Consider the following 59,962-nt stretch of genomic DNA (forward strand, 5'->3'; position numbering starts at 1 on the left):
GGGGAAGCAGCAGAAAAAGCCTGGCTTGCTGGTCAAATGCAAAGAGTCACAGCATCGGGGGTTATTTCTGGTAAAACGAAAAAGAAAGGGTAGAAACGCTGCAATTTGAAGGTGTGTTGAAATACAGTGCAAAAGGGCATAGTACACCCGGATCTCTGGGCTATGAATACCCACCCAGCTCATTGCTGACTGTTTCTCCAGCGGTGGGTGCAACCGGTGGAACGGCAGCTCTGAGACACTCCCGGTCCCGCCACCGTCCTGCCGGAGCGCTGCGGCCATGCTGCTCTTCCCGCTCTGCAAACCGCCAGCCGCAGGGTCCCCGCAGGCCCGGGAGGAATCACTTGCTGCGCCGAAGCTGCTGCGGCAGATGAAAGGCAGATGTGATGACTCAGCATCAGCCGTGGAGAAATGCTGAGCTGGCCTTTGCTTCCCCCTCCACGAGGTGGAACAGGGAGTGGAAGCCTCTTTTTCTCCTCTGGAGAAGGGATTTTCATCCAGGTGGATGCATTCACTGTCAGGATGGGCACGGAAGGCAGAAAACTCAACCAACACAACTGAGTAAAGACTGCATCCTCAGTGCAATGTTCAGTTGAGGCTTCAGTGCACTAACGAGAGAGCTAATGAGTCTCTTGCAGCATTTGCCAAGCAAAGCTGGATCCAGTGCTCCCAAACCCAAGACACAGGATCAGATCGGAGCCTGTCACCTTTGAGGTGTTGGAGGCCATGGGGTTCGAACAACGTCACGGCCCCGTTGTTCAGCAACAGGAGTTTTTGTCACCGCAGGCATGAGGAAGTGGCTCCTGCTTGCGGGGACGTGACAGCTGCTGCTCTCCAAGGACGAGGCGTTAGGGGCGTTGGTTCCGCAAAATGCTGCAGAAAAGAGAATCGGCTTGATTTGCAGGTGGGGAAACTGAGGCAGAGAGGGGCTTTGCTTTGCCTGATCAGGGCTTGGCTCTGAGTCACTGGAAAGACCCAGATATCCCCCAAATCCACGTTTCTATTGGCTGCCTTTATGGTGGCGAAGGTCATTGCACAAAAGGTGTAATCTTGACAGGATTCGGATAAATTCAATTAATAGCAGCTCTCAAAGCAGGGACTTTCTGTCTCCTGCATTGTAACTCGGTACTGCTCACCCCAGGAACAGTTCCTGCTTAAAAAATAGTCATGTTATTACAAAAAATGAATTATGCCTGTCCTTGCCTCCCACCGGTGGGGTTAATCCCACTCCTGCACGGAAGGGACAGTGGGGACACGACGGGGCAGCAGTGCTTCCCGAGCCCGGGAACCGCCTGCAAGGCACGCAGCATGCGGCGGCGAGGGCAAAATAAGATTAATACAGCCAGGAGCCTCCAAAAGGGCTTTGCATTTGATGTGGGAGAAGAGAGAGATCAGAGCATGGAGGAGCTAGGATTAACATAAAATTACAAAACTTTCATTATGGGCTGAAGGGCCATCCCGGGCTGTGTGCCCCCACGGTGTGACCCGCCGGTGTCCCGGGCTGCGAGAACGCGTGGGAACACCATTGCCAGTGGCACTGCCCTCGCCTCCTCCCCAGACGCAGCCTATTCTGTCTCCCCTTGGGTCAGCTGGATAGAAAAGGCGATTAATCTTTAGCCGGATTAATCTTCAGCCAGAAAACCAGGAGCTCTGAGCTGGTTGAGACATCCCCAACTTTCCCTTTCAGGTGGGGTTAAAAGGGGAGAGCCTCTGAAGGAGGGAGTCAGCATGCAGAGACAGGACACAGGATGCACCTAGGCACGCGCCCTGGCTCTTACCGTGCCCGTGAACTTGAAGGGATGAGACAGGAACCAAATCCACCAAAGGACTTTGCCTCCCGGGTAACATCTCCAAGCCCCACCAGCGTCGCTTTGATCCTGACCTGGATCCAGCGGGTTGCAATGAGCCGTAGGGATGTGCCACGCTCCCGGAAAACCAGGTCCACGTGGGACAAAGGTTGGTGTTTGCGCCCCTGCAGCTTCCCAGTCCTTCCTGTGCAGCACTGGGAAGGACTGCGCCAGGCTGGCTGCTCCAGGGACAGGATGCGGCACAGCAGCATTTACGCTGAAACAGCACCCAAGTAATCACCAAATGGGGAATCCCTCAACGGCTCCCTGCTCCTTGCAGGAAGGGGGGTCGTGGGGATCAGTCCCTCGAAGGCTGGCCCTGAAAGTCCCCCCAAGCCCTCATCCATCACAGACTCAAGCTGTGCTCTCCCTCCCTCTGGCTTTATTTGCGGAGGGAATTAAGGCCCTGCTGGGAAAACCTCCCCTGTGCTCTGATAACTGCCTGCATAGCCAGCTCTAAATGGCTTTTTGTAAATGAATGACCAGGATTAATGAGGTTCCCCTCATCACTGTTTATTTAGCACTGCTCCAGAGTGGGGGGAACAGGGCAGAGACCCCCTCCTCTAGCCAAGCCCATTGGGCCACCAAGGAGCTGGCACGTACTGCGGACCGACACGTTGCCACCCAGCCCATGGCTGAGCCCTTCCTCTCCTCCCTAGAGCGGGAGCTGACGTTCCCAGCTGGGTTTGGGATGGGGTGGGATCTGTATGCACACACCGGGAGCGTCGGTCCTGGGGACGGAGTAACTATAGGGGCTGGGGGCTGGACTGGGGATGATGCTGATTTTCTCTCTAAGCTGTGTTGTTGGGGAAGGAAGGAGGGGTGTTTGCCTTGTGGGTCAGTGTCAGGCGCGTGTCCCCCCACGTGACGGGGATGGGGAGGCCATGCAGGGCTGCAGCTGGCCCCATCCCCTCAACAGTAGTGCGCTCGGTGACTCCAGGGCTGGCAAGGAGCTGCCTGGCGAGGCCATGGGGTCTGCCGAGGGGTGCAGGCCTAACAAGTCCCACATGGAAGGGACCCTCCTCCACCATCCCTCTCTGCTTGCAGCGGGTCACGGGGGTCCTGCCTTCTCCTGCTGCGCTCCTGGGGGCTGGAGCCGCTGCAGCCGCCTTGCCACTGCACAGCTCCGACCTTTGATGTTTGCACATTCCTGCCTGTTAATGTGTCTCGTAACTGAAAGCTGCCAGGATAGACCATTACTCCCCCTGGCACTTGCAGGTCTGCTCCCTGTGTTCCCAGCTGGGAGCATGCACTCCCCAAGGGAACAAAACCAGATCCCCAGCTCACGCTCAGCCAGAGATGCCTCTGCTAGGAGCAATGGGAATCCCACCCCTCGACACCAGTGAGCCCAAAATGCTCGCTGAACTCCCAGGGCAGGCAGCAGTCGCCTCTCCCAGCTGGGCACAGGGAAAAGGAGCGCCGTTTCGGAGCGAAGCCGTGCTTCCCTCGGCTGCCAGGCTGGCACGCTGCCTGCCAGCATGACGCCAGGCCAAATTCTTTGCAATTTCTAGGTCAACACCCGCTGCTCGTAATGCCCCCGAGCCCTCCCACTGCCCGTGCCGCCCAGCAGCCCCTGTGCATGGGATGGGAGCATCCTAGGGGATCCGCACCCCACGTCCCCATGCCGCCCAGCCTGACTGGCCCCATCCATAACCCCTGGATATTCAGGGCTTATGCCCATGTGTCCGCAAGTTGGGCCATTCCCCAAATGCACCTGCGCACCCTCACGCTGCCTTTGCTGGCAGCAGCACCCATGGGTGAGCTGGGTCCACCCGGTGCAGAGCCCACAGCCTGCCCCTGCTTGCACCTTTTTTTTGGTGTGGCTTAAGACCCATCCCCTGGAGTCAGACACCAAAGGAAGGTGTTTACTTTGGGTTTCTAAAGTGAGTTTCTCACCATCTTGATGGCAGTCTGTGTGTGGGGGGAAATCTCAGGATGTGGGGTGGCCCTAATGCTCCAAACCTGGAAATAAATCACCTGAAAAAAACAACCTTTGTAAAGAAATCCCCATGGCCTCAGTGCTTGTTTGCAAACTGGCCAAGTTTCGACCTCGGGATGACGTGGTTTCCCAAAGAAGGAGGCGATGTTGGCACTGCTCCGGCGACTCAGCCCCTTCGCTGCAGGGGCTGGATGCGTCCCCCCCTGCCCACGGGGGCCACCTGTGGCATGGACTGGGCTGGAGGAGCAGGGGCCCTGCAGGGCTGCAGCCCCCTACTCGGGCACGCGTTGGGGGGATGGCAGGGATGAAGAGGAGGAGGAGGAAGGTGCAGCATGCCGAGCGTCTCCTCGTGATGGCATTTACGCAGAGGCTGTTGCATTGTGGCTCGGGCGTCCCTCGACGCTCCCCCTGCCGCAGGGCAAGCCCTGGCCTGCCGGTGCATTGTGCCCGCCGCGCCGCTGGGAACGGCCGCTGGCAACGGCCCACTGACCCGTCCCGGGGCTCCCTGGGGTGCGGAGGGAGGCAGGGAGCTTGGCCGGGTGGGCTCCCCGGGGCCAGAGGATGCATCCCCCATGCCAAAAAACACGGCTGGACACAAGAGGGTGCAGGCACGCGCTGAAAGTGCTGCCCAGATAATCAGGTTCTGGTCCACATCAGACCACCACCTTGCCCTGCCTCAGTTTCCCCATCAGGACGCTGTAAGCCATCCAAGCTACGCAAATGCCTCAGGTCCCACTGGGCTCTGCTAGCAGTGCCAGGCTGGAGCTGGAAAAGCAGGAAAGGGGCTTCCCCCCCTCTCTGTTTTCAGAGTCGCCTTTCCCAGAGCCCCTGCAACCCTGAGAAAGGTGTCTACATCCAGCCTCATCCCTCCAGGCAAAGACATGGGGATCCAGCCCTGGGGCCTGTCACAGCCTGTCTGGGGTTTGCTATGGCACCTCCATCCCCTCGGGTATCAAACCCTCCAAAAACCAGTGTCGCCGGGGCAGAGAGTCACCAAGCTGTCCCCAGGCTCTGCCCCTCATGGCAGGGTTGGGGGCCAGGCTGCCCCGATGATGAGGATCCCCATCTTCATCCTCCCCCGGGGACCTGCTGTACCAAGGGTGGAGCTGCCTGCCCAAGTGTGGTTCCCATGAGACTTCTCACCTGCATGAACTCCTGGATGTACTTTTGGGAACCTGTTTTTTTTCCCAAACTTTGGAGCTTCATTCATTGCTATGCAAGGCGAGTCCTTTCCCTAACCCCCTCCATCCTGTCTCCCCCTTCTCCCCCCTCACCACCCCGCCATCCCAGCCTGGGATGCTAAAATGGGCTGAGTTTTTCACGATGGGGGGGAAATAATTTAAAAAAAAAAAAAGGAAAATCTGGGGGTGGAGGGAGAACTCCTGAGCTGTGACCTACTCCAAACGCACAGCACCAAATCCACACAAGGAAAACAAAAGGCAGCGAGATTAGCATTTCCAAACAGAGCAGAGATGGCCCCAATCTTTGAGCTGTTTATTCTAGGCGTTGATTTTCAATATTTAGGATGATTAGCAAGTGAAAGCTGGCTGTTGCCAGAATGGCTTCGTGCCAGCCCCGTACTCAATGGAGGGGAAAGAAAGACATGGCAAGAAAAGGAGAGAAAAGAAGGGCTTATGTATATATTTTCTTTTCCCCTCTCTGTGAACGGGAGATTGGTTTGAGGTGCCAATGTTTGCCCATCAGGGACGGATGATGGATGAAGGGACGGCTGGGGGAATAACAGAAATAAATAATAAAGGAATAATTGCCATGTGCTTAATAACCGGCTGGGGAAGGACCCGGCTGGAGCTGCGAAGGCTGAGTTTGCGGGGAGTTTTTGGACCCGTTTCGGTGGGTACTGGAGGTGGGAGATGCCCCAAAAAGCAGCCGGCTCCGGGCTGCAGCCCTCCGGGTTTTCATCGCACGATGCTTTCCCTACAGTTAGAGCGGGGGGGGGGACACAGCCAGCTCGGGGGTCCGCAACCCATCACCCCCCCACGCGCCGGGCAGCCCGCAGAGCTGGACCAGCCCCAGCCGCCGGCCGTAACCCCGCTGACGCCGGCAAGCCCGGGCAGGCCGGGTCCCGACCGACCTCCCGGCACCCCGCACACCGGCTTTGTACGGGCAGCGGTGCGGGGTTCCGCCCGCTTCTGCCGCGCCCCGCCTGCCTCCGCGCCCGCGGGAAGCGATGCTCCCACCCGCAGCACCCCCCCCCCCCAACTCGTGGCACCGCCTGGCTGCCGCTTAAAAAAAAAAAACAGCCCCCACCAAACCATCTCATTGAAAGAAAACAAAAAAAAAAATCACGTCCAAGTTGGTTTTGTTGCTTTCAGAAGCTGAACAAAACGAGGTTGTTTCAGGCCTTGCCTGGTGCCTCCTTTATATTCACCCTTTCTCACTTTAAAACCCTCGACTGGCTCCAACAGGCTGGAATATTTTTTTTTTTTCCTGGCAAGGCTGTTTTTTTTCAGTCCCCTGGCAGGGTGGGGGTGCTGGGGGTCCTCTTTTTCCAGGGGGTTTAAAAACAGAAACTATGCTATTGTGCCTGGCAAAACAAAATACAGAAGCAAACCAAGGGACAAGAGAGCTGCCAGCTTTTTGCAGCCCTGCCAGTGCCACCGCTAGCAGGGGGAAGCAAAGAGAAGCCAGGACAGGGATTCCCCACTGCCTTTTGGGGTTCACGGTCGGCAAGCTGAAAGGGGAGCCTAGATCTCTCTCTAAAAGCCAAGCCCCCCCCAGATAGATCAAAGCTGTGCCCCGCGGGGACAGTCGTACCTTATCCTAAGGACCGCATCTACCCTCCTGGCACAAGGTACACACGAGCCAAGGCCACCCCCTGCAGTGAGCCCAGCCCTTAATTTGGGTTGAGATTGGCCGGATTGGGAGCAGCTGTGACCACTTCAGAGCAAACAGGCAGCCCCGGGGCTGACTGCTGCAATGCCTGGTGTCGATGGGACACAGCAGATCACTGGGGACGTGATAGGGTGCTCCTCACGTGCTGGGGAGATGGGAAGGCTGTGTCCCCAGTGCAAGAGGGATGGGACACCCTGGAGTGGGTCCATGCGAAACGCCAAGCTGGGACGAGCCCCAGGCAAGGTCTGGAGGGGGATGTCTGTCCCTGGAGATGCTCAGAGGTGATGGGAGGGGCTGGGCAGCCACCAAGCAGGGACCAGACCACCCTCTTCCAGCCCCCTTCTCCCACCACCCCAAGTGACAGCACAGAGAGGTACCCACAGCCTGGTACCGGCCAGCCCCACACCCAGCCCCACATCCCTGAGCCAACCTGCCCTCCCCACGGGGCTCCCCGAGCCTGCTGCTCCCAGACCCGCCACCCTCTGCCCTGCCTGCGCCAGCTGGGCTGGCAGCTGAGCGTACACTGCTTTTCTTCCCTACCTTGGCAGAGCCCAACTGCTCCTCGATGTAATTGGCCTCATGAGGGCTCAGCTATTCCTGCAGCTTCTGTGCAGCTCCTCTCACCGCCCTGTACACCCAGGAGGGCTCCACAGCCTCTTGTGGTTCTCAGGGTGTCTCCAGGGCCAGTGGGGATGTGGCACAGGCAGAGGGATAATCCCATTTCACTCCCAGGACATCCTGGCAGGGGCAGACAAGGATGCTCCAGAGGTTGGGAGCAGCTCCCAGGGCTCAGGACACTGGGCACGTCCACCCCTGTGCCACACCAGCAGTGTGCAACCACGTTTGTGCCTCAGTCTCCCCGTGGAGAATTGCTCTGCCACTGCAGAGAGGGGTGATAGCACCCATGGACCGGTGCTGGGTGTACAACCAGGGCTGGGCTGATGAGATGTGCCCTACCCCCAGGGGAGAGGGTCAGACAGAGCCAGGCAGGGCTGGAGGGAAACAAAGAGGCAAAAGGGTTTTTTCTTCTCAAAAATTTTTTTTTTTAATTTTTTTTTTTTTTAAATTTGTAAATAAATTTCCATGAAAAAGGTTAAATTGCACATGTATATCTGCAGTTCTTCAACATCAGTACAAAGGCCCCCAAATAGGAAAATGTAACAAAAACAACAAATAAAAAGAAACATCGCCAATACAATAAACACCTACACCAGCTCCCAAAGTCCCCCAGAGACATGACCCTTGCTTCCTGGCCCTGGGACACCATCCCCAGCCATGCTGTGGCGTCCCAGGGGACTTCAGATGCTGGCACCAGGGCAAAGCAGTAGCCAATAGCCTCAGCCCCAGCTCTGCTGCTTGAATGAGGGGGGATGCGGGAATTGCTCTCCCACCTCCATGGCTCCAACCCTCTCCCCAAATTTGGGTGTAAATTACCCTACGGGTAATTAATATATATATTTTTAAGGCTTGTTTACTGATTCTTACACTACAGTTATACTCTCGCTAAATTATATTGCTAACATTAAAGGTCCGAAGTGCTTTTGTAACCAAAAAAGAAACTCTTTATATAAAATCTTCCATTTTTAGGCAAGTCTAAGACATACCACTAAAACTACAGCTTCTACTTATTCCTACCTAATGGCTACTCTACTAACCTACAGTGAAGGAGGGGCTATGTCAGCTGGTGAAGGACAGAGAGGGTTTATGGTGTTCCAGACCCTTTGGCAACTGCAGTAAGGATTTTGGGTACAAAAAACACACAAAAGCCGGTTCTGGGAGTGCTCTGGTCCCCATTGCTCCTCTCCTGCTGGGGCCAGTTCCTGCATGCTTAACGAAACGTGTTGCTGCTGCTGCAGGAATTCTCCTTCACGTGGTCTTGGTTTACAGAACAACTCTTTAAACAGTGAAAATATAAAACAACTCTGAAACTGCATTTCCCCTATCCCCCCACTATTAAGAACATCTAGTGCTAAAAATATAAGTTTCTTTTAATATATAATATATAATAGATTATATTAAAACATCTAAGAGGCAGACTTGCTGAATTTATAAACCTTTTCTTCTTCCCTAGGCACAAGTCAGGAGGGAGATTGAACTCAGAGAATCCAGAAGGGACCTCTATTTGCTCACTAGCTAATTATCATACTATACCTACCAACTACCCTGGACAGAAAAAGGAAAGAAACAGAGACAAAGAGGTGAGGAAATTGCATTTAATCTATTGAGTCCTAAGCCACCAGGAATATCATGTCTTGGATGGGATTTAGCATGTGCTCTCCTTTAGCCCTGAAGGAACATGTGCCATGTCCATTTTCACTGAAAAAAAATATGATATTTCACATTTCTTCCTTTAAAAGTAAAAAAATAAGTAGTGTTCTATTTCTTCACTTGAGGAAACTCATGAACTAGAGACTTTTCATATGTCCTTTAAAGATATATCAAACAGTTCCTGTGGTGTTGCTTTTTTCTCCCCCTGGTGTTTCTGTGAATGATCTTACAATGAAGCTGGTAAAAATCACTGTAGATGTCTCTGTCTCTAGAAATTGTCCTTTGTAAGTCCCAGCAGCATGGGGGGAACATCCTACTGAAGTCTGTGTGGGCTTTGAAAGGTGACTGCCCTCTTATAAGAGGGATGCCAGACTGCTCCAGTCACTGACATCTGCTGGTAAAGAGGCATCGTTGAATTCAAACAACTGCTCCATGTTGACGGTGTTGGAGAGGTAATCGTTTGTCTCTTCGTCCCAGCGATGCTGCAGGAAAGAAGTGGCCATGAAGGTTTCGTCAAAGTCTAAGTTGTTCTGGTTGGATTCGGTGAGCACCTGCTCCTGACCCTGGGGATAGTCAATGTGGTGGCCATGAACTGTCAAATCCAGGTCGCGTGTTATGGGGCTGACTGGAAGCGTGAGCTCCAGATTCCCAAAAGTGGATAAGTCTTCATCGAGGTTGGTGTCGAAGATGGCTTCCCAGTCAAAGTCACCTTTCAATGATCCCAGCTCGGTCTGCTCTTCCTGGGTCAGCAAGGCAGAGTTGGAAAGCCGAGACACCTTGGGCATGGACTGCTTGCGCTTCTGCCCTGGTTTGCCATCTGCTGGATTCCAGTTCTGGTTGCCTGTGACTTCTTCAAACTCTTTCAGCAGCTCCTGTGACTCCGTGTTGATGTTGAGGACATTATTGGAGGTGCAAACCGAAGCAGCTGGGCTGGCAACACACTGCACTTCTTGCTGGGCTTTTTTGATGAAGGCTGGGTGGACCTGCACTGGGGCCATCTTCCGCTTTTTGCAGGTGCCGTTCTTGAGCCGATCAGCGTATTGGGGGTCAAGCTTCCAAAACCCGCCTTTGCCTGGCTCGCCCTTCTCCCGGGGCACCTTGATGAAGCACTTGTTCAAGGAGAGGTTGTGCCGGATGGAGTTCTAGACCCAAAAGAGGAAAAAAAAAAAACAAGGTTGAAGGCTTGTCTGCTGCTGTGGCACCTACCTGTGTGGGGAAGCTGGTGGAAAAGCATGCTTTCAGCAAGGACCTTTGGGGAAAAAGAAACAGCAACATCAAGACATTCCAGGTTATGTGACTAGCAGAAACTCCCCTGCATCAAGTTACTAGCAGAGTTTTCTTGCCTCCTGTCTAACTCAGTCAGAGGTGGCAGGAGCCAAGGGGTTTAAACCAGGACATACCAACAAGTTGAAAGCTGTTGAGCAGCTCTCCTTGGCTGTAAATTTGGGCCGTGGGGCCTTGGATCATGCAGAACACTGGGAGAAACCAGCCAGACTTGCTCTAAGCATGGAGCTAAGCTGAATGAGGTTGGGTCCTCCTTTGTGGCTAAGGAGCAAGAGGAGGGTCTTTACATCAATGTGGCTACGGCCCCATTATAAGTGGCAACACATGGCAGCACCACACCACAGGGACAGCATCATCAGGGCCCTCCTTCCATCCCCCGTTCATCTGTGCCTATTGCTAGTGTTGAGGGGAAAATATTTGGCAAAAAAATAGGCACCATGCCTCCCCGTGGCCAGGCTGACACAAGCCAGGCGGTCAAAACTGGAGAGACGTGGGCTGTTCCACCACAGCCCTGTGTGTCTCCTGAGGTGCCTTCTGGCCCAGGGAAGCTCAGTGTGAAATCACTGCGTCTTCATCAGCCACCGCTTAAGGGGGGGGGAGAAAAAGAGGAGTTTCTGCTCCTGTTGAGCTGTTCTGAAACCCTGAATGTGCCTGGAGTGATGTGAATAATCAGAAAGGAAACTCAGTTATTGGGTAAATAACCCAGCATTAGACTCCACAAAGCCAAGACTGTATTAAGAGATTGGATATGGTAGAGGGTGGGTTTTTTTTTAATGTTGCCTGGATATCTTTATGCTTATTCATCCATAATCCGTAGTGCCGAATAGGAAAAACAAGGCTTGAATACTTAGAGCTGTTGAAAAACACACGCACACACCAAAACCCTCCTCTGGGCTGAAGCTCCTTGGGTGTGTTGGCTCCTCTCCAAAGCACTCAGCTCCCACAGGAATATATCCATCTCCCCCCAGAGTATGTGTGGCATGACCTTTCCAGGCTGTCTTCATGTATGGGAATTGGGATAGGGGATGAGAACACAGCCTCAAAAAGAAAGGAGGAAAGAAGGAAAAAGAAAGCAAAAAAAGAGAGGAGGAAAGAAGGAAAAAGAAAGCAAAAAAAGAAAGGAGGAAAGAAGGAAAGGGAGAAAAAAAAACCAAAAAAGAAAGGAGGAAAGGAAAAAAAAAAAAAAAAAAAGAAGAAAGCAGCAGCAGGAACACAGGTATTCCTACAAACAGTCCAGGCTGTGGTAACTCCAAGTTTACAGTTTAATAACATTTTACAAGTGTCAGAGAGTTGCAGGCTGAATTCTCTGCTCCCCATTTAGCCTCCCCATCCCAAACTTCACTCAGCCTGGGGTGCCTTCCGTTATTACCCAGCCAGTTAACATATTTATCATTCCTGCCTGCAATGATCGCATGAACCCCCTGCATCTCTGTGGAGAGGGATTGAAAAACTTTCTTTTTTTTAATAAACACATTTAATTAAAAACACGATGATTATCCAGCTGTGAGTTTGCAGGAGAAAATCAACACACTGGCACACAGCTCCTCTTCCCAAATAGCTCCCGTAGGTCCCCCTAGTGCAGAGGCGGCTGAGGGACCCCAGGTGGCCCTGGAGAGGGACCAGGGAGATCCCATCCCTGTGATAGGCTTCAAGAGCCGCTAGATACCCACCTGCCCAGGGAGAAGGTGGACAAGACCCAGACAGGAAGCTTGCAGCGGTTTTGTCCAGCCCTCCCTGGGTGAGCACTGCTGCCGGCATTGCTGGCATACTGCTGATTTGGGCTGGGAATAACCCGAGCAGAGGGACAAGCCACCCAGATCCCTCTTGCCCTGCCACATCTTAGAAAGCCTCATGTGCCAGAGGTCCCTTCATGTGACAGAGGAGGGCAGCGAGCCAAGAGGACTGGGAAAAGCCCCTGTGCTTTGGGCTGTCCCAAAGCTGGTGAGCTTGGGGGCTGTCCCGTACCCCCTGGGGACACGCTCAAGCTAGCTGGGGATAGCAGCGCTGTTTGACGTCTCTTGGGCTTCCCTCCAAGGCCTCACCAGATCATCGCAGTGACGGAGCCTCCTTCGCCTGTCCAAGGGGACAGGAGACCTGCCCTCTGCCCTGCTTGGAAAGCAGCAGCATTTCTTCTCTGAACCTCCCCAACAAGGGATTTGTCCAACAAGCAGCATCTCCCTGAGGATCCTCTCCATCCCTCTCCTACGCCTGGTCCTCAGCTCCCAGAGATAACTCCACCTGGCAATTTCATGTGTGCTCAGCCCTGAGAGACTCAGAACTCAACAAGAGCTCCAGAACGGTGGAGCTGCGGACAGAGACGTCTTCGCCCCGGAGCCGAGAGGAGCCGCAGCAAGCACCAAGCCAGGGGGTACCTCCCTGCTCCCAAAATGGCCCTGAGCTCTCCTCCGTAATGGCTCCTTCCCTCCACCACCCTTGTAGCTGTGGCATTTCTGCACACCCAAGCTCCTTCTCATTCCCTTCCCCACTGATTGCCTGTGCTTCTCTTCTTCCAGTGGGATCCGGCATCCCCGCAGGACCTTGCCTTGAGTGATGGAGGCTGTGCAAAGCTTTCCCCAGACCTGCAGGGAGATGGAGCAAGGCAAGAGGTCTCCAAATGTCATACCTGCCAGGTGGGATCGGCGTGTCGGAAGTAGCAGAAGTTGTCGGTAATCCACTTGTAGATGGCAGAAAGGGTGATTTTGGGCTTTTTGCTGGCTTCCATTGCCATGCAGATGAGAGTGGCGTAGGAGTAGGGCGGCTTGACATGGGGATTGGTCTTGTAGTCAATGTCCTCCGCGAGCTGAGGATGCGTGGCCATGGCGTGATGTACTGTCCTTGAAGTGGAGGAGGAGATGGGCTTGCAGGGAGCATGGGGCATGTCCATGCACGCTGGGTCGGCGGCCAGAGGAGAGCATGGGTCAGCAAAGCTGGAGATCTTGTAACAGTCGTGGGGGTCCAGGCCACTGGAATACCAGCAGGGCCTGCGCAGGATGGTGTTCTTCAAGATTGAGAAGTCCTGCAGCCACATGAGGCTGGTCAGGCTGTCGTCCAGGTCGTCTGGGCACCTCATGCTGTCCTTCTGCCCTCCATCCTTCCCTGCCTGTGGGCAGCTCAGCCACCCCTCAGCCATGCCTTGATGCAGCTCTTGCACTCACGAGGTGCGCTTGAAGAGGTGGAGGGGTTGGGGCCGATCCTGCAACGACAACAGGGAGAGGGTTGAGGATCCCCGAGGTGCAGCCGCTTGCTGGCACCCAGGCAGAGCTGGGCCTGGGTGCTCCTGGGCGAGACCCATCCCCAGGGTGCTGCGCACGGGAGCTGCAACACCTGTCCCGGGGTGCTGCAGCAGCCCTGAACCTGGGGGAAATTCCCTCAAATCGCTGCAGCTCCAGTATCACCTGCACCCCCGTGGGCAAGCCTTTGGCCCAAGAAAGGATTAAAAAAAAAAAAAAAAAAAAAAAATCAAAAAAACCCACCACAAAACCCCCTCAAAAAACCAAAATCCAGCCCTGCCATCCCACAAAGCGGGGATGTTTCGCCCACCTGCCGCCAGCCAGACAAAACCTCAGGATCCTTGACAAAAATATCTTTAAGTTGCCCCCCCAACCCGCTACCAGCTTCCCTCCGTTCCTCTCTGCCTGCTCCTCCCTTCCCCGGCACCCCAAAACACCCCGGGGAGGAGGGGGGGGAGCGCGGACCCACCTAAAGCACCCCTCGCTCAGAGCAGGGCCGCCGGTTCCAACCGACGGTTGCTCACGGGCCTGGTCCTCCGGCTCGGCTGCGGGGCTGGAGCCCCGAAACGCCGCGGGTTCAGCGGGGGGACGAGCGCCGGGGCCGCGGTGGCTGCGCGGTGGCTGCGCGGTCGTTGGGGTCCCGCCGTTCGAATGACGCCGCGCTCAACAGCCACCGGGCAGCCGCGCGGGGAGCCGGGACGCGCGGCGCGCGGGGGGCGGGAATAGAACGCACCTGCCGCGCTCCCGCAAATCAGGTTTTGCGCCCTAAAAACGGTCTCGGGGCAGGGACAGCTCGTTCAGATGCTTGATCCCCGGTGCCACCAGCCAGCCCCTGCCTGACTGCCGTGCCTGCAGCGAGGGAGGTCTCAGAAACGCTCGCTGCGGTGGTCGGGGGGGTGGTAAAAAGGATAAAACTAAAACCAACGGACAGCCCCCTGCGCAGACCTGCCGGCCCTGACAGCCGGCTTGGCCCCAGCCATGCCCTCGGCCGTGCTGTCCCGCGGGTCGGTCCCACGGCCCTCCGCAGCGAGCCCACCGCTCCCCCCCTCCGGCTCCGCCGCCCCTTACCCTGTCCCCGGCGAAATCTCCCAACTTCTAAAGTTCACGAGCGACTAAGAAGCTTCTGGAAAAACAGGAGGAGGGGATCAGAAAATATAAAAAGGGCAACAAGCAGCCGAGAGACCCCGGGGCCGGGGAGGGCTGGGGGTCGCGCTGTCTCCGCTCCGGTGAGGGGTGACCTCGCACCGCACCGCCGGCCCTGCCGCCCTGATTTGCGGCCTCTCGGGGACTGGCTTTAAGCAGTTGCTCGCACCGGCTTCACGCGTTGCCACGGCGACGCTCCGCCCCGTAAACGGCTTCCGGCCCTGCCATTGGTTCTCGAGTTGCCATGGGGAGCTGGCGGTGACCTGCCGCCATTGGTTGAGGCTTGGCCATTTGGGCACGGACCTCGGGGTGGGAGGGGCCACTTGGAGGCTGTGCTACCGAGGGATGCTGCGGGACCCCGCTGTACCCCGCACCCGAACACAAAGCAGCCCCAGCGAACCCAAAATCTGTGTCCTGGCCCACGGGCAACCCCAGCCCTTTCCTCCTGCCTGTGCTTCCCCACTCCACTTCTGTGTCCTGGCCCACGGGCAACCCCAGCCCTTTCCTCCTGCCTGTGCTTCCCCACTCCACTTCTGGCCCCTGAGGAGCCCACAGCGATTAGGGCAAAGCTGCAGGGGGAAGAGGGGCTGGTAGACCCTCAAATTAAAGGCTGAGGTCTGCCTTTATCTAATTGAAAGGATTACAGCCCCATGCCCCTATAAGAAATCCCTGACCCCCCCACTGCCAGCCCAAGGCCTTTAACAGAGACCAGCGAGGGAGCTCCCCCAACCGAGGGGGCTGAGAGCAGCTGTGAAACCCACCATTTTATTCCACCCCACAGCGCAAGGCCTGTCCTTTGGGGGGGGTGGGGGGCTTCAGGGAGGTTTAAATGTGAGGCACTTCTCCTGCCCACTGCCCCACAGGGGAAGGATGTCTGAGAGCACAGGGCAGGTGAGCGGCCAGACCCACTCTCAGGGGTTGCTGCTGCCTGAAGCAGTGGATACAATAAGGGATTTTCCTGCCAGGATCCCCGGGGATTCGGGTGAGACAAGCTGGGGGGGTCAAACCCCCTCCCCAGTGCACGGGTAGGTGCCCCTTTGCTCATGTCCGTCCCCAGTGGCTGCAGGCCAGGAGGTGGTGAGTGCTGGGACTGGGTGTGGAGGAGGCAGCTCCAGGGGAGTGGAAATCTCTATTTTGCTTTTCGGTGGACTGATACCCAGAAAAAAACCCCAAACCTCAGTTTTCTGCCCTTCTGACAGGTCAGCCCCCTCAAGAGCAGGATGTGCCCCTGCAGAAATGCTCCCGAAGGCAGCGAGAGCTCAAGGGCTGGTCTCCAGCACAGCCCCGGCCCTTCCTTAGGAGGGTGGGGCCAAGCTCTTTTCAGTGGTGCCCAGCGACAGGACAAGGGGCAATGGGCACAAACTGAAGCAGAGGAAGTTCTGTCTGAACATGAGGAAGAACTTCTTCCCTCTGAGGGTGACGGAGCCCTGGAACAGGCTGCCCAGGGAGGCTGTGGAGTCTCCTTCTCCGGAGATATTCCAGACCCACCTGGACAAGGTCCTGTGCAGCCTGCTCTGGGTGACCCTGCTTGGGCAGGGGGTTGGACTGGGTGACCCACAGAGGTCCCTGCCAACCCCGAACATTCTGTGATTCCTGAACAGCCTGGGGCAAACCACTTCAGACCTCCGTTCTTCCATCCCCATCCTCCCTCTTTGCAGGATCTGGCCACCCACACACCCTCCCTCTACAGTTGCAAGGTGCTTTCCCCCACCACATATCAGCCCCCTCCATTAAAATCAAGTTATAACCTCCCCCTTACAGTCCTCCTCACCTTCAAGGCATCAGGTCCCAGCACAAGTTTTCTTCCCCAGCACTGGAAGGATTTCTCCTGCGTGAGCACCCAGCGCCTCAGTGCTCCTCTTCTCCTCCAAGAAAGGTCCGCTCTGGGTGTCCTCATCCACCCCAGCAGTGCCAGGGGCTGCTGAGGCTGTGCCATCTGCCTGGCCTTGCCAGGGCAATGCCGCTACCCCAGGGCAGACTCTTCCTGCAGAGTTTTCATTCGCACCTTCTCCATCCTGGCAGGGCTCGGAAGAGGCAGGGTTCGGGACAGTTGGGTAATAAGGGTTGGAGGGGTCCTTGAGAAGTGTTTTAGGAGATTTGAAGCACCTGGGCTGGTTTTGAGGAGGTGCCTGGGTGATGGGTGGGTGGGTGCTCCCAGCCAAAAAGGGTTTCCACCGACCAAGCTGCCAAGCCCACGACTGCTCTCACCTTGTAACCACGAAAGGACTCTGGATGCTTTGTCGACATAAGATACCCTTTATTAAACATACTCTTAAAATCCAAAACATGCTCAAAACAAAGTCATAAGCAGCAATCTAGTTTCCTTCCTTAGATCCCTGACGGGTGGATTGCTGGAACAAGGGGCTGCCCCACAAGACAAGGGGCTGTTGCCTTTCACCCCACACTGCTGGCACTGGGGACTCCTGCCTCCCCCTCTTCCCTTTTGGGTGGCCGAGGACGGTGCTGGTGTCACCTATGCCAAAATCCTGTCCCTCCTGTGCCACGGTGGAGGACACTGGAGGATGCTCATTTCTGTGCTCGTACCACGGCAGCAGCACGCTGCTCGGCCACAGCCTTCTTCCCAGCTCCTTCCTATTGCTTTGTGCTCGCTGGCAGCCGCGGCCACTTTGAGCGAGCTGCAGGCACCCACACGCAGCCGTCCCAGTCTGCAGCCACCCCGTGAGCTTGCCTAACTGCTCCTGCAGCCTTGCAGACACACAGCTTGGAGCAGCTGGAAAACCCTCCCAGTCACCTCCCAGGACCCTCCTGAGCAAGGATCTGCCTGTTCTGCCCTGACCTGCCAGCAGCCACAAGCACCATCGCAGCCCTATGCCATGGTGCCTGGCCAGGCCTGGAGGGCTCTCATTGTCCCCTTTGAAACTGTGAGGAACGGTGAGCTTTGGCAGATAAGCCACCCTGGGCGCATCAGCCTGATTTTCCCTCTCTTGCCCATGCCCGAGGGTGCAGGAGCAGTTGTGGTCCCACCTTGGTTTTCTCAGCTCAGCATGATGGTGAACCCCCAAAGCTCTCCCTGGGCCCAGCATGGTGCTTCTGGGTCCTCAGGGCCAGGACATCCAAACCTGTGGGTACCCCCACCATGGCATCATGTCGCTGAGCAGGGCACATGCTTGTCCCCTCCTGCTCCAGCCCTCCCTGCTGTTAGCAGCTCCCATCCCACAGGACCCATGGTTTGGAGATATCACCCCCATCAAGCACCCAGCTCTGGGTTCCCAGGGAGGAATCTGGGAGCTATTGAGCTAAGAGAGACACCACAGGGTGCCAGCCTGGAGGAGGGAGGAGCGGGGTCACCCACACCAATCTCCCCTCTGGCAGGACCACACTGGGGCCATACAGCAAGCAGCTACCGCAGCCCCGGCTGTGAGCCAGGCAGAGAAAACAGCCCCCGGCCCCATAAAGGGCTTTATCTCCCTTTAGGAGCCACGGCCACGAGTTTACGCTGTGCTCCGCCATGGGGACGGGCGGTGGGGACCTGCTCCCTGCATGCACCCCGCAGCCGCTGGGTGCTTTCACTCTATGAACATCTCTGTCCTAAGGTGGCTCCGAAACACAGTTTCCTTCTGTGAGGAGGAGGTGGCCTTTGCTGCGACATCAGCATGACAAAACCGGGTAGGGAAAAGGGGGACTCAGCCTCCTCTCCCCGGGCTGGCCCAAACAGCTCCAGAGCTCCCTAGATCGGGATGCTGGGTCTGATGCTCTTCAGGGTGGCTTCTGACTGTTCCTGATGCGCTCTGGGGTGGAGCCTGGCCTCTGCCAAGGGCCCCATCAGGTCCCCGAGGGCTGTGGCTGGGTCCCTGCCCCATCAGTGTCCTTGTGTGCCTGTCCCCGGGGCAAAACCTGCTTATGCTGTCAGCCTAGTGCTGGATGGAGGGATGGGGAGGGAGGATTGGGGACGGAGGGGTGGGGGGCAGTTCCTGCACCCTCATCCACCCCTGCTACAAAGTGCAATGGAGAGGGTAGGATGGGTGGGACAGGGGGTGACACTTTTGGCACTTGTTCCAGAGAGAGGGCACAGCCCCGAGCCCCAAGCTCACAGCGGGGCGGAAGACAGTGAGGTTAAATTAGTGATGCCCCAGGGGCTGGTGACCAAGAGGGGACCAGGTCCTCTGCCAGCCCCTGCCACCCTGCTCCATCCCCTGGGGAAAAGCAACCTCACAGGCCCGGCCCAAGAGCCTGTGTGCTGCCCAGGAGGAGAGTGGAGGGAGGGGGAGCTGGGGGGGCACCATCACCACCAGTACATTAATGGGAACAGTCCACGGCATGGCATGGGGCACAGGCCAGCAAACTTGGGGGGGCTGGCCCCCCATGAAGGTCACCAGCTCATGCACCAAGGATGCAACACCAACACTCATCCTTAACCCCCCCCCCAGGCACCCTCATCCCATCGCCCACCCGCCAGCCACATCCCAGGACCCCCTTTGTGGGGTGACCCCACCCCATCTGCTCTGTGCAGTGGAGGAGAGGAGCTTGGGGGTGTGAAATGGCCGGGGGCAGGAGGGGACCCCAGCCCATCCCCATCGGGGCTGGAGGACGAGAAGGTGCTGATGGGGGGCTCCAAGGTGATGCAGCTCTTGGCCCCCCCTCTGCACAGGGGGGGCCAGGGAGGACAAGTCAAGGTTACCATCTTCTTTTTTGCCAATCAGTCCTGCTACAGCCGAGGGATGGAGGTGGTGACACCCGCGGTGCCCAGACGCCAGGGTCCCTCCGGGTGGGCAGGGGCACATGTGCCCCAGCCGAGGCTGAGCCCTCACACGGGCAGGGTGGCCGCTGCCTGCTCCAGGTCTTGGGTGCCGGGGGGGCGGCGGGGCCAGGGCACCTGCCACGGGAGCCGCTCGTTGTTGTTGGCTGTCTCCGGGCCTGGGGGCAGAAAATACGTGGTTAGGGGTTCCCAAAGCCCAGTGGCACGCTTGGCTTATCTTTCCGTGGGGATGCAATATAGTGTCCCCAAATAACACCCACCTCCTCAGCCCCCCTTCGGATTTCGGCTGTAGCAAGGGCTGGCAAGCGCCTGCACTTACCTCTCCGGGCTGGGGGAGCCTCTTAAACCCCCAATTTCTCAGGAACTCCGGGGGGGGGGGGAATGTGAAGCCCCCTGCACCATGGCTGGGTTTGAATAACCCAAATGGATGGGGGCTGCCTCTGCCCCACCATGCCCAGGGCGGATGCCCTGCGGGGGCTGCGGATGAGGCACTAAGGGATGTCACCCTGGCCAGGACAGCGAGGGGACCGCCAGCAATGCCGGGGCGAGGGTGCCAACCCAGCGCCAACCCCCCCCGGGTGATGGGGCGCGAGGCGGGCGCAGGCTCTGGGGGTCTCATACCTATTCCTCAATGTTAATGGGGCAGGAGTCCGGCACGGCAGCTGCGTGGCAGGAGAGACCAGAAGGCACATGGTGAAGGCAGGAGCGGAGGTGGCACGGGGGGCATGCACGCGAGTGAGCGAACAAGGTGACCGTGGGGGCTTGCCACCTGCGAACGGGTCTGGGACCGGGACGGGGAGCTGCCACCGATGGGCACAGTGTGAGGGGGCCGTCATGCATGGTGCCCCCCGGGGTTTTGTGCCGAGGAGAACCGAGGGGTGGGCATGCTTGCGGTGCAGGGGAGCCGAGTCCCCACACGCCTCCTCTCCGGCTGCAGGCTCCTGGCTCAGGCAGCACCCGCCAGCTGGGGCAGGGTGACAGGCAGAGCTTAGTATCTGCCTACGCTCTTCATGGTTTCCTGATCACCACCCAAACCATCAGAGGCTATATGGTGCCCTTAGCGAGGGGGTGCACCCCTAAAAGAGGGTGGCTGCTCCCGCCAGCCAGGTTAAGCCCCATGGCCAGGGTGGGGGCAGCTCCGAGCCTGGGGAGGCCACGCAAGGGCACCCCTAAGGCCAAGGGCAAGTGCTGAGGCTTCCTCAGAGAGGGGAGCAACAAAAACCCGCTGCCTGCTGATTTATGGGAGGTGACAGCTGCTTTTCACGGCGAGCTCAGGCTGGAGAGCGAAGCACGTTAAGTCTACAGATCCCAGAGGGAAAGGAGAATTAAACAGGACCGCACGCACACACCCCCCTATACACACGCACACCGAAATCCTGTCAAGAGCTTGATATTGCGTAAGGCACTGCAGTGCTCCGGCGCAGAGACCCAGCTCAGCTCAGCACACCCGTGCTGCGGAGCGGGGCTGGGGGCAGCAGGACATGGGCTGGCCCTGAAGCCGGCCCCATGCCCACCTGCCTCTTCTCCCCTTGGGCTGCAGGAGGGGCTCCCCCCCACCGTTAGCAGCCCTCAGACCTGCCCTGCACAGAGGGTCTCCCAAACAGCATCGCGGTGAAACCCAACCAGCTCGCCCGGCCCGCTGCGATATCGCTTACAGCTCGGATCATCCACGGGCTTAAACCATCAAAAGCCTTTGGGGGATTTGAGGTCTTCTGCCACCTCTGATGCAGCAGCTCCCCAAGCCTCTCCACTTGGCTGCCAGCCTTTTCGGCAGCCGCCTTCCCCCAGTTTCTCTTTCCAACGCTGCCCTGTGTCTGGCAGAGGCTGTGGCCGCAGCCAGAGGCTGCCCTGAGCTCTGGACACAGCCCCCACAACCCACTGCACACCCTGGGGCTCTGCAGAATCCGCTCGAGGACATGGGTTTTCAGGTTTTATTTAAGCCTTGTGTCCTAAAATCCCCAGGACGTGGCCTTTCAGCTCCTCCCAAAGCGCTTTCCCACCAGACTGAAATCTGCAGAGATCTCACAGCAGCGCTGGGGATGAGCACACCTTTCCGCTTTGAGGAGCCACATCCCGCGCCTTCACCCGTCACAGAGGGGGCAAAACCCAACCCACGGGTCTGATCACAGCAAAACCTCCCGACGAGAGAAATTGGGGGAGGAAGAATAATAATCAGAATATAGTCTCTGGTCGGGGTGATTTCCCATCAAGCTTTGAAGAAAACAGCACCTGGCCCCAAAGTAAAAGCCCACCCTGTTCTTGCCAGCCCCATGGATGCAGTTACATCCAAATCTGCAAGAAACCTCTGCCAAAAAGGACTTTTTCAGTGCATGCAAACCAGCCCTGCGACTGCAATCCAGCACCACCAGTATTAAATCATGCCTCAAATCGTCTCCTTCGCAAAGCAGCCGAGTCTCGACGGCGGGTGGCTGCTAGCAGGGAGCAGACAGAGCCGGGGAAGGACGGAGCTGCCTTGAGTCTAACGAACAAAATCAGTGTTGCAAAACACCGATTGCAACCAGGAAGCGACCAACCGGCCATTACAGCCCTGCGGGCAGCTGCTCCCCTTCACTGCCCCAGCCCCCCGAGCTCTTCCCGGCACCGTGGGACACCCCAGGGCAATCCTCCTCCAGCCTCTTCAGGGCAGAGCTCTGCATCCCTAGAGTTCTCCCCTCTGGCCCCCCTGCCATCTCCAGGGGACCGTGGGCAGCTCCGAATCCCCTGCTCTGCACCTCCTCTGCCCCCGGCCCCAGTGCCACAGCAGCCCCCCCCGCTTTTCCCAGCAAACGCCGAGGCCGGATCGCCCCTCTCATGCGGGCAGCAGCGCGGCTCCCTGCCGAGGGCTTCAAGCAGCTCAGCCACCGGGCGCACGGACAGACGTGGTGGCCGACGGATGGAGAACGCATCCTTGGCTGGGCTCAGCCCAGGGGCCAGATTCTGCGCTCCAGCCCAGGCAGGGGATGAGGCCACTGCAGTCCTCACAGCACAGCAAGAATTTGACCCCACGCCGGGGCCATTTGGGCTGCAAAGCTCCCCCTTCCTCATCCTCGCCACCCCGGCACAACCAAGGGGGATGTGGGCAGGGATGGCTTTGGCCGGTGCTATGGCCGCGGGGTGCTTCGCTGGGACCCCCAGCAAAGGCAGGGGCAGTGCTGGGACCCCCCCAGCTCCCTCCCCAGCTCCCCCAGACCAGCGGGGCTCAGCCAGCTGCTGCTGGAGGGTGATGGAGGGGACATGGGGCATTTGTGGCAGGCGCCTGTTCCTCCCCAGGAGCCTCAGCCAAGTTTTTCCAGTGCAGAAACTGCCAGGAACAGGCCAGGCAGTGGGACAGGAAGCTTTCCTGGTGGAGAAGGGGGGAAGAAAGGACTTTCCCCTCCCGGGGTGGCCAGGCTGGTTTCACCCACCCTCTCAGCTCTCCAGCAGCCGCTGCAGGCCTGGGACCTGCCACAAATTTAGCTGAAGGGGCAAGGCAAGGGCAGAGTTGCTTTCAGCTTGTCCACAAATGTATTGACACAGACCTGGACCCCAGCGGGCTTCACCTCGTCTCTTTCCCCCCATTTCCTTCCCCCCCTCAGGCTGCTGGAGAGGAGCCTGCAGCACTGGGCAGAGGCCCCAGCCCGCTCCCTCCTTGGCCCACACAGGGACCCAGGGTCACCAATACATTTGTCACCTTTGGGCAACTCTGGGCAGGGAGGGGACACAAGCGTGGGTTGAGAAAACCGTGTTGGCACAGAGCGAACATGAACTTTCATGCGGACGGAGGAGTCTGGGAGGGAGAAACAAGAGAAAAAAGGAATGGAGAAAGGGTGGGAGGAGACAGAAGTCGAAGGAGGGTGGGAGAGAATGCATGAAGAAATGAGAAAGAGGGATGGAATTTGGGGCTCTGCAGAAGGACAACCCGACCTGACGGGCCACATCTCCCTGGCCCTGGAGGAAGAGGAGGGGGAGGCAGGCAGCCCCTGCGGCAAGGCTGGACTGGCTGCGGCTCACATCCCGATCCAAAATACTGCTGCGCCCGCCGCAAGTCCAGACCAGGCTACCGTCGTGCCACACGACTGCCTTCACGGGGAGGGCTGGTGCCCCCCGGGGTGCCAGCAGCCCCACCATCCAAGGGACAAAACCTCCCAGTGAAGCAAGTCTGCAAACCCCCAGGGACATGCCGGTGGGGACAGGTCACCCTGACCTATGGCTGCTGGGTGGTGATGTGCCTGGTGCTCAGCCCCACGGCGGGACGGGCAGTGGGGCGCAGTGAGGACAACCTGGTGGGGATGGTGGTGGTGGGGATGAGGTTGGGGTTGCTGGTGGGAGAGGAGGGATGGATGCAAAAGGCTGGGGTGATGCAGGGAAGAGTGGAACCGTCCCCCCCACCCCAAGTTCATGTTCAGCAGACGGCCACTCACCAGGTAAGCAGGCCTCAGAGCACAGTTTATTGTCCAGCGCTTTCACGTGTGCGATGCCCAAGTCATTGTTATTGTCACACCTCAGACCGAGGAAAGCGCCTGTCCTCGGGCCTGGAAGGGAGTTAAGGCAGTTAACGCCGTGGCTTGGCGCTGGGGCTTGCCGTTGCCTTTTTAGTGGTGGGGTATGGGATTTCTGGGTCTTTTCCTCTCCCCTCCCCACCCTCTTTCAAAAAAAAATAAGACAAAAAATTATGCATCTAGATGGGAGCGGGTGAAGAGCGGACAATAACGCACGTGGGCACGGTCTGATCTGCTCCTTTCCCTGCGCCGGCCATGTTGGAGGGCAGCGAAACAGCAACGATGCAGCGATGGGCACCCACGCGTGAACTGTGATCTGCTCCCCCACTGCCCGCCTGGGGTTCAACCAAACCTTCCCCCCCGGCACGGCCAAGCGGTCCCTGGTCGGTAGAACCAGGCCATGGTGGCACCCATTGCCTCCCACCAGAGCCTCTCCGGCACCATCAGCGCTCGTGCAAGAGCTGCAGGGATGCTGGGAGGAGGCAGCAACCGGACACGTGGGGCAAAAGAAGCCGTAGCCAAGCTTTGCAGGGGGCATGGAGGCTTTCGGGGCTGAGGGAGGTACCTCTGCTTCTTAGCATCACCTGTACGAGAGATCAGCCCCCAGGTTCTTACCTGCATCCATCAGATGCAGGTGACTAAACCTCAGGAGGGATGTTCCCAAATAAGCCAGTGGCCCCTCTGAGAACAGGCACAGGACCGTGTCCTAAGCAGAAAGGCTGATCTGCTCCCGGAGTTGTTGGGATGCCCGTGGATGTCCACCACAGCCCCTGGTTGCTCCCCAGTTGTCGTATTTGAGTCTCCCCATCAGCAAGAGCCTCCCCACAGGGTAGAGGCCATGTTTCAGGGATGGGTGTTCCTGCTTTCCAGCTCACCCGAGTGCCCAGGTTGGACAAGGGGAACACTTGTCAAACATTTTTGCTAACCAGAGACTTGCGAAGATGGGAGGGGGCACACTGGGGGCCTCCCTGTCGCCCAGAAGAAATCCAAGGTGGCTGGTGGCCGATGGCACAGGGGTGACCACATCTTTCCTTGGCTATTTGAGTGCATGGAGGAGGTGAGAGGAGCCCTCAATGCACGTGTGTTGGCTTGAGAAAGCACACAGAGGACAGGCCAAACAAAATTAGGAAAGCGTCCCAAAAGGAACAGCTTTGCAGCCCCTTCCTGTGGGAACCAGCCGAGACCGGGATCGCTGAGGAGAAGACTTCCAGAGATGTGAAACCGACCTTGGTGAGGGACAAACACGGAGAAGCCTCTGCCCCACTTTGCCCGTTGGAAACGCCGTCAGATCCTGCACGCCTGCTCCGCGCCCTGCACCATGCTCACCAGGCTCCCTGGCTTTCCCCCACCCACTGGTGTTCATCCCACCCGTGGGTGGCCCCGTTGTGACGGATGCTTTCCCAGCCCACGCAGGCATCCAGGGCTCTCCCCGACGGCAGCTGGCAGGCAGGGGAGCTGGGGACAGCACAGCATCTGCCACTCGCTCAGCTGCCCACTGGTGACACTGAACAGAAAGCGAGGGGACAACAACGGCCCGGGGCCTTTTACCGTCTTCCTGCGTGGGAGAGGCGTCCTCGTCCTCCAGCACGTCGTTGCCCTGCGGCACAGGCGAGAGGCAGCGAGCGTTAGTGGCCCTGCAGCATCCCAGTGCCATGCCAGGTGCCGTCCCCGGGTCCCTCGGGGGAACGTCCCTGGCCCTGGGGGATCATCCGTGGACCAGGAAGGTGATCCTGGATAGGGGACAGCCCCACTGCCCCATCCACCCCCAGGGCAGCTCCGCAGGGAACGTGGATGCGTGGGCAGCCCCTTCCCCCTGCTTCCCCCCTCCACAAGCACCCGGAGCTGGGCACAGCCGGGGTCCCGCGGCCACGCTGGGTGGCACCGCGGCTCCCAGCCCCGCGCGGGGCGGTTGCGGTTACCTCGGCATCGCGCTCCTCGGCCGAGATGCTGACGAAGTTTATGTCTGGGGACTCTACAGGCGTCGACTGCGGGAAGAAGGTGGGAAAGATGGAAGGAAGAAAAAAAAAAAAAAACCAAAAGTCTGGTGCTGGTGGGTTTGGAGAAGAAGTTACATCCCATGGGGAAGCTCTTGAACCTGGGGGTGATTGGCACCATCAACAACCTCCCCAGCCCCTACCTCTCCGTCAGAGGCCGTGGCGCTGGCGGCTGCGGGCGAGGGGAGCATGTCCCCCTCCTCCTCCTCCTCCTCCGTGCCGGGAGCAACGTAGGAGCCAGACATGGAGGACACGGTGTCGGTGCTGAGCTGGGAGTGCTGGCTCTGGGAGGAGGCCATGGACATGACGGACTGAGCCAGGCTGCTGCTGACGGGCTCTGGGGGAGAGCAGGGGCTGAGTGGGACCGCCGGACCCTCCCAGCACACCGGCACGAGTCGCGGCACAGCACCAGCTAATTAAAAACAGTGCTAATGAGGAGCAGCAGGGCATGGAGCAAGGATCTGCTGCACGCCACAGAGGCGTCATGGGTGGAAAGCTGCCAGCAGTGGGTCCCGGGGCTTGCAGCCCTCCATCTCTCGGTCTGTGGGGTGATGAAGCAGGGGCAACCTGTGCCCTCATGCCTCTCATCTTCAGGTCCAGGGGTGGTGAAGCAGAGGTGACAGCCTGGGGCTTCATGCAATGTCCACGGGAGGGTAGGAAGGGGCCATGCAAACCCCCCAGCAGGATGGATCCGAGACCGCGGTCCCACTCTCCTGCCCTGCCAGCACCTGCGAGCCCCGCTGTGCCGTACCTTCTGGGGACGAGATGGTGGAGGAGAGGGGGGTCCCGGTGCACGAGGACTGGTCGATGGCTCCCGACGACGACAGGGTGAGGTTTTCGCTCTCTGGTGTCGCGCCACATTCCTGGAAGAGCCCGTGGGGAGGACAAGATGGGGGATATTCGGCAGGGATGGGTCCGTCTCCTCCAGGCATCCTTAGGGATGGAGGAAGAGCCAGGAGGGGCAAACCCCAGGCAGACCCTCTGGCCCCAAGCCATCCCCAAGCCTGCGGCCCCCCCGGCCCCCCGGCTCATCACCAGCGCGTTTCGGAGGGTGCTCACCTCCTTGCGCCGGGCAGGGGATCTCCTCCTGGAGACCCTCAGCTCCGACTCGGTGCACGACTTCTCGTCCTGCTCTTCAGGCAGGATGGAGGAGTTCTGCGAGATGGACCTGCCCAGGGGGGGCAAAGCAGAGGACTTCACCCCCATCCGCAGCCCCCAGACCCCCTGAGGCCCCCCCAGGCCTCCATACCCACCCTGGTACTCACTTGGAGAGGCTCTTCTTCAGCTTGAGCCCCGGGGGGCCGCAGTCGGGGACGCGATCGAGGGGCGAGAGGGCCCGCAGGGGGGGCAGGGGGCCGTCGCTGCCGTAGGAGGGCAGGGTCCCCGCGCCCGGGGGGTCCCCGAGTGTGCGCAGCGGCAGGGCGGCCGGCGATGGCGTCAGCGGCCCGTTGAGGGCCTCCAGCAGTGACACCACCTCGTAGCCCGGGGGGATGTTCTCCGAGGACTGGGGAGAGAGGGGAGACGAAGTGAAGGTCCCCCTGGGGTGTTTTACTGCACCCTCCCCGCCCCTGCTCCCAGCGGGATCGAGATGCCTTGGGGAGAGGCCAAGACACAGAGAACGGACAAAGTCCCCGCACAAATGAATGACCCAAATCCGTGGTCTTTCCACCCAACTGAAAGCCCTTTTTTTTCAATATCAAGCTCGCACTGTTTGCAAGATCAGTTTGCATTAAACAAACAAACCCTGGCCCCGGGAAGCACGGGCATCCCCAAACCTCCCTGGCCCCAGCACCACGGGGCGGAGGGGGCGAGGGTCCCACAGCCGCCGGCGTGAGCCGGGCTCGGCCGGGCACTGACCGAGTGCTCCTCGGAGTCGGAGGTCTGCGAGGCGATGATGGGGTTGAAGCTGGTGGGCGAGAGGGGACCCAGCTTTTTCCTCATGGCTCGGATTTGAAGCAAGGCTCGGAATGCTGCGGCAACAGGGACAAAGAGCGGAGTGAAAAGTGGGTCCCCCCCAAATGCCACCCCATTTCTCAGGAGGGGCATCCCCACACCGCACAGCGCTGCTGCACGGGGGGCTGGAGGGACCCACAAACCCCAGGGTGGGAGATGCCAGCCCCCCGGCCCTTACGCAGCCTGCAGATGGGGCAGTTGTTGGCCTGGTAGCGCAGGGTGTCGGCGCAGGTGTTGCAGAGGCAGAGGTGGCGGCAGGGCAGGATGAGGGTGTCACGCACGTCCGAGAGGCAGACGACGCACTCAGCGCTGTTATCGCTCACCTCGTCCTCGGCCACCTGCCCCGGGGGAGAGACGGGAGCTGCTTGCCCTCAGGGTCCCCAGCTCGCATGGCACAAAGGTGGGTGCCCTAAAATACGGGCTGGGTGCACCGAGAGCTTGCTGCAGGGTCCTGCCTGTGCCCCTGGGCTGCCTGCTCTTGGAATACAACCCTGGGACCTTATCCCTCCCCTCCTGGAGGCTGGGACATGGGGCCAGAGGCATCAGGCACCCCATGGAGGGATGCATCCTTCACTCCAACTTCTACATATATAGATAGATAGATAGATAAGATAGATAGATAAATAGATAGATAGATAGATAGATAGATAGATAGATAGATAGATATCAGAGGAAGAGGCATGTCCCACACTTCAAGCCCCAGTGTGCCCTCCTAAGCCAGCAAGATCCAGCCACCATGCTCCCAAGGGACTACAAAGGATGGGGGAAAAAGGCTCAGTCTTTCACCTTTCTGCCTCTGGCAGCTTTGATGCCAACACAAAGCACCTGCACTGCCTGGGCAGCTCTGCGTTGTGCTGCAAACTCGTGCCCCGTGTGTGTTTTAGCTGCTGGCCCCACGCTAGGGGAATGGGAGAGAGGACGAGGGAAGACCTGCGGGATGGATGGAAGCGCATACCTTGGAGTCCTGCGTGTTGTACTTGTTCTCGATGCCATATATCTCCTGCAGAAGGTAGCTCACGCCGTCCACCTGCAACCCCGCAGGGAAAGGGTGAGGAGCAGAGACACAGCCCCCCCACCCCCCAGCCCCCTCCTCGAACCAGCCCTCCTTGCCGCAGCATCTGCGATTTCTCTTTGCATCGATGCACTTGGAAGTTGCTGGTGGTCCCCAAGCCCCCTGGGAGGCAGGAGCGGGGCAGGGGCGGGCTGCGGCCCACACTGGGGTTTGCCGCTCCCCGAAAGCCCCTCGCCACTTCCCCGCAGGGGTGTGCAGGGCGGTAGCTGCCACCACCCGCATGGACACCCGGACACTCACCACTTGCTTCTGCTTGAGGGGCTTCACACAGAAGGTGCCGTCGCTGTGCTGGAGGGAGGAAAGCACACGGGTGGGCACCGGGGCTGAGCCCCCCAGGTACTGCTGTGCTCGAGCACTCCCAACCAGCCCATTTTCACAGAATCACAGAATAGTAGGGGTTGGAAGGAACCTCTGTGGGTCATCCAGTCCAACCCCCCTGCCGAAGCAGGGTCACCTACAGCAGGCTGCACAGGACCTTGTCCAGGCGGGTCTTGAATATCTCCAGAGAAGGAGACTCCACAGCCTCCCTGGGCAGCCTGTTCCAGGGCTCCGTCACCCTCAGAGGGAAGAAGTTCTTCCTCATGTTCAGACGGAACTTCCTGTGCCTCAGTTTGTGCCCATTGCCCCTTGTCCTGTCACTGGGCACCACTGAAAAGAGTTTGGCCCCATCCTCCTGACACCCACCCTTCAGATATTTATAAGCATTTATTAGGTCCCCTCGCAGCCTTCTCTTCTTCAGGCTGAACAAGCCCAGTTCCCTCAACCTCTCCTCGTAGGGGAGATGCTCCAGTCCCCTCCTCATCCTCGTAGCCCTCCGCTGGACTCTCTCCAGTAGCAATTGTTTTTTCCCCGACACCCTGGCAGCAGGCAGGTGTGGGATGCCCCACACATTGCAAGGCTGGAGACTTGTCGGAGTGAGGAAGATGGAGTTGAGTCCAAATGCCTCAAAAATGGGTGCTTAAAATCAAGGATTCGGGGGATATTCCCAGAATTTCAGGAGCAGCTCCAAAATAGCCCCCGCCCAGCAGCACCATTGCGAGCCCCGCAGGGTTTCTCCAGGCTCTCGCACCCCGTGGGCGAGGGGGTAGGAGGGGGGAGGACAGCCCCAACTTGGCACTTACCTTCTCAAAGGTGGCCAGCAGCACGTGGCAGTGCCCGGTGTGCTCTGCAAGACACAAAGGGACAGGCAGGGCTCAGGGGACTCACGGGGCCATGGCAGCAGCAAGAAGAAGCAGGAGGCTCTGCCCGGTTGGTGCAAGGGCTGGCACCACAGTGCCAGCAACTGGGAAAGCCCACCCCAGCAAGAAACCCCCTCCTCACCATCTCCTTCATCCACCACGGCGTGCACCACCATGGGGTAGACCTCCCGGTCCAGGTCGAAGCCCAGCTGGAGAGAGACAGGAGGAGAGCCTCGGTGAGATGGAGCAGCGATGGAGGCTTCATCCCATGTCCATGACCGTACCCGACGCCGTGGTTGATGCCACGGGCCTGTGGGACCCACCTCATCCTCGCTCCACTCGGAAGGGTCGACGGTGTGGGAGGGCACGCAGAACTGCTGGCACACTCCCCGCTTGTAGTGCACCGTCTCCGACTGCAGGCTGTTGTCCCTGGGGATGTAGCTGTCCCACGGGAAGAGGACAGTCAGGGACACCGCGGGTGTCCCTGCACTCCTCCCAGTCCCCTGGCTCACAAAGATGCCGGGAGGATGGGAGAGAGGGGGATCACTCCTCCCCTCCCCGCCTGGGTGACTATTGGGAATGACGTAAGAAGTCCTAAAAAAGGCGAAAATAATCCACGGGACTAAAATAACCCCAGGGCAGCCAAGATGGGACAGCAGGGGCCAGGGACAACTCCACAGCCATCCTGGTGGGGACCAGGAGTGGCGATGATTTCTCCTCATCTCAGCTCTGACCTGGAGGTCAAAAGAGTGAGCAGGATGGGATGGCGAAGGAGGTGGCGGGGGCTGGCAGGGAGCTGGCGATGGCACCAGGGAAGGCGAGGAACCTCGCTCCAGCCTCAGCACCACCAGCAGCTGCCTCCTGCCCTCAGTAAGGGAGATGCTCCGGGGAGGAGAGGCTCCATGTCCATCAGCAGAGACTCACACCCTCGCTGGGGAGACACAGGCCAGGCTGGGAGGGGGACACAGGCCAAGCTGGGGCTCCTCACCTCACCACCCCGTTGTGAAACTCCTCGGTCGCCTGGTAGTAGATGGTTATGGCCACGCGGGCGTCCGTGTCGAAGGTGAACTCCACGTTGTAGTGCACCTTGGCTTTGCTGACTTCTTCCCCCGGGGTCTTCACCTCCTCCGAGCACCTGGGGAGCACAGAGAGTCCAGGAGATGGGCACCCCTCAGAGACAGCGCAGGGTGCCCCAAAACTGATCCCCTGGAATGAGGCCATCCTCGGCACCGGTAGCCCCAAAGGTCCCCCCTCTGTCAGGGGAAACTGAGGCACGCCAGGAGAACCCAGCTTGCCCGAGGTCACGCGTGCAGCCTGGGAAGTGCAGCGGGCAGATTTCAGCCGTAATCCCTGGCCTCCCTCCAGCAAAGCCTTTGGAAGGTGGGGGAGGAAGAAAACGCAAAGCACTTCAAAGGCAGCACTAAGCTCCTTTAATCCCGCCGTGGAGCCAGCGCAGCCGGTGCCCGCAGAGGGGAAGCTCACCCGTGCCGGGAGTGGAAGGGGCACATTTGGACAGCGGTGGCTCGTCCCCCTCCATCCACCCAGGCCAAGACAAGAGCATCCCTGCGCTCAGCATCCCCCAGGAGCATCCAGCCGGACCCTTCCCTCCCCGTGGCTCCTAGCCATGGGGGGCCCGGCCCCATCTTCCCCCCCACAGGACTCACTTGACAAGGCGCAGGGTGTCCTTGCGGATGTTGATTAAGCTCCTGAGGGTCTTCACGGGTTCCTGAGGAGGTGGAGCAGCATAAGGGAACTAGGACAAGAGAGACACCGGTGAAGCCAAACACACGGAGGGGGTTTACAGCAGCCGCGGACCTTGGCCCCGGGATGCTCAGTGACCCAGCCCCGACCCGACAGCCCATATCCCAGGGCGGCCTGAGCATCCTGATGGGTGCTGAGCACCCACAGCTCCCACTGGCACTTGGGTACCAGGCAGCGTGACAACGGGGACATCTCCCCTGTAAAGAGAAAGCCCAAAAGCCCTTGCAGGGGACAGTTTCACTGAGCGGGCATGCAGAGAGCGGCTGCTCCTTGTCCCTTCGGCCGGAGGGCGAGGGGGACGCAGGGCACAGGGCAGCCAGGCGGCTGCTGAGGTGTTTTCAGGCTGCTGATGCAATGCAGAGCGGCTGGATGAGGCCAGGGCTCCCTCCCTGCCCACCAGCCAAGGAACAGACACAAATGCTCCTGTTTTCTCCTAAGGATGGATGGGATTTGGGTGGTGGGGTCTCTGCCAGCCTTGTCCCAGGAGCAGGCTGCTGACAGGGTGGCTGGGCAGGACCAGGCAGGCAGCATCGCTACGAGGGGAGAGGTGTTGAGCCATCTGCCAAGGTGATCTTGTCCTTGTCCTTCCTGTCCACCTGCAGCCACCACGGGGGCTACAGGGCTTGCTGGGGAGAGGGGACACCCTCTCCTTGGCACCGCAGCCACCCAAGCGGGACTGCGGGCACCGGGGACACAGGATCCATCTCCCCCCCTCCCCATCTCCACCTCCCAGGTATGCTGAGCCCCAGGAAGGGATCAGCCCCCAAGGGGGAAAACACAAACACACGTTGGAGAGACAGAGGCTTCCACCAGGATTAACGCCCGGCTCACCAGCGAGCTGTCACCGCGTGCCAAGGGACAGCCAGAGCCAGGAGGGCATCAGGTGCCATCGGGGGTGGCAGATGCTCACGTGAGCCAAAGGGCTCAGTCGCTGCCTTGGGAGAGGGAACGGGTAACCCAGGTAGGCTGCCTGGGTCCTGTCACCACCTCCAGCCCAGACAAGGTGCTCGGGGACAGCGAGGCACCCGCTGCACCCCCGATACTGAGGGGACGAGACTGAAATGCAGATGGCACTTGGGGATGGCCCCCGGGGAGCCAGATGCCCATTTCCCACATCCCTGGCACCCTTGCGTGGGAAAGCCACCATCACCTTCCCCGTCTCCAAGGCCAATGTCACCTTCCCTGTCCCGGTCACCCTCCCCATCCCCAAGACCACCATCACCTTCCCTGTCCCTGTCACCTTCCCCGTGCCCAAGGCCCTGCAGAGCAGGACGGATGGGGCTGGGGCACCAGTGCAGGGCTCAGTGGGATGTGGTGGGAGAGGCAGCTCGCAGGACCAAGCAGTGCAGGCAGAGGCCTGCCTCATCCCTCCTCCTCCTCCAGCCAGGCATCACCTCCTGTGTCCCGCCATCCCACAGCTCCGGTCCCACGGGTGGCATCCAAAGGCAGGTGAAAGCCTGGGCTGGACCCAGCATGGCTGATGGCACGGGGTGCTTTGAGAAGGAATCCACGGCACCTCGCAATTGCCACCCCTTCCCTCCCTCCCCTCTGGGAGGGGAAAGGGCAGCTGAGTCATTAATCTGACGTTAATGAGCTTTTTAACAAGTCAGACGCGCTACATGGGCACCTGCAGAATCGTCTGTTGCAGCTGGAAGGGAGCAAGCGAGGAAAAGGCCTCCGGGCTGGAGCGGAGCCATGTCATGACAAGCCACGCCATGTCGTGATACATCCTCTGCTATTCGAGTTAGTGAAGCAATCCAACCCTGCTCACTCGCACCTTGCCCAGCAAAGCTGTACCCAAACCAGCCCACAGCAAGCGGCAGAGCTCGTCCCGGCAGGGAGAGCACCCATGGGTGCGAGCCCCCTCGCGCCGTGGCACCCCGGGGCGGGCGATGGAGGAGGGAGCAGGCAGCGGGGTCCCCCGGCTGCAGCCCCGGGGGGGCCGTCGGGCTGGGCAGGATGGGGAAGCGCTGAAGGCAAATTTCACGCTGCAGACACCACTTCGCCGTCACCCGTTGGGCTCTTTCACACCCACGTGTGGGCTCTTTTTTGGGGGGGGGGGGTTGGGGTTCTTTTGAAAGAAATTTTGCAAGCCGGATTTGCACATCAGAAAGGGGCTGTTTAGAGGACTTTTTGCATCTCTTCAACTTAAATAAAGCTGAAAAACAACAGAAAAAAACCTCACTGCAACCATTACTCATTTAAAAACACCACCCATGCACCTATAGCGACATTTGGTCCAGACCATCTTCTGTTAAAGTGAACCCTTCCCCTCAAAAATCTTCCTTGGGGTTTTTCTACAAGGACACCCTGATTTCTGCGGGCAGGGAACCCCAGCAGCACGTTTCAACAGTTCCCAGCTTCCCTGGAACACCTCGTGCTCTCCTGGTGCTGCAAGCAGCTTCTCCTCTCCTTGGTCCGTGCAGAGATGTCCCAGCATGGTGGCAGCTACTTAAACCTATAACACCCTTCCCAGCCCCTTGGGAACCTGTTCCGAGCTGGAAAATCCAGATTATCCTGTATCCATGGAGGAAAGAGTCTGCACAGCCTCTGGGTGCTCCACACATCCCTGCAGCAGCAGCGCTGTTCGTAGCTGAGACGAGGTGCTCAGCTCAGAGAGGACTTGGGACCCAATTTTTTTCCAAGACATCCTTGGCCTCGTTACCCAAGGAACCCAAAATAAATCCCCCACCAAAAAGCACTGGCTGTCTCTGACATTTCCAGCCCACCCAGGGCTCTCACAGCAGGCCAGAATGAGAAAGCATTGCGGCCAAGAAGCATCGGGGAAGTCTCAGAGGCGGAATCAGAGATGGCCAGACACTGCCCGGGCACAGGCTGGGGCCAGAAACAACACACATCCTTCCCAGTCCCCCTGCCCCAAGCCCCCAAACTGGCCTGACCCGAAAGCCCAGCCCCGAAACAGCCTCCACCCCCCAGAAGACGGGACCTCGGTCGCAGCTCTGCAGCGCAGGGCCATCGCTAATTAAGCCAGAGCAATGCAATTTAGCTTGCAATGCTATATTAATTCTTTCTGCTGTTTCCAAGCTGTTCCTTTACCTTCCCCGCTGTTTCTGCTGTTGGGATGTCTGACACGGGAACTGCTCGCTGGGCAGTTCAGAGGCTTTTACTGTAATCAAGAGCGTTTCTCAGCGCTCGCTGCTGGAGAGAGAACCGAGCGCTGACTTTTCATTTTCTGGGGAAGCGCAGAGGATGGAGAGAAAAGCGCTGGCTTTGTCTGCCCGACGCCCATGGGTTTTGGGGGGTGCTCCTGCCCTCGGCTCTGCCGGGATCCCCACTCTGGCACAGCCCCGGGGCTGGGCACATCCCCGCTGAGGGATCCTACGATGCTGCCAAAACGCTGCTGAAGCCAATTTCAAGGAGGGAACACAGACCGGGACAGCAGCAGCCTCGCCAGCCCAACACAGCAGGCAGCGTTCAAGAGCCGGGCCATTAGCACCGGGCAAATTTATCTTGACTCAACAGAAAGGCTTTGGTGCCTTTTAATTCCTCACCTTGAATTTTTTTTAATACTTGAGCCCTGCACCGTTCCAGCCGACGCTGGCGAGCCGCCCCGCTGAGATGCACTCGGAGGAGCCGGGGACGCTGAAGCCCACCGTGGGGACAGCCCCGCTTTCACTTCCTCCCTCTCAAAAGGCAGCGAGCAATAAAAACAGCTCCAGGGTGGTGGGGTCTGGGGACCTCCTCTGCAGCCGGGTTTCTGGGTGCCCCGGGACCGTCCGGAGCCGGCAGCACCCAGCACTGCGAAACCCATCGGTGCTGCCACCTCCTCCCCCTTCCCCCCTCCCCCAGCCCCTTTTTCACGCTGGAGTTTACGCTGCTCCTGTCCAAGCTACTCTGCTCCGCACCACGCCAGCGCCGCTCCCGATGTGTCCCCCACCCTGGGCCATCTGGGCTGGGAGCTGGCTCCTGGCTGAGCTGGGAAAGGCGAGAGGAAAAGCAGCTCTTGGAGATGGACTGAGAAAGGAGGAGTTGGCTACATCAGCCCATTACCCCTCAACATCTTCATCACCAGCTGATGTTTTCAAGCAGGAGGGTTTATGGGTGGAAGCAGCTCTTGGGGGTTGGAAAATACGTGCAGGTCTGATGACCCACAACACGGACACTGCAGAGAGCAGAACCCAAAGGCAGAGGTCACGCAGTCGCTCTGCCCATTCCCAACCACTTGAGAACCTATTCACCCCTTGCAACTCCAGTCTGGCAGCGAGGTGAGAGGTCTAACAACTGCGTTCTGCTGCTGCGGAGCACGAGGACGCGGGCAGACAGGCTGAGAGGAGACCCGGGTTAGCGCCCGACGGAGGACAGGCTGCAGCAAGTAGCCAACCCTTATAGACAGGACAGGGGGTAGTGGCTTTAGACTCAAAGAGGGCAGATTTAGATTAGATATAAGGAAGAAATTCTTCACCGTGAGGCTGGTGAGGCCCCGGCTCAGGCTGCCCAGGGAAGCTGTGGCTGCCCCCTCCCTGGCAGTGGCCAAGGCCAGGCTGGCCGGGGCTTTGAGCAGCCTGGGCTGGTGGAAGGGGTCCCTGGCCGTGGCAGGGGGTTGGAGCTCGGTGATCTGCAAGGTGCCTTCCAACCCAAACCATTCTCTGATTCTATATTAGACATCAGAGAATCCACTCGGGCCACTCCAGGCGTGCTTGGCTGGCTCTGCCCTCGTGGGGTGACAGCCAGCAGCCTTACACCACGCACCCCACACTACACACAGTTGCTGCCACTTTGGGAAGTGGCCTGGGCCCTGTGTCCCCTTGCCAGCCCCACGCCCCGCCGGTGCCCACCACCACAGGCCGGTTCCCCAGGAAGTTGAGGTCGCTGTTCTCGCCGAAGAGGTAACCCTCAGGGTGCGTGGAGTCGAACTTCTCGCCGCCCATGATGAAGTGGTTGGCAAAGTAGCTCCCTGGAAAGAAAACACAGAGACTGCCTGAGGGGGGGAGGACAGGGCTTCAGCCAGGCGATGGAGCAGCACGAAGCCACCGAGTCGATGGCTCAGAGGTGGCTGCAGCCCCAGGGCCACCTTGCTGGGAGCCTTTCGGGTTGAGCTCACACGCTGCCAGCCTCCAAGCAGGCAGAGGTGACGGGGGAGCTGGCCAAGAAATGACCCTTCCCGGCTGCCTTCTGCCTGCCTGCCCTGCCCGCACCCCCCCGCTGCCAGCAATCCTGTCCCTGCCCGCGATGGCCGAAGCCCGGGCAGAGAGCGCCGGGCTGGGGAGAGGCTGGTGCCAGGGTGCAGCCCCGCAGCAGCACCCAGCCTGGGGGCTGCCCCATCCGACGGGATTGAACAGGAGCTGATTCACACCCCAGGGCTTCAGCTGCACCCCTGCCTGAGCACAGCGCCCGCTCCCCCTTCTCACCCCGAGAAATCCCCGCGAGCCCCAGGCAGTCCTGAGCCACCCAAGGTCACCCTGACCTTCAACCATCCCCACGCTGGCAGGGGCGGCCGAATCCTGGTCTGGGAGCAGGACGGGGAGATGGCTCCCGGGGCGGCGGAGCAGGAGGGCAGTGCTGACCCCTTCCATAAACACCAGCTGATTTCCCGAGGAGGCAGGAGCTGCAGCGGCCGCAGCCTGTCCCGCCAGAGCACCCCATCTCCCAAAGCCTGGGAGCCGCGGCGGGGCCGGGCTGGCTCGTACACCCCCACGGACGCTGCCAGGAAGGGGCAGCACGGACCAGACACGCAGCCCTCGAAACGGGCTGGGTTCCTCCTGCCCAAAGCCCAGCGTCGTGACCCTCAGGTCCCGCTCACAGCGGCGTGCCCACGGGCAGACACCCGCTCGGGCTTGCTGCGGCCCCACCGGGAAGATGGGTCAAGCACACCTGAACTGAGCTCTGTCAGTTCTCAGCCTGCAGCCTTCCCTAGGAAGAGCTCAACTGCAGGAGGGAGGCTTTGGGGGGCTGCAAAGCCTCCAGGAGGTCAGCAGCCCCTCCAGAAAGTGCCCCACGCTGCTGTGACGAACGCTGGGCAACGACCAGTGTCCTTCTTCCCTCACAGGGTAAAGCACGGAGCCGAAACACCAGCGTGGCCCGTCCCCTGAGCTGGGAGCAGCCCCCCAGCCAGGCACTTCCAAATATCAGATTTTCCTCCCAGTCCGGCCAGGAGCCCACTCATGGCTGCTCCCCGTCCGTGAGATCCGGGCTGCGGCTGCCTGGGGAAGGCTCGCCACGGCGCAGGATCCGGCCAGGACTACTCCTTGGAGGTGGGAAAAGGAAGGGAAAGGGGGAGGCAAAGAGGGGTGGTGAGGGGTGAGCAGAAGCACCAGGAGTCCCCAGTTCAAGAAAGATGAGGAGCTACTGGAGAGAGTCCAGTGGAGGGCTATGAGGATGATGAGGGGACTGGAACATCTCTCCTGCGAGGAGAGGCTGAGGGAGCTGGGCTTGTTCAGCCTGGAGAAGAGAAGGCTGCGAGGGGACCCAATAAATGCTTATAACTATCTCAAGGGTGGGTGTCAGGAGAACGGGGCCAGACTCTTTTCAGTGGTGCCCAGCAACAGGACAAGGGGCAACGGGCACAAACTGAAGCAGAGGAAGCTCCAGCTGAAGATGAGGAAGAACTTCTTCCCTCTGAGGGTGACGGAGCCCTGGCCCAGGCTGCCCAGGGAGGTTGTGGAGTCTCCTTCTCTGGAGATATTCAAGACCCGCCTGGACAAGGTCCTGTGCAGCCTGCTGTAGGTGACCCTGATTCGGCAGGGGGGTTGGACTGGGTGACCCACAGAGGTCCCTTCCAGCCCCTGCCATGCTGTGATTCTGGTAGTCAGGAGAGGCAATGGATGGAGGATGGACACGGTGCCCTGCATCTCGCCAGTCATGGAGACAGGGTCCGGCTTGAAAAACCCCAAACCCAACAGCACAGAGGGATCCACAGCCCCCCGGGGACCCCCCGAAACTAAACCTTTGGGGTCTGCAAGATCAAGGGAGCTCAATCCTGAGCTGCAGCTCTGCTTGCGGGGACTGAAATCAGAGCTTGCAGTTGGCTTCCAGCAGATGCACTGATTGCCCAGGGCTGGATCAGGCTGTAATAATGCATTTAAAAACTGAAACCGAGCCCAAAGTTCACAGGAGAGGAGGGGAGGAGATCTAACGCCGGGGCAGGAGGGATGAGCAGGGCCATGCAGCTTCACCCGAAGGCCCCGCAGCGCAGGAATGCCCGGATGCAGCACGCCTGTTAGGAAACGTCGACCATCAATTATTGATGCCTGCTGCTTTCTGGTCCCATTTTCCACGTACATAATTTATAGGCAGCTCTCCAGGGAAGGACACAGCCATGTGAAAAAAAAAACAACCCCAAGAGCAAAGTGCCTTTGGAGCTGCCTGCAGCAGCACGACTGGGAGAGAATGGGGCTGTCCAGAGCTCTTCCTGGCTCTGACTTTGGGCAAGAGCAGGAGATGGAAAAAAAAATTATATTTAAACCTGCAGAAAAGCTTCCCCAGCACTGGGGAAAAGCTGGAAAATGGAGCACAGGCTCTCTGCAACAGTCCCAGCTGCGGTTTGGTGGGTGCTGGGGGCTCCCATAGGATAGGCAGAGGAGTTGAGGACCCCTCTGCCATCACTCAGCATCTCTGCCGGGGGTTGGGAGCACCCCTGGGTGCAGCAGGTCCCCAATGCACCCTGTTCATGGCTCAAGGGCTTCAGCTGCCCCTTTGCAGCAGGCTGCGCTGGCCCCGTGCTCACTCCCAGGGAAGATCCTCCAAAAACCTTGCCATTAAACAAAGCCTCGAGTCGTGCCGGGCTCTGCCCTGGGAAGCACCAGCACGGAAAAGCCCGGGGCATCGGCAGGAGCCAGTGACCCCGTGGGCACGGCCGGGTGGCAGAGGAAGGAAGCACCTTTCCAGCCACAGCCACCTAATAATTGGCTAATTATAAACCCTTAACCAACGCCTGCCCCTGGGGATGGCAAGCCGTCAAGGACGGTCACATCACTGAGGGAAAGCCAGGCTTTAATGAGATCTTAAACTTCAGAGGCCTGGCGGGCACGCGGAAAGGGCTTAACAGAGAGGCTGCTGGAAAGGAGGAAAAAACCAAAATTGCCTGGTGTTCCCAGCAAACAAAGTGTGTCCTGCATGCCTGTAGGCACCATCACATGGGACATATCTGGCACCAGCCGGTGCCGATGCCGCTGTCAGCCCCTTTTCTCCATGAGCGCCAGGGATGCCTCCTTGCCCAGATGCCCTGAGACCGGCGAGGACCTGCAGACACAGACCCTGGTGCACGCTGTGGCCACGTCCGCTGCTCTGGCACCGGGTGGCACAGGTCCTGCATCATCCCCCGAGCCATCGCTGCCCTGCTGGGGTCTGGCTCCGCTCTGGTAACGCAGCCTCTGGCTCTCAAATGTCAGAGTCCGGATCACAGAGTCACAGAATAGTAGGGGTTGGAAGGGACCTCTGTGGGTCACCCAGCCCAACCCCCTGCCCAAGCAGGGTCACCTACAGCAGGCTGTAGAGGACGTTGCCCAGGTGGGTCTTGAATATCTCCAGAGAAGGAGACTCCACAGCCTCCCTGGGCAGCCTGGGCCAGTGCTCTGTCACCCTCAGAGGGAAGAAGTTCTTCCTCATGTTCAGATGGAACTTCCTCCACTTCAGTTTGTGCCCATTGCCCCTTGTCCTGTCGCTGGGCACCACTGGAAAGAGCTTGGCCCCATGTTTCGGCAGGGTCACAGCTCCGCTCTCCAAAGCAGCTAAGATAGAAAAGCTCATTTTCAGCCCATCGGCACGCTCCCAGCGAGAAGCGCTAGGTTTTGCACAGCCTGTGGTCATCCCAGCCGGGTGGCCATGGCATGGCCGCTGGCAAGGGACGCAGCAGTGGGTGCCGGCACAGGGTGCCGTGATGGGCACGGCACCGCCTTGGCAAAGCCTGGGCTGGTTAAAAGGCGACGGGGGCTTCTGCCCCAGAGCCTCCCACTGCCGCCAGTGAGCCAGCACACTGCAGCTTATTTAATTCAGTGGCAGCCTGAAGCGGGCAGCCAGAGCCAGAGGCAGCCGGAGGCGAAGCCAAACCCTGGCTGCGGTGCTGCTGCGTCAGCCCTCGCCCGCCGCAGCCCTGGGAGCCCCCCAGGCCACGGCCGTGCCGCCACCATGGGGTTGTGCCCCCGGGACTGGGGGTATCAGTGGCTGGTTATCCCAATGCGCCTGTTTGCAGCCAGGGCCCTGCTCGTGGGCCCCCCTCCTGTGTGCCTGGGGGGAGCTCGGTGCCAGCCTCCGCTGGGGACAGGGGCTGAAAGCCAGGGACTTGCCCCACCAGCCATCCCACCAGCTAAGCAGTAGGTTCCACAAACAGCCCCCGCTTGCTCTGCCTCCCATCACCTTCACCAGCACTAAGTCAGAGTCACTGAAGTAAATCCCAGCCTTTTCTTCAAAATACTGGCTTAACTAATCCCATCTGCACCCTGCCTGGGGGGGACGGGACCCCCAGGATGGGAAGGGGAGATGCTCAATTAGGAAAAGACATGGCTGTTCCCACAGGCTGCACTGGCCATCCCGAGCGAGCCTGCAGCCAAACAGCCAAAGCCGCATCCGCAGAGAGAGGGAAATGCCCTGGGGTCCAGCAAGAATCCCCCCCAGAGCCCCATTTCCAAAGCCGGTGCCTGTTTCCAGGCAGCACTCGAGGCGAGAGCCGCAGTGCCGCCACGGAGGAATCGGCTCCGCTGCCCGACACGTCCTCCCCTGCCTCCCTCTCGGCTGCCGGCAGCGCTGAAGGCAAATCCCCTCTCGGATTAAAGCAAACCAGCCTTAAGCTCCCATGGTCCCCAGCCTGCCCACGTCCCAGTGCAGACGGCCGTGTCACCTGGGCACCTCCTGCCTCTCTCCCCGAGGACACTGGGCAGCACCAGGACCATCCCCACCAGCTCTGCCCAGGCCCCGTCGGTGGGACCAGCCTGGCTGAGCACACCTGGAAGCCCCAGTTGCTCCCTGTAAACAGGAGTTAAGCATCAGCCCGGTGTCCTCTGCCAGCCGAGATGAGTCTGGAAGCGCTTGGCTGGGTGCACTCCCTCCCCTAGGGCTGGGCACCGGGCTGGCACCCTCCACCCCTCCATGCCCAGATATCTCAAGCGCCCCTAAACCAGCAGCAGTCCCTAGACAAAACCTCTTCAAGCACAGAGCCAGGGCCCCTGCAGAGAGCGAACCCACGGATGGGGTGGCCCAGCTTCAGCTGGCATCAAGGTGACAAAGGCCTTGAAACTGCACAAAGGGGGAGCTGGTGGAGCCCTGCGGGACGAAGGCTGCCGAGGGTCTGCAAGGATCGGCCAACTCCACCCTGCAGCGCCCCGGTTAACCCCCGCCGCTGCAGATGTGCCAGCCAGCTGTGCAACCGCTTTTAGATTAAAATTCAAAAAAAAAACAAAACTAAGCACAGCTTTTCAGGAGAAGAGCAGGGTTTGTTTCAGCTATAATTCTTCCTAAGGAGGTCTTTATTTGTAATTAGCCAGTAATTTGTCACAGCGCTAACGATCCAAGCATTTACCTTATCCTATTAACTACCAAAATAGTTACCCATTAATAATATTCAGTGCCACAAGGATCCTGTGACAATCCCCCCCCCCTCCCCGGTGCTCCCAGGCATCATCCACCGATACCGGTATTTTTGCGGCTCTGAAGCGCTTCCCACCCAAGGACCAGACTCCATCCCCTCTCCCCACCACGACCCCCACATGGCCCCCCCCGGACACCTGCTGAGCGCGGCGCTTTACAGGGAAAACCGAGGCACGGAGGGGAGGGACGGATTTTCCAAGGTCACGCACAAGGTTTGAGACAGGGCCGGGTTCGGGAGCGGGAGAGACATCACCGCCGAGCCTTGCGGCAGGGCGAGGAGCCGGGGAAGGTGAAGTCTCCCCATGGCAGAGGCTGGGGTGCTGCTATGGGGCAGGGCCGAGGGAAGGAGGGATCCCCTCCAATCCCTCCCACCCCAGCCTCCCTCATCCTCCCGGGAATTTAAACCCAGGCTTTTCCCGAGCAGCCAGCACCGGAGCGACCGGCTATAAAAAGAGCTCCAGCCCTCCCAGCCCGGCACCGCAGACCACGAATACAAAAAATAATAATAACAATAATATCATTAAAGTCGCATCAATCCAGACAAGTTTGAGCCGGATTTGGCTGGCAAAGGGGCACCCAGAGAGCGGGCACCCTGCGGGTGGACCCAGAGGTGACCCCATCTCTGCCGCACGGAGCCGGGGTGCCCAGCACCAGACCTGTATTTTTAGGGTGCCCCCCCCCCAGCTGTGTGCCGGTCAGGGTTTGCTTTGGGGTGCGCAGGGGTTATCCCCGACGCGGAGCAAGGTCGTGCCCGGTCCCCGCCCTGCTCGCTTCCCCCCCTCCCCCGACGGCACCGGGACGCGGGACCCCCCCCGGGGGCTCACCGGATTTCGGGGGGTATCTGTAGACGGAATTAGCGGGGATATCCACCTCCTCCACCCCTGCGTTTTGCCGGCTGGTCAGAGCCCCCATGGCCGGGCCGGGGCTCAGCGGGCGGGCTGCGGCGGGGAGCCCTCCCGCCCGGGACCGGGACCGGGGCTGGCGGCGGCAGCCCCCGCCCGCAGCATCCTCCGCTCTGCGCCGCGCCCCGCACCGCCTCCGCGCTAGCGCCGGGGCTGCGCCAATGCGGGGCCGGGCCGGGCCGCCCCGTCCCCTCCCCGCCCCGCCCCGCCCCGCCCCGCCGCGGCGCGGCTCGGGACGCCGCCGGGCGGGGGGACAAGGGGACAAGGCGCTGCCCCTGTCGTGTGCCGAATGCTGCCGAATCCCCCGGCGTCCCCCACCCGCACAGCAGGCCCCCCCCCCCAGGTGCCGCTTGCCTCCTCCCTCCCCCCGTGGCACAAGCGTCCCCCCAGTGCCACCCCCCTGCCACCCCTGGTGTCACCCGGCACCTGGGTGACACCTCCAGTACCGCCCGCCAGTCTCCTTTGCCATCACCTGTCCCCCGGACCATTCATCTGCCCCCCCCCCCCCCCGTCACACACCCCAGTGACCCCTGCCCACCCAGCATCACCCTCCTCCCACCCTCGCCCCCCAGCCCCACCAGCTGGGTGACACTGAGCAGCCCCAAGGGACCCCCAGGGACAGCTTGGGCCCCCCAGGCTGGCTCAGAGCACAGCCCCTCTGCCCCTGTACCCCCCCCGCCAGGTGCTGTGGTGTCCCCTGGGAGAAGGCCAAGCCCCCCACCCCGCTTTTCCCAACGGGTTGCCTGGCGCGGGGGGAAGGAGACGGAGCAGCCCTTGGCACAGGGGCTGAGCCCCTCCGGCAGCACCCCAGAGCTGCACAGCGCTGGGGCGGGGGGGACAGGTTAAACCCCCCCCCCCAGCGCACACCTCCATCTTCTCCATCCTGCCTTCCCAGCCCTGCTCCGCACCAGGAGCAGCTGCATTTGCCGGGCGCAGCCTCTGGAGGCAGGGAGCTGGCTGGCTGTCCGCTCCGGTGCACCCCAGCGCACCCCCACACTCCCTTACTTCCCCAGCATTAAGCTACTGGGAAGCACTGGGCACTTCCGCGCTTTCCCCTTGGAGGTGGAGGTGGAGGACGCACCCTTTGACCGCTCGCTTCCCAGCCCTGGTGATTTATTAGTCCTGCAGCGCAAGGCAGTGGAGCATCACATGATTTTGATTCGAGTTGATAACACGAGGGCTATAAATATCCAACCGGAGATGTGCGGAGAGGCGGATCGGCCGCCCCGATGTCCTCGGCTACTCGGCGGTGACGAGCAAAAGCCATCCCCTGGGCTCCCCCCCTCACACCCTCCCCGCAGAGGGACACAGCCATCTCCCTCCCCGCTTGCTTTCTGCCCTCGCAGCCCCAAGCGCGGCTGAGAAAGGCCGAGCCAAAGAGGAGCCACCACCACGGCGAGCCCAGGAGCAGCTCCGTCGGCTGTTTGTCAGCCCGCCGCCGTCACACCGGGACCCGCAGCCCCGGCAGTGACAGCACGTCCGCACCGCTGGATGTCACAGCCAGGCTGGGTGCCAGCAGGAGCACTGGCCGAAGAGGGGCCGAGGGCGACGTCGATGCCGACAGCCGGCTCCGGCTCTCGGTGCTGGAGCCCGTCCGGGAGCCCCGAGACCCCAGGGGCTGATCGCTGCTCACCCCAACACACATTTTGGGGACCCTGTTCTGCAGATGGATCATTTAATAACCTCACGCAGCCCAGCACCGCCGAGCTGCCAGGGCAGCCCCGCTCCCCTGCCAGCGACGACAGCGAGAAACGCGAGCCTGGGAGAGGGAGCCAGCACATTTCATCACCGGCACACAACAGACTGCAGGGTTTTAGTGCAGATAATAATTCAAAGTTATCCCCGTGCCGATCCATAACCCAGCAGTCATTACACGCAGAGCTGCTGTGTGCATGCATGGCTTGTGGGGCTTTTTTTTTTTTTTTTCCAGCAATCACTGCAGCAGAGGATTTTGTAGGACAGTGCCGCAGTGGAGCGCGGGAGCGCAGGCAGGAGCTGGGTGACGATACGGCTTCGAGGGCAGGTTCCCTCCCAAGCCTGCCCAGCCGCAGCCGCGCTGGACCCCAGCACACGTAAAGCCAGGACAAACCCCAGCGGGGCTGAGCCGGCAGGGCCACGGGGAGGAGGAATCCAATGCACAGAGAAAAAGCAGTGTTTAACCCAAAAATGCACCTACTGCTGGGCAAGATGCGAGTCTGAAGCGCTCGTGCTGTCCCGCCGTGGGATCTGGTGCATGCGTTTGGCAGGGAAAGGGGACCCCGCTCCTGCCTCCTTGTGCCAAGAGGGAAACTGAGGCACGGGAGGGTGCAGCAGTTTGCTCCAAGGTTAAACAGGAGAGCGGCTCTCCCATGGACGCAAGCGTTTCGCTGTATACCCAGTATGCCCAGTCCACTCCCAGTTCCTCCAGCAGCCACTGGCACCCACCGCAAGGCCCAAGAACCCACCGTGGGCTGGCTCTGCCCCCAGCTCTGCCCAGCCGAACAGAGCAGCTGCCTCAGCCCTGCGGGGTGGCCACGGCTGAGGAGGGGCTGGCCCTTCGTTAGCGGGTGCTGAGCCCTAACGAGGTCTGCCACATCTTTACTCCCCTCCCAGTCTGGTTCCTGGAGCAGCTCCTGACTGAAGGTGGAGCAGGGTGCTGAGAGCCTGGGGGGTGTGACCCCAGCCCCCCCCCCGCGGGTCCCAGCAGGGTGGCAGGGCAGTGTGCCTGATGGCATCTGGGGCAGGATCAGGCCAGGGAGATTCGACGGCAAATGCTGCCCTCGCTGCAACTCCTACCCCGAAAAAGGGGATTTTCCACCAGTCGGTTGCTGCGGTGGGAAAAGCCGAGGTGTTTGCAGCAGCCTTGGGGCTCCGCAGCCGGGCTAGGCACAGAGTTTCATCACGGAGGACCAAAGGTCCTGCCCGCTCTTCCAAATGCCACAAATGCTGTGGTTTATTATGGCCTCAGCCGCCCATTGCCTGCCTGAGGGCTCACAAGAGGCGTTTCCACGGGTTTTACAGGCAGGCACTACCCCAGGCTGGCGGCTCACAGCTTTGCTAACTCGGCTACAAGCTGTGCTGGGCACATCAGCGGGCGTTTCTGGCAAGCGGGAGGTCCCACGCAGTTTTGGGGTCCTGGCTTCTCCTGGAATCGTTCCTGTCGCACACCCACCGCCCCAGGGCTGGATTTGCCCCAGGAGGATGAAGCTGCCAAAACCACAGCCGGGCAAGCGGGAGCCTCCATACCCGCTGCTGCACCCCGCTGAGTGGGATCCCCAAGGTGACACCCGGCCCAGGGAAACCACGCACTGGCACCGCTTCTCCGCTGCACGGGGCGTCCGAGCTGGGCAGGGGGAGCCCCACGTGCTGCCTCTTGCCGGACCCCCGCTGCCCCAGGACCATCGGGACTTCGCAGAATTCCCCCGCGGGCCCTCACACACCAGCTGCTGGGGGTAACCGGCCGCAGACACCGCTTCCGAAGTCTCTGTCCCTCTGCCTCTTGAGTCCCTCTCCCTTGGCCAGCTCGCCACCACCACCGCCTCCGAACCCCCAACGGCTCTGTTCAGCTCAGCCTGTCTTCGCACCATCCATTTGCAAAGCCCTCGGTTTATTCGTTCGGGTTTCAAACGCTGCTTTTCCTTTTTTAATTAACGCTTCCAGGCGTGCAGGTCCCCAGACCCGGAGGGGGACACGCAGGCGGCAGCTTGCCCTGACGCTCGGAGTCACCAGGATTTTAAACATCCTATTACCCACCCCCCCCCCGCCAAAGCCCGGAGCTCTGCCTCAGCCCCGGGGCCGCCCTAGGGGAGGGGGATGCGGGTGAAGCCAGGCCGCGTCCCCCCCCCCCCGCCCCGCGCCCCGGCCTCAGGCTGCGGTCCCTGCCCCGGGGGCAGCTGGGTTCCCACGGAGGGGGAGGGGCAGCAGGGAAAGCCCTGCTGGGGGGAGCCAAGCGGGGAGGGGGGGGGGGGTTAAGGGGGGAGCCGCCGCCGGGAGCGGCCCCCCCAGCCCCGCGCTGCCCGCAGCGCGCCGGAACCCCCCGCGCCTCTCAATGAACCTCCTCAATGAACGTGACGTCACCAACGCCTTCCGAAAAAAAAAAAAACAACCCCAAAGAAAACCTCGCCACGCACCCAATCACCGGCCGCCCCGCCCTCCCCGTGTCCCGACCACCAATAGCGACGCCGCCCGCAGCCAAAACACAAGCCTCGACCAATGGGCAGGCGGCGGGGCGGGGCGCGGCGCCGGGGGCAGCTGGAAGATTCGAACCGAACGCCCGTTGGGGCGGGCGGCGCGGCGGCGGCCAATCAGGGCGCGGGGCCTCCCCGTGCCCCCCGCCCACCCCCCTCCCGGTGCTTCCCCCCCCCCCCCTCCGCCGCCCCCCGGTGTCGGCGCGGCGCGGGGCGGCGGGCGCGCTCCGGGCAGGCAGGGCCGCCCCCGCCATGTCGGTGAACATGGAGGAGCTGCGGCACCAGGTGATGATCAACCAGTTCGTGCTGGCGGCCGGGTGCGCCGCCGACCAGGCCAAGCAGCTGCTGCAGGCGGCCCACTGGCAGTTCGAGGTACGGGCCGGCTCCGTCCCCGTGGGTCGTGTGTCCCCCCCACCAAACCGTGAGCCCCCGCCGCCCCCCTGCCCGCAGAGCCGCGGGGCGGAGGGGGGAAGGCCGGGCCGGCCGCGGCCCGCAGACACGCCTGGCCGGGCCGCCGGGCCCCCCCACCCCAGCACCCACGCCGCGGGGGGGGGGAACCGGCTCCGAGCTCCGCCGGGTCTATTTATACCCGGGCCGTAACCCGAGCTGCGGCCCGGGCCCCGACGCCGGGAGAGCGACCCCCCGCCCCCCCTTACCGAGCTGGGGGCGGGGGGACCGCGGCTGGGCCCGCCGGGGGGGGGGGGCGAGGGGAATCCCCTGTATACAAGGGGGGTGGGCTGCACCCCCCCGTGTGGGGAGCTCCTGCACGGGGGGGGGGGGGGACACACACACGGTCCCGAGTGGGTCGGGGGAAGGGCAGCGCCAGGCTCCCCCTGCCTTAGGCCTGACGAAGGGGGGGGGTGGGGGGAGGCGCCTGTGGATGCCCCCGGGGTGGTCCCACGGGGGTGGGTGTGAGCGGGGGGGGGGGCGGGGGGGGGAGGGGGGCCGTGTTTTCCTTCCCCCTTTGTCTCGAGTGGGCTGGGGCTGATGGCTTGTCCCCACAGACGGCCCTGAGCGCCTTCTTCCAGGAGACCAACATTCCCAGCAGCCACCACCCCCCCCAGATGGTAAGTGGGACCTGCACCCCCCCATCCCCACCCCCCCCATCCCCAAAACCACCTTTAAACCCACCCCACCAGCTCCCAGCTGCCCTCAACCCCCTCCCCCCCCCCCCCACCTGCAAACACCACCCAGCTCAGGGCCCCCCCAGGCCCCCCCCTCACCCCGAGGGGCCTGCAGCCCCCCCCGGGACGTGGAGCTGTCAGCTCCCCTGCCAGCCATATTGCTCTGCGCCCGGAGGAACACGCAGCCGGCGAATGTAAACACGAGCTAAAATGTCTGCCAGGAAATAGTTTGTCTCTGCAAGCGTCGTGCTGGAAGTTGGGTTCCCCGGGCCAGGGGGGGGGACACACAGGGCCGCGGCTGTCCCCCCCTTTCCCCAAACACCGCTTGACCTTGGCCGAGGGCACGTCCCCCGGGCCGAGGGGAGGAAGCCGTTCCCCTCCGGGTGGCTTTTGTTGTGTTTTTGGCGTGGGTTCGGTTTTTTTTTTCCCCCCCTTGTTGAGGGAACTGAGCAGTGCCGCGCGCGGGGGAAGGAGCAGAGCTGGGCTAAGCCGATTGTTTGGGGGTTTTCTCTCCCCCCTTTTCTCCTGCCGTCAGGAAATCGCCGGCCGGCCCGGCCAGCAACTGCTCTCTCCTGAAGAAAGTAATTTTGCTGGCTCGTTCCCACTGAAACCCTTCCGCGTGCACCCCATACGGGTGCCCCTTCCCCGTGCAGCCACGCTGAGATTTGCCCAACGGGCCCAGCGAGGGGGCGTGGGGGAAGTGCCCCCCCAAGACTGTTCTCCCCCGGCAGCCTGGCTGGACAAAGTGCCCCTATTTCTGACCCCCCCGCCGCCTCATGTGTCCATAGCAGCCCGTGGCAGCGAACCGCTCTCTGCCAGCGACCCCCCTCAGGGCATTAAAAAAGAGGGCAAGGGCCTCAGGGCAGGTGCCCACCCTAGTTTGCATCGCTGGGCTGAACCCCCCCCTCCCCCTGCACACCCCCTTTGGGGGGCTTTAGCAGCCCCCATACTCAGAGGGAAGCAAGCGCTATGCTGAATCGGGGCCCCAGGCACCGCCAGCCCCCGAGCCCCGGATCTGCCCCCCGCCCCGGATTTTTCTCTGCCGCCAAGACGGGCTCTGGAAAGGGCCAGATCCATCCCGGGCTGGGTGCTGAATTTTGCCATCTGCACAGAAGGGGAGGGGAGGACGGGGAGCTGGGTGAAGGGGGGGTCCTGTGGGACCCCAACACCCTCGCCACCTGTTGTGCGGGACCCCGTTGCAGCAGCCCCCCATCAGAGCACCATCGCCCTCCCCAGACCTGCTGCCCCCCGGTGCTCTGAGCAGCCCGGATGGTTCAAAACGTCCTTCCCAGACCGGGCTGGAGACCCTCCCCGTGCAGTCCCTGCACCTTTAGGGGAGCCCCCCAGCCCCTCAGGGGCTTTACAGCAGTGCTGGGGACCCCTGTGCCAGCCAGAGCTGGGCTCTGAGCATCCCCTGGGGCTGGGGGTCCCGGGGCAGGATGTAGTCGGGACCCTTGGTGATGGGGCCGAGTCCTGCAGGTGGGTTGAGACCCCAAAAGCATCCTTAGCTGATCTGATGCCCACCCTCTCCTCTCCCCCGCAGATGTGCACCCCCAGCAACACGCCGGCCACGCCGCCCAACTTCCCGGACGCCCTGGCCATGTTCTCCAAGCTGCGGACCTCCGAGAGCCTGCAGAGCAGCAACAGCCCCATCGCCTCCATGGCCTGCTCCCCGCCGGGGAGCTTCAGCCCCTTCTGGGCCTCCTCGCCCCCCAGCCACCAGCCTGCCTGGCTGCCCCCCTCCTCGCCCACCGCCCACGGCCTCCACCACCACCTGCACCCCCCGCAGCCCGCCTGGCCCCCCACCCCGCCACCTGCCGCCCCACCACAGAAAGCCGTGGCCACCATGGACGGCCAGAGATAAGACTGGGTGGGTGGAGGGGGGGAACTGGGGAGGGGGGGGGGGTCTGCACCAGGGCGTTGGGAGTGGGGGCTCCCCCAAAAACGCACTGGAATAATTTTCTAGGTTTTATTATTATTTTTAGGAGGGGGGAGGGGGGGAGACAGGCTGCCAGGGAGGCACCGGCCCACAACAATCTCTGGAAGAGTTGCTACCCGGTCTTTTCTCCCCCCATTTTTTTTTTTTAATATATGACTATAATATATAAATATATCTAATGTATATAAATCCAGACAGAAGGAGCAGGATGGGGGGTGTTTCCCTACAGCCCCACCAGCATCGCTGCAGGAGGAGGGGAGAGGGAAGGGGGGGAATAACAAAAACTGAATGAATGGAGGCCCCGGATCACGGCCCCCCGGGGCACGGAGCCGCTGGGGCCCCCCCGGCTCTGCATTTCCCGGGTGCTTCTTGCAGCGCCCAGAGCAAAGCGCGCCTCTCCTCTGCCTTCCGAAACGCAGCCCGGCTTCCTGCACAGACCCCCCGCACCCCGGCCTCCCTCCCTCCCCCCGCACCCCTCCAGGCCCGGGGCCAAGCAGCACTGGCGGCCGGGATTTAGCAAGGTGATGCCTGCCCCGTCCCTCTGACCGCTGTTCGTGGCCCTTCCCCGGGGAGGGGGGTGCGGGGGGGTTTCACAGTTACCAAACCAATCTTGCTTGAACAACCAAGAAAAAGGAAACGAACCCAAGGAAAGCAGGTAGAAGGTTTTTTATTAATTTAAAAAGAATTAAAAAAACCCCAACAAGAAACCACTTTTTTACCAGCAGCTGTCCCTGCCCTTTCTCTGTGCTGGGAGGGGGTCCCTGGCAGGGCACCGAGAACGGGGGCGAGCCCCCCCATGCCGCAGCATCAGCAGTGGGCACAGGGCCCCCCAGGAGCCGCCAGCAGCCAAGGGGGGGGCGGGCGGGTTGTTTCTAGGGCGCAGCGGGGTTCCAGCAGCAGCAAACGGGGGAGGTTTGGGCTCTGCCCTGCCCTGCTTTGGGGAGAAGATCCAGCAGGAGAGCAGGATTTCGGGGGGGGCAGCGTCCGGGGACACGGGGAGGGGAGGGGGGTGGGGGGGGATGGGAAGGGGGTGCTCCCCAGATGCCTGGGTCCCCCCTCGGCAGCCTCTGGGGTTCTCCCCCCTCCCGCTCACCCGAGAGGGGCCCCACGTCCTCAGCTGTGACACCCCCAGGGCCCCCCCCCCCCCCCCCCGCGTGGCAGGACGGCGCTGGGCGAAAGCAGCCCCGCAGCCCCGGCGGAAGGGCTGTTCCCGGTTTAACGGCGCTCCCCGGGAGCATCACGGAGCCTCTTCCTCAGCAGCCGCCGTCCCCGCCGGTGCCGCCCGGTGCGAGCTGCTGGGGGGCGGCGGCGGGGTCGAGGGGGGAGGGGCAGGGGTCAGCAGCTGCCCGTCCCGCCAGCCCCGGGAGATGCGGCCGGGCCGGCCCTGCGGCTTCTGGACGTCGGGCTGGGGAGCAGAGAGCGGGCTGGCTGAGCCGCGGCGCCGAAGGCAGCCCCCCAGGCAAGGCTCCCGCGGCCAGCTCGCCCTGGGGAAACGGAGGCGCGGCCCCCCCGGGGCTCAGCAGCCCCCTGCCAGCCCCCACCGCGGCCCCCCCTTTGCCGTCCCTACCTTTCTGGGGTGCAGGGTGAGGCGCTGGACCAGCAGCGAGGTGCTGGGCACGAGGGGCTGGAGACGCGGGCAGCGGTGCGGCGGGTGGGGGAGGCTGGACCGGGCCTCGAAGCTCTGCGCCGCGCCGGGGAACCCGCACTCGGCCGCCCACTCCCTGCGGGACGGGGCACGGCGGTGCTCAGCGCCCGGCCCCGCAGCACCCCGCGCTCCCTTCCCCCGCGGCCGGGGAGGGGGCCGGGGCTGTTCTCCGGCGGGGTGCCCCCCTCCCGGCTCCCCTCCGCCCGCTGCGGGAGACCCCCGCCCCTCCAGCTGTGCCGGAGCTGCTCTCGCCCCGTGTCCCCTACCTGTGACCGGGCTGCGGCTTCGGCTGCTGCTTCGGCTTCGGCTTGGTGCGGGGGCATGCGGGGAGGTGCGGGAGCAGCGGCGGCAGGGCCGGGAGGGCCACCGTGTGCCTGGGGAGGGCAGGAGCCAGGCGTGGGTGACGGGGGACCAACGAGCCGCCCCGGCTCGGGGCAGCACCCCGAGACCCGCGGAGGGGTCCCTGTCCCCCTGCTGCCGCACAGGGCTGCGGAGGGGTCCCAGCCCGCAGGCAGAGCCCCAAACCCCTGTGCCCGGCGCAGCGGGGCACCGCCAGCACCCATCTCTCCCCCCACGGGGCTGGGGGCTACTCACGGGCCGGGCACGGGCACGTTGCGGGGCCGGTCACAGGACAAGCAGTGGAAGTGGCCCAGCTGCCTGGGGGGGCAAAGGGCAGGGGATGAGCTTTGGGAGGGAGACGCAGCCCTGCCCGCACGCAGGCCGGCAGCTCGCGGGCAGCAGCAGGGTGCTGGGCGCTGGGCTGAGCGCCGGTGACTGTGCCCAGGCGGGCACCGGCCGGGGGAGCCAGAGGGAGTGGGGCACGGGCTGTCCCCGAAGCCGTCGCCGGCCCCGTGGCACTCACTTGCGAAGCCCAGCCGCGCCGTTGGCCTCCGGTGCTGGAGCCGCCTTCTTCAGCTTCTCCTGGATGCTCTGCCACCACTCCTCCAGCTGCTGCTGGACAAGCCCCAGCTCCCGGCGGTCCAGCTGCGGACGGGTGCACACCTCAGCCAGCTGCCCCGCCGTGGGACGTCGCCGGCCCCGGGGGGGACGTCTGGGAGGGGGACCCTCGGAGGGCTGCTGCCAAGCCCCGACGCAGCCACCCCTCACCTTGGCGTCCGTCCTCTCCAGCAGCTCTCTCTGGGCCTGCTGCCAGCCCTGCTCCGCCACCGTCACCCGGCTCAGCATCTCCCGCATCGCCTCATTCAGCCGCTCCATGTTGGCCTCGAACTGCCCGAGACTGACTTTGCCGGCCACCGCGGCTTTGTCTGCCTTCTAGCAACGGGGAAAGGCAGGAGCGCGTTGGGGAAAGCATGGAGGTGCGATGGGCAGAGGGAGCTGGCCAGGGACCCGCGGCTGGTCGCTCTGGAAATCCTCCCTCCCCCCGGCCGGTCTACCACCGAGCCCCCAAGGGACGAGGGGCGTTTGTCACCCTGCCCGGGACCCCCTTGGCTGGCGCCGGGCTCCTGGAGGCCCTACCGCATCGATTCGCTGGACCAGGTCCTCCTTGTCGGCTTTGTCGTTCTGCAGCCTCTCCAGGGACTGGAACAGAGCCTTCCAAGGCAGAAAGCACCCCATGATGCTGCGGCAGTGGGGCAGCTGCCTCCCTGCCAGCCCCGCACCTCCTGCCTCCCGACCCCCCTCCCAAACCTCCGGGAGAGGCATCTGCAACCTCTGCAGGGCTGCGAGCAGCTTGGCAGGGGGACAAATCCCTTGGGGTCCCCAGCCTGGGGGCTGCCTGGAGGACGCTCTGGCCCCGCGGGGCTCTCAGCCACCCACCTCCACGTCTTTCTGCTGCTGGCAGTGCTCGTCCAGGAGGTTCCCCACGACGCAGCTGAGCTTCTCCATGTCCGCCTGCAGCTGCGCGACACTGCCCTGGCTGTGCTTCAGCAGCGCCTGGTGCTGCTGCGGGGAGAAAGATGGCAAGGCAGTGCCGTGCGAGGCGGGGCTGGCTGCCCCGCGGGGACAGCCCCGGGTTACCTGGCCGGTGGGCACGGGCTATGGGCGGCAGCAGCACACCTTGGCGCCGAGGCTTTCATTTCCTCCTGTGCTGCTGACTTGAACGCGGCGGCGTGGGGGGCAGCGAGGGGCTCCCCCACATCACAGCCACGCACCACCAGCCAGGGGGGTCCCGGCAGCCCCCTCCCAAGCCCCCCACGCCGGCATCTCCCTACCTGGCTCCTTGCTGGCACCTGCCTCACCACCTTGACCACCGCCTGCCGCGACAGGAGGGAGTCCATCTGCTCCTCCAGCTTCTCGCAGCGCAGGAGCAGCTTCCCCACCTGCGCGCCGGTGTCCGTGCTGCAGACGCGGCACGCTGACTGCGCCGCTGCCTGCTCCTGCCCTGTGCTCTGCACCAGCGCCCGCAGCTCGTCCAGCTGCAGGAAGGGCAGAAGGCATGGGCTCTGCGCCGGGATGGATGCAGCCCAGCAGCCCAGCGGCCACGCAGGCTCCATGGCCCCAGCCAGCCAGGGGACACGGCCGGGAAGCCCACCAGGACCACCCCGCCGAGCCGGCGGGCGCTGGGAGCGCTCCCCCCGCAGCTCACCTGTGCCTGCAGCTGCTCCAGGGTGGCCTGGGTCAGCTCCTGGTGCTGCCGCAGCTCCTCCACCTCCTTGCTCTCCTCCTGCACGGGGGACCTGGCCAGGGAGACGGGGGCATGGGCAGGCTTAGCTTCCACGGGGCCGCTCGGGGGCTTTCCCTCGCCCCCCAAACCGGGATGCTGCCAGCCCCCCCGGGCTCCCTTGCAGCCCCCCGGGGCAGGAAACCCTCTCCCATCCTCTTACCCCAGTGGCCGGGGGAGCTGGTCGCTGCCGTCGGCCTCGGCTGCAGCCGCCCCCAGCTTTCCCAGGGCGTCGTCCAGCTGCCTGATCTGGGAATGGCGGCGGGGACAGAGTCAGGGCCGTGTCGTGCCAGCACGGGGGCCCTTCGGCTGCCACCTCCCCTCCCAGACCCCCCTGGCATCCCCACAGCCCCCTCGGGGACTGCCGCCGGCTCACCTTCCCCTTCTTGCCCTGCAGGTCACTGGCCAGGCCCTGCAGGGAGGACACCTGGCGCTGCAGGTCGGCCAGGGCGCTGGCGATGCTCTTCTCATCTAGAGGGACATGGTCCAAGGGGACATGCTGTCAGTGAGGGGCTCTCGCCCTCGTGGCCAGGCTCTGACCACGACGAGCCCCCAACCCAGCGGGTCCCTGTGCCGAACACCCCCCCGCCAGTTCCCCCAGAGCTCCCACCTCTCTCTGGGAAGAGCAGGCGCAGCTCCTCCAGCTCGGTGCGGTCCAGCTTGGTGGCTTCCAGCTGGGCCACCCTCTCCTTCAGGCTGCCGTAGAGGTGGCTGAACTCTGCCATCTGTTGCAGAGCCTCCACCATCTCCACAGAGCGGCCGGACACGCTGCTGGAGTCCGAGGACCCCTGGGGCACAGCTGGCTCTTGACGCAGGGACACGTCCTCGTGTGTCCCCAGAGCAGCGGGGGCAGCTTCAGCGGGGATGTTCTCCGCAACAGGAAGGCCGGCCTGCATGTTCAGAGAGCTCGGCCGGACCCCTGCTCCTTCTTCGTCGGTGGCTGCAGGTGCTGGCTTCATTCCCGTGCTGGTGGTCAGGGTGCTGGGGGACCCTGGCTGCGTCCCCAGGGTGGTGGTCTGGGTGTCAGGGGCCACTGGCTGCATCCCCGCAGTGGTGGCCCTGGCGTCAGCACCCCCTGTCTCCTGCTGGGTGTCCCCGTCTGAGCTGCGGGGCTCGGCAGGGCCAGACTGGCCCCCCCTGCCCTCCTGGGAAGAGGAGCCAGAGGGCAGCAGGTTCCCAGGCAGAGGCTGGGCCTTTCCTTCAGCCTTTTCCTGCGAAGGAAGGGAGGGAGGGGGGGATCAAGGGTTCAGCCCGGCCACGGAGCCGCTCCCCTCCTCGGGACACCCTTCCCACTCTTGCCTCCTGGTGTCCTTCGCGCTGGGTGACGCTGATGGCCACGGGGCAGGGGCTGGGTGGCAGGGTGACGGGGAGAGGGGCAGGGAGGGGGACGAGGGCTCAGCTCCCTCCCGGGGGCACCGGCGGCAGCTCACCAAGCCAAGCGCCTCCTGCATCATCCGGATCTGCTCTTCCATCGTCCGGTTCCGCTCTTCCATCGTCCGGTTCCGCTCTTCCATCGTCCGGTTCTGCTCCTCCATCGTCCGGTTCTGCTCTTCCATCCTCCGGTTCTGCTCTTCCATCGTCCGGATCTGCTCTCTCATCATCCGGTTTTCCTCTTCCATTGTCCGGTTCTGCTCTTCCACCGTCCGGATCTGCTCTTCCATCCTCCGGTTCTGCTCTTCCATCGTCCGGACGTCCTCTTGGGTGTGCGACTGCGCCGCCTTCATCCCACCGATCTCCTCGAGGAGATCCTGGGAGAGAGCCACGGCCTGCGGGGGGGGTGAGGGGTGGGCAGGGGTGAGCCCCAGGGCAGGGTTCCTGGGGACCAGGACCTCCACCCTGCCATGCGTGGAGCCCGGGGGAGGGGGTGTCTGGCGGGGCAGCCCCCAGGGCACCGGCCAGAGCCTCTACCTTGGAGATGCCGCTCTCCTTGGCTGCCATCGCCGCCTCCACGCGCTCCACGTCGGCGGCCAGGGAGGCGACCTGGGGGCCGCTGGCACAGCCCTGCAGCTGCCCGAGCATGGAGTGCAGCAGCCCGTGCAGCGCTGGCAAGTAGACTTGCCCGGACCTCCCAAAGGCCTCGGCCAGCAGCTCGGCCATTCTGCGCGAGGCCATGGCTGCTGCTCTGCCGGAGCAGATGGAGCCTGCCCTGGGGGGCCGCGAGCCTTTCTGCCTGGAGGGCACCTGGATGGGAAGGGAGCCTGGCAGCCGGCAGCCTTCCTCGTCGGGCTCTCCGCAGAGAGTGACCGGCCCGGGGGGCGACGGGGCACAGGGGACGATGGGGCGTCTCCCGCTGCCAGGCGAAGAAGCCGTGTCCCCGGAGACAGCGGGCCCCACCCCGGGTCCCTGCCACACAGAATCACAGAACCACAGAATGTTCGGGGTTGGCAGGGACCTCTGGGGATCACCCAGCCCAACCCCCTGCCGAAGCAGAGTCACCCAGAGCAGGCTGCACAGGACCTTGTCCAGGCGGGGCTGGAATATCTCCAGAGAAGGAGAATCCACAACCTCCCTGGGCAGCCTGGGCCAGGGCTCCGTCACCCTCAGAGGGAAGAAGTTCTTCCTCGGGTTCAGACGGAACTTCCTCTGCTTCAGTTTGTGCCCATTGCCCCTTGTCCTGTCACTGGGCACCACTGAAAAGAGTCTGGCCCCGTTCTCCTGACACCCACCCTTGAGATAGTTATAAGCATTTATTGGGTCCCCTCACAGCCTTCTCTTCTTCAGGCTGAACAAGCCCAGCTCCCTCAGCCTCTCCTCGTAGGGGAGATGTTCCAGTCCCCTCACCATCCTCGTAGCCCTCCGCTGGACTCTCTCCAGTAGCTCCTCATCTTTCTTGAACTGGGGAGCCCAGAACTGGACACAGGACTCCAGATGGGGCCTCACTAGGGCAGTGTAGAGGGGAAGGAGAACCTCTGTCAACCTGCTGGCCATACTCCTCCTAATGCACCCCAGGAGCCCATTGGCCTTCTTGGCAGCCAGGGCACACTGCTGGCTCATGGTCAACCTGTCATCGCCCAGCACTCCCAGTCCCTCTCCACAGAGCTGCTCTCCAGCAGCTCCGCCCCAAGCCTGTACTGGTGCCTGGGGTTGTTCCTCCCCAGGTGCAGGACCCTGCACTTGCCCTTGTTGAACCTCATCAGGTTCCTCTCTGCCTAACTCTCCAGCCTGTCCAGGTCACGCTGAATGGCAGCACAGCCTGCCAGTGCATCCACCGCTCCTCCCAGTTTGGTGTCATCAGCAAACTGGCTGAGGGTACATTCTAACTCTTCATCCAGCTCACTGATGAAGAAGTTAAACAATACTGGGCCCAGTACTGACCCCTGGGGGACACCACTAGTTACCAGCATCCAACTAGACTCAGCGCTGCTGCTGACAGCCCTCTGAGCTCTGCCATTCAGCCAGTTCTCAATCCACCTCACCGACCACTCCTCCAGCCCACACTTCCTGAGCTTCCCTAGGAGGATGTTCTGGGAGACAGCGTCGAAAGCCTTACTGAGGCCGAGGTAGACAACATCCACGGCTCTGCCCTCATCTACCCAGCCAGTCACGCCATCGTAAAAAGCTGGGCTGAAGCCTCGGCTCCAGGAACCGGCAGAGCTGCAGGCTCCGCAGCTCTCCAGCGACCCGCAGGGACTGGGCAAGCTTTCTAGACAGCCCTCGCCATGGGCAGGAAAAGCTGCCAGAGCCCGACCACAGCCCGGGGCCACGTCGGCACAGCGCTACAGCTACAGCAACGGCGAGGGGAGGCTCTTGGGGCAGAAGGCAAAACGCTGAGCTTCCACGCTGCTGTGAGGGCAAGGCAGGCCCAGGCTGGGCCAGCTCGGGCAGGTGCTGTGTCCCAGCTGCACCGGCCCCAGCCCACTCCTGGGTCGGGGCAAGGACCGTGTCACAGAACAGCGAAGGAAACCAGGAGTGACACCAGTAATACCGATTAAAAACAGGACTCTGGCAACCAAGGGAGCACACGGGGCAATGCTGCCACAGCGCACTCCCAAGCAACCGCTCGCCTGCCCCCGGGCAGCTCCCCCACTCCAAACTCAGCACGAGGGACCAGAAGCCCCCTTTGCCTGGCCAGTTTGGGTCAGCGCTCGCGGCCGCATCCCCTCCTGGCTCCTTGTGAAAATTGACCCCGTCCCAGCCGAACCCAGGACGCACACTGGGTAAAAGCACCCAGTTTTGGTACAACGCTGGGCTGAAGCCCCCCCAGCCCCCGTGCACCCCCTTTGGGGGGCTTTAGCAGCCCCCATACTCAGAGGGCAGCAAGTGCTCTGCCGAGTCAGGGCCCCAGCAGGGTCAGGGCCGGGTCCCCCCTACCCGATTTTCCTCCGCTTGAATCTCAGAATCAGAGAATGGTTTGGGTTGGAAGGGACCTCAGAGATCACCGAGCTCCAACCCCCTGCCACGGCCAGGGACCCCTTCCACCAGCCCAGGCTGCTCAAAGCCCCGGCCAGCCTGGCCTTTCAGAATAGTGGCCTTGGCCACTGCCAGGGAGGGGGAAGCCACAGCTTCCCTGGGCCGGGGCCTCACCAGCCTCACTGGAAAGAACGTCCCTCTCCCGTCTCATCTCACTCTGCCCTCTGTCACCTTGAAGCCACCACCCCTTGTCCTATCACTCCACGCCTCTGGAAAAAGTCCCTCTCCAGCTCTCTGGCAGCCCCTTCAGGTATTGGCAGGCTGCTCGAAGGTGTCCCCCCAGCTTTCTCTTCTCCGGGCTGGACAGCCCCAGCTCTCCCAGCCTTTCCTCCCAGCAGAGGTGCTCCAGCCTTCAGATCATTGCTGGGGCCTCCTCTGGCCCCACTCCAATAGGTCAGTGTCTGTCCTGTGCTGAGGGCTACAGAGCTGGATGCAGGACCTCCCCCCCGCCTCTCACCAGAGCAGGGCAGAGGGGCAGAATCCCCTCCCTCATTGCTGGGATGATGCTCTGTGTGCCAGGGGACCCTGGCTTCGTTCCGGAGGTAGTGGTCTGGGTGCTGGGGGACCCTGGCTTCATCGCAGGGGCAGTGCTCTGACTGCCGGGGGACCCTGGCTGCATCTCTGTGGTGGTCCTCTGAGTTCCAGGGGACCCTGGCTGTGTCCCCTGGAATGTGGTCAGGATGCTGGGGGACCCTGGTTGCATCCCTGCGCTGGTGGTCTGGGTGCTGGCGGACCCTGGCTGCGTCCCCAGGGAGGTACTCTGAGTGCCAGGGGCTCCGGGCTGCATCTGCGAGGCAGTGGTCTTCATGCCAGCGGGCCCTGGCTGCGTCCCCAAGGTGGTGGTCTGAGTGTCAGGGGCCACTGGCTGCATCCCCGCAGTGGTGGCCCTGGCGTCAGCACCCC

At 61.7% G+C, this 59,962-nt stretch overlaps 3 protein-coding genes and 1 long non-coding RNA gene across 10 annotated transcripts; 2 read left to right on the top strand and 2 right to left on the bottom strand.

Annotated features, from left to right (window-relative positions):
- The first annotated feature begins 351 nt into the window (after positions 1-351).
- On the top strand, positions 352-12,830 carry LOC142363809 (uncharacterized). The gene is made up of 4 exons (XR_012765988.1): positions 352-901; positions 1,685-1,953; positions 8,708-8,834; positions 12,702-12,830. It is a non-coding gene; the product is annotated as an uncharacterized LOC142363809 (long non-coding RNA).
- FOXJ1 (forkhead box J1) lies at positions 9,124-13,318 on the bottom strand. Its single transcript, XM_009943165.2, has 2 exons — positions 12,812-13,318; positions 9,124-10,046 (listed from the first exon to the last, which is right to left on the bottom strand). Exons 1-2 carry the CDS (start codon positions 13,316-13,318, stop codon positions 9,258-9,260), a joined length of 1,296 nt encoding a protein of 431 aa, XP_009941467.2. The 3' UTR covers positions 9,124-9,257.
- A 5,139-nt stretch (positions 13,319-18,457) lies between these two features.
- On the bottom strand, positions 18,458-43,259 carry RNF157 (ring finger protein 157). Of its 7 annotated transcripts, XM_075440624.1 has the most exons (20): positions 43,078-43,259; positions 36,511-36,629; positions 31,618-31,706; positions 30,942-31,088; positions 30,277-30,394; positions 30,096-30,162; positions 29,897-29,940; positions 29,016-29,063; positions 28,659-28,730; positions 27,882-28,041; positions 27,608-27,720; positions 27,016-27,254; positions 26,810-26,918; positions 26,502-26,613; positions 25,894-26,087; positions 25,676-25,741; positions 25,305-25,353; positions 23,679-23,789; positions 19,900-19,940; positions 19,349-19,436 (listed from the first exon to the last, which is right to left on the bottom strand). In XM_075440624.1, exons 1-19 carry the CDS (start codon positions 43,163-43,165, stop codon positions 19,900-19,902), a joined length of 1,986 nt encoding a protein of 661 aa, XP_075296739.1. In that variant the 5' UTR covers positions 43,166-43,259; the 3' UTR covers positions 19,349-19,436. The 7 variants fall into 7 exon arrangements, with proteins under 7 accessions (XP_075296738.1, XP_075296739.1, XP_075296740.1 ...); XM_075440623.1 differs by lacking the exon at positions 19,900-19,940 and having other exon boundaries at positions 18,458-19,436; XM_075440625.1 differs by lacking the exon at positions 23,679-23,789.
- Positions 43,260-47,420: 4,161 nt separating this feature from the next.
- Positions 47,421-51,105, top strand: UBALD2 (UBA like domain containing 2). The gene is made up of 3 exons (XM_075440771.1): positions 47,421-47,693; positions 48,326-48,388; positions 49,989-51,105. Exons 1-3 carry the CDS (start codon positions 47,574-47,576, stop codon positions 50,307-50,309), a joined length of 504 nt encoding a protein of 167 aa, XP_075296886.1. The 5' UTR covers positions 47,421-47,573; the 3' UTR covers positions 50,310-51,105.
- Positions 51,106-59,962: the final 8,857 nt, after the last annotated feature.

This window comes from Opisthocomus hoazin, chromosome 21 (genome assembly GCF_030867145.1).
Source record: "Opisthocomus hoazin isolate bOpiHoa1 chromosome 21, bOpiHoa1.hap1, whole genome shotgun sequence".
Classification (NCBI taxonomy): Eukaryota; Metazoa; Chordata; class Aves; order Opisthocomiformes; family Opisthocomidae; genus Opisthocomus; species Opisthocomus hoazin.

What these genes read in the sequence shown, in the direction of transcription:
- UBALD2 (XM_075440771.1), top strand. Translation starts at nt 47,574, where the DNA reads ATGTCGGTGAACATGGAGGAGCTGCGGCACCAGGTGATGATCAACCAG. An exon ending in CGGCCCACTGGCAGTTCGAG is followed by an intron (nt 47,694 to 48,325) that starts GTACGGGCCGGC and finishes TTGTCCCCACAG; the next exon opens with ACGGCCCTGAGCGCCTTCTT. An exon ending in GCCACCACCCCCCCCAGATG is followed by an intron (nt 48,389 to 49,988) that starts GTAAGTGGGACC and finishes TCTCCCCCGCAG; the next exon opens with ATGTGCACCCCCAGCAACAC.
- FOXJ1 (XM_009943165.2), bottom strand. Translation starts at nt 13,318, where the DNA reads ATGGCTGAGGGGTGGCTGAGCTGCCCACAGGCAGGGAAGGATGGAGGG. An exon ending in ACGCCGATCCCACCTGGCAG is followed by an intron (nt 10,047 to 12,811) that starts GTATGACATTTG and finishes TTTTGGGTCTAG; the next exon opens with AACTCCATCCGGCACAACCT.
- RNF157 (XM_075440619.1), bottom strand. Translation starts at nt 43,165, where the DNA reads ATGGGGGCTCTGACCAGCCGGCAAAACGCAGGGGTGGAGGAGGTGGAT. An exon ending in CGTGGTGGATGAAGGAGATG is followed by an intron (nt 29,941 to 30,095) that starts GTGAGGAGGGGG and finishes TGTGTCTTGCAG; the next exon opens with AGCACACCGGGCACTGCCAC. An exon ending in CCACGGCCTCTGACGGAGAG is followed by an intron (nt 25,742 to 25,893) that starts GTAGGGGCTGGG and finishes TTCTTCCCGCAG; the next exon opens with TCGACGCCTGTAGAGTCCCC.